Source organism: Hevea brasiliensis, chromosome 13 (genome assembly GCF_030052815.1).
Source record: "Hevea brasiliensis isolate MT/VB/25A 57/8 chromosome 13, ASM3005281v1, whole genome shotgun sequence".
In the NCBI taxonomy this organism is placed as follows: domain Eukaryota; kingdom Viridiplantae; phylum Streptophyta; class Magnoliopsida; order Malpighiales; family Euphorbiaceae; genus Hevea; species Hevea brasiliensis.
The window spans coordinates 79,523,052-79,595,140 of record NC_079505.1 but is presented as its reverse complement, the minus strand read 5'-3'; the positions used below and the strand labels follow the sequence as shown (position 1 = coordinate 79,595,140).

At 30.0% G+C, this 72,089-nt stretch overlaps 7 protein-coding genes and 1 long non-coding RNA gene across 16 annotated transcripts in view; 5 read left to right on the top strand and 3 right to left on the bottom strand.

Annotated features, from left to right (window-relative positions):
- LOC110660764 (squamosa promoter-binding-like protein 6) overlaps positions 1-1,769 on the bottom strand; it is a 19,901-nt gene extending 18,132 nt beyond the window's left edge. Inside the window, exon 1 of one of the 3 annotated variants that reach the window (XM_021819188.2) lies at positions 329-1,769. In XM_021819188.2, coding sequence (XP_021674880.2) covers positions 329-990 — 662 coding nt within the window. In that variant the 5' untranslated portion in view covers positions 991-1,769. The remainder of the gene's footprint in view (positions 1-328) is intronic. The other 2 variants (XM_021819190.2, XM_021819191.2) reach the window with 2 other exon arrangements.
- Positions 1,770-7,855: 6,086 nt separating this feature from the next.
- Positions 7,856-9,058, top strand: LOC110660810 (F-box protein At5g65850-like). Its single transcript, XM_021819248.2, has one exon. The coding sequence runs from the start codon at positions 7,856-7,858 to the stop codon at positions 9,056-9,058; it is 1,203 nt and encodes a 400-aa protein (XP_021674940.2).
- Positions 9,059-16,139: 7,081 nt separating this feature from the next.
- On the top strand, positions 16,140-21,447 carry LOC110660762 (agamous-like MADS-box protein MADS2). The gene is made up of 8 exons (XM_021819183.2): positions 16,140-16,518; positions 18,969-19,047; positions 19,200-19,261; positions 19,392-19,491; positions 19,898-19,939; positions 20,407-20,448; positions 20,790-20,926; positions 21,138-21,447. Exons 1-8 carry the CDS (start codon positions 16,334-16,336, stop codon positions 21,217-21,219), a joined length of 729 nt encoding a protein of 242 aa, XP_021674875.2. The 5' UTR covers positions 16,140-16,333; the 3' UTR covers positions 21,220-21,447.
- Positions 21,448-42,573: 21,126 nt separating this feature from the next.
- On the top strand, positions 42,574-49,412 carry LOC110660763 (truncated transcription factor CAULIFLOWER A). 2 transcript variants are annotated; one of them, XM_021819185.2, is made up of 8 exons: positions 42,574-43,416; positions 48,025-48,103; positions 48,314-48,378; positions 48,466-48,565; positions 48,644-48,685; positions 48,846-48,887; positions 48,975-49,084; positions 49,207-49,412. In XM_021819185.2, the coding sequence occupies exons 1-8, from the start codon at positions 43,232-43,234 to the stop codon at positions 49,295-49,297; spliced, it is 714 nt and encodes a 237-aa protein (XP_021674877.2). In that variant the 5' UTR covers positions 42,574-43,231; the 3' UTR covers positions 49,298-49,412. The 2 variants fall into 2 exon arrangements, with proteins under 2 accessions (XP_021674877.2, XP_021674876.2); XM_021819184.2 differs by having other exon boundaries at positions 43,028-43,416; positions 48,022-48,103.
- A 1,793-nt stretch (positions 49,413-51,205) lies between these two features.
- Positions 51,206-52,989, top strand: LOC110660685 (uncharacterized). The gene is made up of 3 exons (XM_021819059.2): positions 51,206-51,804; positions 51,908-51,990; positions 52,581-52,989. The coding sequence occupies exons 1-3, from the start codon at positions 51,489-51,491 to the stop codon at positions 52,863-52,865; spliced, it is 684 nt and encodes a 227-aa protein (XP_021674751.2). The 5' UTR covers positions 51,206-51,488; the 3' UTR covers positions 52,866-52,989.
- Positions 52,990-53,737: 748 nt separating this feature from the next.
- Positions 53,738-60,233, bottom strand: LOC110660760 (ADP,ATP carrier protein ER-ANT1). Of its 2 annotated transcripts, none has more exons than XM_021819181.2 (4): positions 60,052-60,233; positions 57,896-58,181; positions 54,755-55,126; positions 53,738-54,343 (listed from the first exon to the last, which is right to left on the bottom strand). In XM_021819181.2, the coding sequence occupies exons 2-4, from the start codon at positions 58,151-58,153 to the stop codon at positions 54,032-54,034; spliced, it is 942 nt and encodes a 313-aa protein (XP_021674873.2). In that variant the 5' UTR covers positions 58,154-58,181; positions 60,052-60,233; the 3' UTR covers positions 53,738-54,031. The 2 variants fall into 2 exon arrangements, with proteins under 2 accessions (XP_021674873.2, XP_057988362.1); XM_058132379.1 differs by lacking the exon at positions 60,052-60,233 and adding an exon at positions 59,890-60,030.
- A 2,829-nt stretch (positions 60,234-63,062) lies between these two features.
- LOC110660757 (hexosyltransferase GAUT11) lies at positions 63,063-67,896 on the top strand. Its single transcript, XM_021819180.2, has 2 exons — positions 63,063-63,682; positions 66,045-67,896. The coding sequence occupies exons 1-2, from the start codon at positions 63,530-63,532 to the stop codon at positions 67,497-67,499; spliced, it is 1,608 nt and encodes a 535-aa protein (XP_021674872.2). The 5' UTR covers positions 63,063-63,529; the 3' UTR covers positions 67,500-67,896.
- An 8-nt stretch (positions 67,897-67,904) lies between these two features.
- LOC110660759 (uncharacterized) lies at positions 67,905-71,823 on the bottom strand. 5 transcript variants are annotated; one of them, XR_009142597.1, is made up of 5 exons: positions 71,078-71,815; positions 70,745-70,894; positions 68,734-68,832; positions 68,123-68,349; positions 67,905-68,036 (listed from the first exon to the last, which is right to left on the bottom strand). It is a non-coding gene; the product is annotated as an uncharacterized LOC110660759 (long non-coding RNA). The 5 variants fall into 5 exon arrangements; XR_009142599.1 differs by having other exon boundaries at positions 68,123-68,332; XR_009142598.1 differs by having other exon boundaries at positions 68,123-68,260; positions 71,078-71,812.
- Positions 71,824-72,089: the final 266 nt, after the last annotated feature.

Genomic DNA, 72,089 nt, shown 5'->3' with positions numbered 1-72,089 from the left:
AGGATAAACCAACTCAGCAAGATAAAGGAGGAAAAGATACTCAACAAGATAAAGGAGGAAAAGTGAAACTAAAAAACAATAAAATAAAATGATCACAAAAAAGTAAGAGACTCCGATTTCAAGAAAATTACACTTTCTAGAAAAAAAAAGGCACAGGAAGGAGCTCAACTTGGATTTCCTTGCGTCCACATTTGATAAAGGAACTGAAAACATGACACAGTATGGTTGGGTTGGCTGTTTCAAGAATTAAGGTTTGCTATTCACATTTATCAATTTTGATCCTTCATCAGCAATTCAAAGTGAATTCTCAAAGAGCAAAAAAATATACCTGCTGCATTGTTGACAAAATCTCTGTTCCATTCCGTTCACAATAACTTTGGCAGTCTTAGAGTGAACTTCACAGACTTTATGTCTCTTGTGATATTCTTTTGAAGAGCTGAGATCCTTATTACAACCATGAACTTGGCAATGGGGAGTTTGGGAATTGACTCCCAGTCTCACTCTCTTCGGAGGCGCAGATGACTCAGATGAAGACAGAATAGATGCGCCTTTGGAAATTCTGGAATTCTGACCATCAGCGGGATCACCAAACCTTCCCAGCTTCAAATCAATGAACGAAGAATCCCTACTGTTAGAGTCCACAACAGAGCTAGAAAGTCCGGAGGAGGACTCATCCTCCACAGAAAAAGCATTTGTGTTAACCATAAAAGGAGTGATGATTTTTCCACCATCAACCTGGCCACTCAAAGCATCCCCAATTGAATTATCAGGTAATTGTTTTCCCATCAATTCTTGATAAGTCAATTCCCGAAAACCATGATTCTCAATAGCTTGTTGACTTGAGACGACCACGTTGTTGCCAAAACTACAAGTAGTTTTCAAATCCCAATCCATCAACGCATTTTTGCTTTTGGCAATAGCATCCGAAGATGAAAATGTTTCATTGGATACAAACCCCTTCCCTCCAGGAACATAGCTCCAAGAGTGCATTGCAATACTATAGAATCACTGTTTAAGAGATTAGAAACAAAAATTGTTCTCTCTTATACACCCTTTACCCAAAAAGGCAAATACCAAATTAAATTGCAACCTAAACCACTAGTGACAGTAAACATTGAAAAATCTTGCTGAGGCACTGTACACTCTACCCACAAAAATCCCCACCTGAATACCTAAAGAAAAAGCCCGACAAAGACTCTCCTTTTAAGTCTCCAATTCACTAGAAACTCAATTTCTGAGATACCAAATGTATCAAAACAAGAAAACCCATCAGAGATAGCACAAAACCCAGAAAAATTAAGCAGAAGAAAAATCATAAAAAGTGACTGAAAGAGAATAAGACCGCACGTGTGTTCAATGAAAATTTTGAGTATAAGAACGAATTAAGGAAGCACAGAAGCAAATGGGGAAAAAAAAAAAAGAGGGTATAAACAGCGCAGATAGCAACAAAGAAAGCTATCAAGTGAGTGCAAAAAGAAAGCCAAAAGTTTGCTATGTGATATGAGATGGAACGGTTTGCTTCACCACAGCAGAGAAAGCAGTGGAATTAAGTAACTAGGATTGAGGCAAACCCAACTCAATGAAAATGATTTAGGTGCCCCCGACTCCACGGGAGAGAGAACCTGCGGCTGTTATTTTCACACGCACAGAGATGGCAACAGACATTGACTCTGAGAGAGAGAGAGAGAGAGAGAGAAAACCGTAGACTTCCTTCCTTTTACTTTGTTTGGCAGCTATTACAGGGAGTAGTTGCTTGCTTTCTCCCACCTGATGCTGCCCAACAAAGAACAGGAAAAAGATAAAAATCTCGCATTATTGCTCCCTAATTACTTTTTTACCCCTCTAATTTCCACTTGATTTCAAATAAAACTTTTCTTCTGCAATTTTTTTTTTTAAGTCAATGAAGACTTCATAATCTGAATAATAATGATCAGAGAGATACGTAAAATTAATAATTAAGTAATAAATAAAAATATTTTATTTTTAATTTATTTAAATTATTTAATTTATAAATAACTTTAATTGATTTATAAGATAAATTAAAAATTTTTTAAAAATTTTAAAAAATAGCATATAATTATAATATTAAAGTTAAAATTTTAAATATTTAATAATTAATATAATTAAAATAAAATATCTTATCTATCATGATTCTCTAATTTAATTTCCCAATTTCGCCAGCTTTTGCATCATGATTAACATATCAATTTGTCTCATTCCTATAGAAAGGTCAATAGTGTGGCAAATAAATTAACCAAAATATGGTCTAGATGTCCATTCCCTCGATGATGTGCTCTCGGTGGCTCGTGACCTTTTACTTTCAAACTAAGTGTGTGGTTTGGGTTTAATTTAAAAATTATCTAAAAAATAGAAATTAAATTGAAATTTAATATGATTTTAATTTAATTTTTTATCATTTTGATTCGAAATAATTTTTAGTTTAGTACGATTTTCATTTGATTCTGGATTTTTCAAATAATTTTATATAATTAATTTTTTAAAAATATATTTAAATTAATAATTAAATTTTTTAAATTATATTATTAATGTATAATATATTATATAATATATCTTTTAACTATCTATAAATATATAATCCCTATTAAGTACATATATAGTTTAAAATTAAATATATTTTATAATATAATAATATAAATATATCATATAATATATATTTTAATTATTTATTATTTATGTAATATTTAATTAAAAGACATTAATATAATTATGAATATATATATATATATATTATAAAGTAATTTAATATATTTATAATTAAAATTATTAAAAAATAAAGAAATGAGATATAATATTATATTATATTTAATTTATAATTAAATATATATATATATAAATATATATAATTATATTAAAAATATATAATACATCTTAAAAAATAAAAAAGTATATGTATAAATTTAATTATTAATTTTAGTTGTAATTTAATACAATTTTGATTCAATTTCAGTACAGTTTCAAATCAATTTAAAAAAAAAATTAAAATCAAATTAAAATATAAAAATAATTTTAATTTGATGTAATTCTTATCGATTCACTAAAATTCTTTCATTCAACTTGAGACTTTGGAAACTGTAGACAATCCTACTCTCGGATATGCATGGTATGCTTGGCCTAGACTTGTTCATTAATCCGGTGAATTTTTTTTTCTCCCCTCCTTTGCATTAAAAAAAAAAAATTGTAAATTTAATTACCATGATGAGATCAAAATTACCTATCATTTATTTATCCTATAGGTTACATGTAAGGCTGATTCAAGCTGGTGACGAAATTTGACGAAGTTGCAAGAAAAATGAGAAAAGCAAGAATATTGCACTTGAAGAAGCAAAGAAATTTTAGCATGCTAATTTAGAAAAAGCTTAGCTATTTCATTTTCACCAGACAAGCTTGCACCATCCACAACCAAGGCAAGAAGAAAAAAACAAAATAATTCAGTACTCAACCTAATTTTAATACCTATAATTTCATAAATAATTTAGATTTTACTTTTTTTATGATAGTAAATTATATAAAAATTCAATTAACTCCAAACCGAAACGAAGCGGGCAAGCTTATGCTGGGATCTGGATAACAGGCTTGTATCATCTTTTTTTTTTTTTTTTTTTTTTAATTAGGCCAATTCACTTTATAGATATCAAGTTTAAGTCTCTATTTTATCAGTTTATTTTTGGGTCCTTCGTTGGCTGGTAGCTACGTACCTTATCCAGTCCTGCAAGAGCATTGATGATACAATACAACTACTGGTAATAATATATATTCATTGCTTGTTTGATTTAAATTTAATTCTTTTAATTTGCATTTATTATATGATGTCTAAATATATATATATATATATATTTCACTTTGCAAATTAAAATCAATGATAAATAAGCATTGTGCCATTAAAAAAAAAAGAGTTAATATATATTAATACTACTTAGTAATGCTTTACATGACTTAAATCGAAAACGACAACACTTAATTGCCAACTTTAAATTAAATAAGATAACAATTATCACAATTAATTATGATAATAAAAATATTGTATTTATATAAATTGATTTTATTTTTTTTAAATTATAATTAATTATTTGGCGAGGAAAATCATGCAAGATGGGTGAAGAGGGAGCAACGAAGGTGGATGCCACCAACCAAGAAGCTTGGATGTACTGTACTAGTAAAACGAAAGCGAATTGACAAGGAGTGAAATTAAGCGGCGGTGGGCATGATCTCAGTTCTTGCAGTGTCTCTCTCAAGATTGAATATATTATTTTACTAATATAAAAAAATAAAGATATAAAATAATATATATTATTTTATTAATTATATGGACTTTATGGTTGAACTTGGTTTGTCTATATGCAGAATCATGGAATTGGTTAATGCTTTGTCATTTAAAAAGAAAACAATATATATTATCAAATTTTTTATATTAACATAAAATTAAAGAAACTAATTAGAGTATTTAGTTTAGTCTTTCTTTATCTCTATGGTGAAGAGAGTGAAGAGATTTCGAATTTAAATCTTTTCATTTATTTATAATAAGATATTTTCCTTTATAATAAAAAAGGGAGATGAATATCTCCGGTTGTGTAATATATTAATTATTATTTGATTCATTAAATTTTTATTAAATAAAAAAATAAAATGAAAAGATTAAGATAAATTAGATTTCCATGATAAGTTAATATGTAAATTGATAATATTAGGAATTAATATTAAATTAAAAAATAACATTAAATAATCACCTAAATCGGAGAATAATGGTCAAATTATAACCCTAAGCAAATTAAGATGCGTCCAACTAAGCTATGCATCTCTTGCACTTCGGCCATGTGCTGTCCTATCCATTGTTGAATTGCATTTATTCAGAGTTTCACTCTCATTTGTGAGACCTCAGAAAGGTAGCTGGACACAGGACAACTGAATTTTAAATTTTGTCATCTTCTTTCATAGTTTTAGATGGAACTGCCAATTTTAATCATCACTCTGATATATATATATATATTTTTTTTATTTATATATGTTTATCTATACGTAACTTTTTTTTTTCAGCTTCCTAGTTCCTACTAGTATTTGAAAACTAGAAGGACCCAAGAATGGAGGCTTTACAAATCCATGGTGCCACAGCCTACCCAAAACGTAAAACCCATTGCCTAATTCCCTACAAACTTTCTCTCTATTCTAAAAGGCCAGACTTTTGTGGACTTGGGCTTCTATTACATGTGTTTATATATATTTTTAAAATTTTTTGAAGGATCAGAAATAAATTTAATATAGAGTAATATTTTAAATTCCATTAAAATAATTATTTTATTGTATTTCTTTCTTTTGTGATTGCCATTTGTTGTCATACATTAATTTGGGATAAGAATTTTATATTAAATATACGATTTGGACAAATCTCTTTCCCTCTAGCTAGTTTTTGGAGTGAAATTGAACTCAATTTATTTTTTCTACAAAGTATTAAAGCCTACCATACTTTAATATTGGGTTATCCACAGATGTGTTTACCTATAAATTTTACGTTATAGATGTTTATAATTAGACATGAGGAAAGATAAAAATTGTGTTCAACATAAAGTTTGAGCAAGCCTCTCTCATTAAGCTGGATTTTAGAATAGAGTTAAACTCAATCTATTTTCTTTACATCATATCATAATAATATATAATAGTGCAGAGCTAACTTCCAAAATATACCTTAGCTCTAAGGGCTTTTATTTTTGAGGCACAGGTTCTATGAGAAGCACATAAATTATTGCATTGGCTTGCAAAAGTGATATGCAAAATCTTGCAAGATTTTATATTTCAGCAACTTCATAGGCTATTTTTAGTTATCATCATTACTGTCATCACAAATGCGTATCTCATTTGGCTCACTTTTTATAAAGTAACTTCAATTCTTAAGAAATTATTTATTGGAAAGTCATATATTTTTCATGTAAAATATCAAGTTGATCACCTATAAAAAAAATGTAAATTTTAGAATGAAATAATTTGTAATAAAAATAACTTTTTACAATTAGTGATGTTTGACTCACTAATACTGAAATTATTTTCATTCAAAATTTTATTGGAATTAAATAAATAATTAATTAAAAAAAAAAAACTCTTTATGCTACGATCATCTATACCTTCAAATAAATAACTCGAAAAATACAACCTCTCACTAATTCAGTAATTCAAGATTGACATCTTAATTATGTTGCTTAATGATGAGTTGTGTTGCTGATATATAAGACCATTTCAATATATTAAAATTTGGCAAGAAAAAGAATTGTTAAGCATTTGCCACATTATAAAAATTATTGATATTTTTGGACATAATTATTAATTATATTTATATAAACATATATTAATTTTAAAAAATATTAATAAAAAACAATATTTATATTCATAAATTTTTATTATAATGATGAAAACTACTTTTATAACAAAAGATGTGAACTCAAAATTAAACACAAATATAAAAATTTTAATAATCACCAATTAATTTGTCATTTCATGTAAATATGTATATCAAATTACGGTGATACTGTAACATTACTCTTACATCCCAAATATGAAATTAACAAAGTTAATTAGGTCTAATAGGCAGTTACAAAAATTAAATATTTCCATTTGTGCTAAAGAGAAAGAGGTGGGGTCGCGTGGGTTACAACACATTCAAACAGTCTGTGCTCAGAGTTTCGCATGCTTGAACACTTGGCTTTAGATTTCAGTATTGTTTGTAAGAAGACAATACATATAGACCTCAAAGAGACCTCCTTTGCACTACCTGATTTGCGTTCTGTGTTCTCTCTCTCTCTCTCTCCCCTCCCCTCTCTATTTCATTTCAAACGACTCAGAGAAATTCCAGAGAAGATCAGGTATATATAGCACATCTACACATATATAATTAAAATTTGAATTGCTGATTTGCGATCATCTTTTCATGCTGCTAGAAATTGATAGTGATCTAATGATCTAAGCTCATAATGTGTTTTGTTACTAGTTTTCATCTAATGGGGTTATCAAAAAGTTTTGATTTCTTTTAGAAAATGAGTCTGTAATATGTTTTTAAAGGTTTTACTTTAGATTGTACATATTAGCCTAGATGATCATAATGAGAAATATATATACTTGATCTATATCAGTTGATTAAATTAGTTTTACATTTTATTCAAAAATTTTCATAAAATATGTATTTTCACCATAGAGAGATGATAAATATTTTGTTTGTTCTTAATTTGTTTAGCATATTTTTATTTTTGATTAATCCCAGAGAATTATAACTGAGAGTCATTGATGAAAAGCATATGAAAAATGATAGATCTATTAAAGTATATAGAGAAATCATCACATTCTATGCTTGGCTTGAATATCTATTAGCGTATGTTTTAGAAAATTTTTAAAAGTTTAAATTCATAAAATGCGCGCGAAGCTACGTGTCAAGTAGACGAATAATTAATATAAACGATAATAAATTATAGTAAAAAAATTAAAGTAATAAGCTTTTAACTACATTAATTATTCCACATATAAGAAAATTGTTTAATCACATAATGCTTTAATTAGTTGAATCATGTGATTACCAAAAAAAAAGTTAAAAAAAAAATTATAAAAATGAGGTCAAAAACAAGTTAAATCATATAATTTAAAGAAAATTTCTGCTTTTGTGAAGTATTTTTCTATCATCCATTATAATAAATGCTTGTTCTTGATATATGTACCAAAACAATTATAATTTTACAGAAATATATTTTTTGTGTATTACAGTAGTTCTAATGCATGGATTCTTTGATGTGTTTCTACAAAGCTTTGTTAAGAACAAATTAAATGCCTTGAGGTGGCATATCGAAATTCTTGATACTCTGAAATGATGATGAGGTCGAATCAAAGAAGTGCGAGAAAACGCAACAATGGAGGAGAAAGAAATAGCAAGCAAGGGGCTGCGTTACCCCTTGATATTATCCAACAAATTTTGTGCAGGCTTCCTGCAGAATCAATCATCTCATGCAGCTGCGTATGCAAGTCTTGGTATGCCTTGATTCATGAACGTCCTTTCATTCAACAGCAGCTGGAAAGGACTAAGAACGAACCTTGCCAATACCTCCTTCAGAGCCGTACTGGAGCTTTTTTTCAGAGCCTTCTGCTGTTGGATATCCATAAAGAGCGTCTTGCAGAAATTTCTTTCAAGAAAATGAAGCTGCCCACCTACCCTAAACTTAAGCTGCTAGCCTTTTATATCGTCTGTTCCTGCAATGGTTTGCTTTGCTTAGCTCCGAAAGAGAAGATGGATCCTGTACTAATTTGCAATCCAATCACAAAAGATTGCTTGATTTTACCCTCAGCAAAGACAGTAACAGGGTTTGAAAGGCCATGCAAGAGTTATCATCTTGGTTTTCACTTGGACTCCTCATCTGGGAATTACAAAGTTGTGAGAGAATATACATTCACAAACAATGCAGCTAGCAACTTTCAGCTAATTTCAGTTGGAGAAAGTTCATGGAAAGTGCTGAGTGGAGCACCTGATGTTGTGCTTGAACAAGGGTATGAAACTCCAATATTCTGGAACGGAGCCTTCCATTGGAAAATCAGTGAAGTTGATCACAGAAATGGAAACAACAGTTGCATTCTTGCTCTTGATTTGAGCGATGAAAAGTTTCACACAATCTCTTTTCCAGAGGATGAAAGGAATTGTCCTCGTAACTATCGCTTGGTGGATTTAGGAGGTGCTCTAAATATAGTAGAACATAACGCTCGTTTCTTGAAGATATGGACAGTGTCTGGGAACAAGGTTGGAGGTTTCTCCATTCGCCTGGAACACATGTATATTTTGTGCGTGCCGCCGCGGAGTCTTCTGCAGCATGACTTGATTTGCCAACTTGAAGAGAAATCTTACCTGATGCAAGTGTTCAGATGGGAGAATGGCATTCAGAAGTGCCGCCTCGTGAAGTTTTGTCCTGCAATCGCACGACACTTAGATTTGAGCATTCCTGGTCTTCCTTCCCTTTACAGGGTAGTGTGCTTTAAGCCTAGCCTTGTTTCTCCTTTTGTGGCTTCTCTTGCTTTATCCTAGTTATCTTAATTTCTTTTCTTTTTAGTATTATACATAAATATCTCGAGACCTTGCAGTTTGAGTGAAACGGTGATATCATATCAGCATCTTATATGAAATATCAGAAGAATAATAAGAAATTAACAAGTATACAATTATAATTAATAAAATTAAAAAAAAACTACTGAGACCCACTATATATATATATATGTTTATTCACTATTAGTTTGTCATTCTATGTAGGCTGTCTTACATGGAATAACCAATGTACTGTATAATTTCTCGTTTGAATTGATAGTTTGAAATATTGGACCCACCATGTATATATGTTTATTCACTATTAATTTGTCATTCTATGTAAACTGTCTTACATGGAATAACCGATATATTGTATAATTTCTCGTTTGGATTGATAGTTTGAAATATGGGATTTGAATTTAATGATATATGTTTTATTAATTTGATTAAAGTCATAATTTATCTTAGTGGAGGTCGATTCAGAAAAATTTGTCAGAGGGGCAATGCATATACATATTTATTAATATATTAGAAAATATAATATTATTTAATTTAAATGAACTTTAATTTAGATTTTAATTAAAATTTTATATAATTCCAATACTATTAAGTTAATGATTATAGTAGCTCTTTAATATTTTTTATGTGCCATATTATTATTTCGTAAATCAAGTATATATTATTATATGGCGTGTAATAAATAAAGTTTTGTTTGCCTATAACATTAATAATTATTTATTATTTTAATTATTAAAAATAATTTGGTTATATCAAAATTAATTATAAAATATTAATTTTATTAATAAATTTTAATAGCTATCAATGAATAGCAAAAAAATTTCAAAATGAATAATATTTTAGAATAAGTTGTTGCTAACAATTATAGATATTTCAGTGTTGTCAAATAGATTAGTCTTACTATTAAGGGTAAAAAAACTATTAACTATCTAACAATTAAATCCAACATCAAATTTAACCTTTTTCCCCTTTTTGAAATTTAAAATTTTATAAAAATTCAATCTAATTAATTTTTTTTAGTTAATTCTTATATTTGAAATAAAAGAATATAATTTATTCTTAATTTAAAAAATTTTTAATTTGAAAAAAATATAAAAATAAAATATAATTTTATAAAAAATTAATTAAATTATTTTCTTATAAAATATATTAACATGCAATTATGCATATAAATATATAACTTGAGTAGAATATGTGTTCCTGTTATTAGGCTAGAGATGCATTGAGCTTCCAAATAATTCAATTTTGTGATTTTTTTTAAGTCAATATTGTGTTGCAAGAACATATGTCACTAACATGGCAAATTCATATTGGAACCTCCACTCCCCATTTCCTACTTAAAAAAAATATTTATATTTTACATTTGACTTTAGATTATTTATTTTGGAGATACAACATAGCAACATTTTTTTTTTTTTTTTATCATTAAGAGGTGTATTTCAACATTTAGCCAATTAGACTAATCACTCTCTAGGCCCGCGCAATTCTGATCCCTGCAATAGCCTAAAAACTACAGCTCCCCACAATAGTGAGCTGTAAGACTCCGAGTCAAATGATATACTTATAACCCCCAGGCTCAAATATAGGATCTCTCTCAAATCCACTTCTTCATTAATCACTAGTCCAATGAATCATTGGTAAACATATGAACATTAGATGTGACAAATTTTATACATTTCATTCCCACCCATTATTTTTTTTTTTTTTAAGATAAGGCAGATTAATTAATTTTAAATTTAGTACAGGCTAAGGCCCAACAGGTAAAATTAATCTTAAAACAAGGCTCATATTAGCATCTCTTTCTCTTTATTTAATTTTTTTTTTTAATTTCCTTCTACTGAAAATTTTATTTTTGACTTCAAGGCTATCAAAAACAACATAAAAACCCAAATTTCATATACATATTTGAGAATGAGAACATTGCAAAATTTTGAATTATTTTTGTAGTCTTGAATTCTAGAGAAAATCGATGGAATGAACTAAATCATTTTTTTTTTCAATTGACTGATCTTTATATATTAATTCAAATTAATTTAATTTATATAATTTCTCATTTTAATTTTTCGATTATTCCTAATTGAGTTGATCCCTTGTAAAATCTTATTTAATATCAATAAAGTTTATTATTTGCCTTTCAGAATAAAAATAAATGGTATTTCAAACTTTGCAGAAAGGATTTCACCAATTTCAAACCTAAATTTGACTAATTATTTTATTCCACTAAATTAAAATTTTTATGTTGAATCACTTTTAATGTAAAGCTATTTTAGTTTTTTTTTTATTTAAATTTGGTTTATTATAGATATAAAATAAAAATTTATATTAATTCAAAGTAATTTGATTTATTATTGTAATATAATTAAATATAAAAAATAAATTAAATTTTGATTTAATTATTGCATTTTATCAGTAGATAGAATTCTTCCTTTATTCTTTACTCAAAATCTTTCCAAGGGGATGAGACAGCAGGCACTCATGTTCTTTGACCCACCATCCAAAGCACAATTTGATTGATCTTCAACTTCATTTCGTTTCTTTTTTGCCTTTCCCCACTTTATCCTTTTTATTCATTAGATCATGTCAGATAAAATCTTCGAATCAAACTTATTTACGTGTTAATTAAATCAATCTATAATTTAATAATTGAATAATTATCTCATAATATTAAAAATTAAAAATTCAAATCTTAATAGTAATTTTTTCTTTTTTTATTAATTTTAAAATTTTAAAAATTCCTATAATAATAAAATTTCAAGAAGTAAAATTAATGATTTTTCAAATCAATACAATGGCATAAGATATAACCTAATTAAAGTCCTAATTAATAAATTAATAATAAAACATAGTATTATGGGGACATAGCTAGATAACTTTAATAGGCAACAGAGAAAAGGTATATGCTTTATCTACAGAGCATCACCTTCTTTATTTATTTTTTTTTCTCTAGGGTTTAATCATGTAACTTATAACGAACTTTTAGTCAAATTAGGGTTCCTTCACTTGTTTCCTCAAGAGACAATGTCTTGCTTCCTACACACGTGTCGAGCTATCAATATAGCATCATCATTTTCACCACTGGTTTATAGTATTTTTTGTATTAAGCTTTAACCCATTCGACAGCTTTCCATGGAGACGTTATTGCATGTACGGAACTTGACGACAGCTTCTCGACAATTTTTTCCCCGTCTCCTGCAGTTTTAACCAGAATTCGTATATGTCCATCCACTCATAGGCTGGCACGTTACTGCTGCTCCTGCTTTTGCACTGCTTGAGAATGCTATCTTTGAAAAAACAAAAAAAGAAAACTCTGGGTTCATATCTATGATTAAAAAAAAAAAATCCTTTGGGTTCACAATGTTCGCAATAATCATAATGTCAAGACAAGACTTATTATGCTCGCAAAACTCAGATTTAATAATAAAATATTATTAAAAGGGACGATTATAAATTTTAAAATAAAAAATTTGACATAAATTTTAAAAGAATTAGAAATTATAAAATAAATATAAAAAAAATTTTAATTTATTAATTTTGGTGCAATTCTTCTAGATTCAAATGGATTATTCTTGACAGGTATGTCAAGCTTTCAAAATGTTCTTATTCCCAAAATTGCAGAAGTTATTGGGCTAAGGGGAGTTTTATTGTGGTTAAAAATTTCAACTATGAAGAATGTGGATATTGAGATAGACTATAGAGAAGATGTTATTGTTATCCATTCCATTGAGGAAGATTTTTTTGAGTTTGGTCAAGTTGCATAAGACTGTAAGAATTTACTTTTGCAAGAATTTACTTTTACAAGAATCTAGTTAGACTTTGTTTTGAATTCAGTGACAAGTTAATTTAGTAGTTCATTTATCAGCAATTATAACTATTTTACATGCTAGTCCCGCTATTTGGTCTAAGCTTTCAAACTTCCTATGTAATAATTTACTTTTTGATGTTGGTCTGGAACTGTTTACTTAACACTTTGAGTTCTAGGTTTGGGTGTGTTGAGAAGACCTACTGATTTTGGGTTTAATTTATACCTACTATGTTAAGTTTTCCTTAATTTTTATTAATAAATTGATTATTTTCCAAAAAAAAAAAAAGAAAGAAAAAGGAAAAGATGCCTAGCTTGACTCTTCATTTGTAAGACTACATCCACCACTAATAATATATCACCCATCAAGAAAATAAATGGTTATATAAATACCGAATTCAGTTTGAAATGGAAAGTTTTAATATTGCAATAAAATTGTGGTCCAAGTTGGACCTTAATTTTTTTTTTTTCTATAAAAAGATAGTTATATAAGTCTACTAATTTGGGTGTGGAATATGGCCGGAATAAATATTAACAGTGAGCAAGTTATGCAATGTGTTAGGTGTAGTGCTGCAATTTGTAGCGGTTGAGTGATTGTATTTAAAAAAAAAAATTATTTGTAATTATATATATATATATATATATTTTATAATAAATTGTTTGCGCAGTTGATAAACCCAAAATTTCAGGTGGAGCTGTTTAATGAAAAAGATAATTTTACAGTGTGGGATGTTTTCATGTAATAAAGATTAATCAAATCATTGAATGAAAAATAATCGACGACTATTAATATGATGACCAGGAGGAGTTTTAATAAAAGACAACGAGATGAAAGCTTGAAGGTGTTGGTAAAGTAAAGAATAAATCGCATAATAATTATATAAAAATATTCGATGAAATAAGGATTTATAATTAAAGAAAAAATTAAATTATTTTTAAATATATATCGCTAATTTAATATGGTAATCAAATAGTAAAAAATATTTTTATATATAAATTATTTTTTAAAATAAATAAGACTTAAAATTATAATTAATAATTTTTTCTCTTATAAATAAATTTCGATAAAACCGATAAATGCTTGCTATAATTGAAAAAATCTGTATTAAAAAAGATAATAAAATTCCAAGCAATTATTTACTTTGAACACACGTTCACATTTTTCATTTATTTTTTCAAATTTTAATTTTTAAAATCAAACTTCATTCAAATGGAAAATTTATTTATTTTTATTCAGGAAATCACGACAAAGAATTTATAGAATATGTATATAAAATTGAAGTAAAAAAAAAAAGAAGAGAGAAATTGATAAAAAAAGGAAAGAAATGGTCTTAATCAGACTAATCATAAAAGAAGAAGAAACAAGAGAGAACAGCACAGCAGCAAAAGAGAGCGGTAGCAGCAAAGGATGGAAAGATACCACAAGAAAGGGAAGGTCGCGAAGAAGAGATGGTTTGAGTCACCCACTGCCAAAGTTGGATAAGACAGTGCTCCCTACATTATTCATTCGACACGTGTCCACACAAAAAGTTGATTGCTTATAATATTAACGTTAACGTTGACGTCCACCAGACATTTGAAAGCAACATATGCAGACTTCACATGGAAACCAATTTAAAAAAAATTGATACTTCATTTTAAATGATAAAAGAAATTTCCTGCAAAAGAAATTAAACCATTAAATTTCTCACGATATTAAATTTTATTAATATAAAATTATTAATTACAATTAAATATTTAAATTCCTCAATAAGAAAGAATCAATATTTATAATTCATTTTAAACTGTCAAAAAATTTATTAAAATTATAAAAAATAAAAATAAAAATAAAAACTCATTAATGAGAGACAAGACCCATTGTAATGGAAAAGTAAAACATATCCATTCTTAACAAACACATATCTAAAGAAAATAAAGGATAAAAAATTATGAAGAAATATCCAGAACTATAAGAGTTTTTAGAGAGAATACAGTTACTCCCTCTTAAAAAAACCAAAATAATATAAAAGAAAAAAATCTTTTTTTTCTTTTAATTATATTAAATTAATATATAATATTTTCTTCACTAATAGTGTATATTGATTAAACAGTACTCCAGTAAGCGATTTGAAAACACTCAAAAATTAAGAATCGGTTTTCTTTATTTTATTTTATTGATTTTATATGTTTATTTTGTATTTATAAATGTATTTTGAATTTAAGTAATCTTAATTATAATTAATATAATTGTAATATATCTTAAACTTTATATTTAATTAAAAAGTTAAAAATTAACGGTATATATCTGAATCTTATGATTATCTAAAAAGTTATATTTTAAATTTTCTGTCTTTATTGAATGTATGGATTTATCTTTTTATTTACTTTTTAACACCTAGAATATTATATTAAAATTAATAAAAAAGAGTTACGTGCATAATTTAAAAATTTTATATTTAATCGATGAATAATTTTTTATCGTCTGTTTTCTACTCATTCATATATGTGTTATTTTTATTTTTAACATAATTAGTTTTGACTGAAATTCAAATTCAATACTTTATAATTTTGATAATAATTCAAAATTAATGACTTTAAACTTATTAGTGGAGTAAATATCACAAGTGCTTACTCAATTTTATGAATATTTTTATAAAAATCACTAAACTTTAATCTCTTTTATAAAACTTATTAAATTTTAATTTGATTTCATAAAAGTTATCTTGATTGAAAATTAAAAGTTTTCCATTTAATCTGCTGACCTATCAACTTTTTTATAAATAAAATTATTTTATTTTATTAATTTATAAGATATATAAAAAGCATATAGCTATTTTTCTCGTCGTCAAACTCTTTTCTTTTCTTCTCTTCGCCATCAATATTACTAATTAGATATTTTTATTTGTAAAATAGTCGATAGATTAACAGGTTCACTTCAAAATCTTTAATTTTTGATTAAAGTAATTTTTATAAAATTAAATTAAAAATTAAATAAATTTCATAAAAAAAATTAAAATTAAGTTACTTTTACAAGTAATTATGCGCAGTGTTTTTTAATAACTCAAAAAGTGATGCCCAGAGGTAGTGTAATTAAGTATTTTCCATTATTTGCACAATGCATAGAAGAAAGAGAGATTAACAAAATGTCAGGTAGCTGCAGAGACTTTGTGGATAAAACAGTGAAAACCTTGGATTTTTTTTTTTTTAACTGAGCAAAAGGCCATAGAAAGGGACAGTTAGTTAGATACAGAAACAGTAGTATATGCATAAAATATAATCATATATTAAATTTAATACATATCCCACTGCCAGGTTCCCATAATTTCCTTCTTTTTATCTCTTTATCTCTTTGAAGAGTACCCTTAAAAACCCTTGGCTCTTGAAAAGTTTTCTCTCTCTTAACCCAGACTAAAAAAAGCAGCTTGGGTGAGAGGAATTGCGTGTGCTAGCTTCTTCAGTTTGTTTTAGAAGAAAGAGAGAACATGGGGAGAGGAAGAGTGGAGTTGAAGAGAATAGAGAACAAAATTAACAGGCAGGTCACGTTTGGTAAGAGGAGAAATGGATTGCTTAAGAAAGCTTATGAACTCTCAGTTCTCTGTGATGCTGAGGTTGCTCTCATCATCTTCTCCAATCGTGGCAAGCTCTATGAGTTCTGTAGCACTTCCAAGTATACCTACACCATCTCTCTTTCTCTCTCTCTCTCTCTCTCTCTCTCCCTCACACACATACACACACACACTCCGACACACATTTAACATAGACATATTTATTATGAGTATATATATATAGTACGTCTGATGGTGTTATATTTATGTGCAAGATCTGTGCTTTTTAAGAACCCAATTCTTGTTTTGACCTACTTCTAGGCTTTCAGACGATTTCATGTTCATAAACATATCCTTTTCTTTATCTTCAATCAAGTGGTTCTGCTTCTGATTTGTTGGATTCTGTCTGGTTTTGATGATTTAGCATAGCATTTGAAGAGAAAGTGGCGATCTGTACTTGAGATCTATACATATTTCTTTTCTTTTCTTCTGTATTTCTTTGGTCCTATTTAATTGATTTCCAGATTTGTGTATTAAGTACAACATTTAATTGCAATCTAATTGTCGTGTTTTCAGTGATATAGGTCATCTTTTTAACCTATGGATAACATCTTTCTGGGTCCTCGCTTTTGATGTTTATTATCTTTCTTTGATTTCTCTCTCGTTTTTTCTTTTATTTTTTTTTACCATTTTGGTTGAATCTGAGTTCATATTGATTAATGGTATCTCACTTGTCCTGCGTAGTAAATCCTATCATGTGAACCATTAAGATCTTAATTAATTATTACTTTCCTAAGCTACAACTCTACAAGCGAGCCTAAATGGTTCATCACTGTTGAGATTTAGTGCAGGCGATGTGATGTTATGCAGTGTAAGACTGCTGGACTTTGTTGTGCCGCAACAAAAGAGGGTTTAATATATATATATATATATATATATATATATATATATATATATTTATCAAAACCTTCAAAGTTGCTTCAAAATAATTTGGAAGACATTTTCTTGAAAAAGATCAAGAAGAAGAAGAGATATATCTCTTTTTGTTTCTTCATTCTTTCTTCTTTTAGCAGAATATTCTTAATTTGAGAGCTGCATGTCTTCAGCTAAAGCTATATCTGACAGAAACCCTAATATAGTACAACAAAAAACTGAAATAGCATACCAAGACAAAAACTTCATTTCACATGTTTGGGCTAGCAACCTACAGCTTTCTCATTAATCTATATATCTCAGACAAATTTTATTATAAGAATTAAACATCTGTATCTGTTTCATTGCTGTATGATCACTATCACAGTGTCTTCCTTTGTGAGCTTTCATATACTTATAGCTCAGCCAAGATTTCATGCTTCCATTGTTTTCTTTTTCTTTGGGTTTCCCCCTTTCTATATGCCATTTTTATTCCAGTTTGGATATTAATACATTTATTTTACTGTAGAAATTATAAATAGGAGAGAGATTAGGATTTAAACTCTTAATCTTCTATGCTATGAGACAAACATTTGATTATGAGCTACAAAGAGTTATTTTGTCTACTAATATTGTTTTCATATATATATATATATATATATATATATATATATATATGTATATAGTCCTGCACGTAGATTTCATGTTAGGGTCAATTTTCCTCCTATCATCATGTGTTGGCAACAGTTGCCACGCAAATACATTTTTTTTCTTAAATGCATGAAGACTTGTGTCCAATAATTTGCCTATAACTAGAATGCTTGTTTATTTATTTATTTATTTTTTTATAGGCAGCATGCTTGTCTAATTACCCTTCAAGTATAATCACTTCGTTTGATACATACATGATTATGAGAATAATAAAGCATGTACTAGTTTGAGTGACTAAAATTGTCGAAGAGGGCACTTGGATCTCTTCTCAGGTCCACCTAAAGCCCTGTACGTCTCTGGAGGTACTTTTGAACCTTCAAATGAAAATCAAGTGGCTTAATCTTAGTGCGATGAGTATTGTGAAATCTCCTAGTATGGCTCTTAGCATTCAAAATTGCTTTCATATCTGATGGTGCCTTCTGTTTCTTCGGTTCCCTTTGGTGGCTCTCCAGTATTATTAACTTTTCAAAGGAGAGAAGGGATGTCTAAGTTCATTGATAACAATGAGGGTTGGCATTTTCAATGGTGAATAATCTTAGAAGAGATAGATGAATAGATTTGAATTTGAGACCTTCCCACTCCGTATACTTTAAAGGTATAGAAAAACAATCAGACTGCTCTTGATTGGCGGGTGCAAGTCCTTATTGATTGGAGGGGAATGAGAAATTTCGTTTAATGTACCATCGAACTGCATTGATTAGATCCCAACTCTAAATTCATTTTTCCTGTGTTTACACAAAACCTTATTAATACATCACTGTCACTTGACAAAGCAAAACTCAAGGAACTTCATAGAGAAATACATTACGGAACAAAATATTATACAGCTTATATAATCAAACATATTTTGAAAACACACTTCATTCACCTTTTGGTTTGGAATATAATATTGGACACATTTATTTGAATAATAAGTTTTTTTTTTCATGATTCTTTTATTATCTGTCAGCATGATGAGAACACTTGAAAGGTACCAGAAGTGCAGTTATGGTGGACTGGAAGCCAGCCAACCAGGCTACGAGACACAGGTGTATATATATACACACACATCTAGGCAATTCTACTTAATTTTATTTTGATATTATTGAATCAAAACTTTTTATATTTGTCTTTTGACTTTAATTACACCTCCCATTAATGCATGTTCAATTACTATATATAATATGAGCTTGTTGTGTAGAGCAACTACCAGGAGTATCTGAAGCTTAAAGCTAGAGTTGAGGTCTTACAGCGATCTCAGAGGTGATTATTATATACCTTTTGCCACACATATACTCTAATATTTTATTTGATTAAACCTTTTTTTGTTCTTTTTTCAATAACTAAATCAGATGACTGGCTAATTAATGATCACGAACGTTAATATATGCAGGAACCTGCTTGGGGAAGATTTGGGTCCTCTAAATACCAAGGAGCTTGAGCAGCTTGAGCTTCAGTTGGAAACATCCCTCAAGCAAATCAGGTTAACAATGGTAAGTATAATAGGTTATCCTAGGGCTGAGCACGATTTGATTCAATTCGGAGATTTGAAAATCTTTAGAACAATGTAAAGAGATTATGATTTCATTGAAATTAAAAGGAAAAAAAAAAGAAATTTGTAAACACTGTAATTCAATATATAAAGTGATTAAGTAGATTATAATTTAAATGCAATTTAATATACAAGAAAATGTAATTATTAATATATCACTCTTTTCTATTAGGAAAATAAATCAAACTGGAGTTTCTGTTGATTTCTTAGTTATTATAAAATATAAGGATCTTAGGACTCGAGATTTTATCAATTATATTAAAAAACTATATAATATTTCTAAAAAATTAATGTATATACAAGTTATTTTATTTTTTTTCTTATTTTCTGTTCCTTTTGCTTTTCAGACTCAATTCATGCTTGATCAACTTGCTGATCTTCAAAACAAGGTACTCATTCCTCCATTTATATGTTTTTAATTTTGATCGATAAGCTTTAAAATTAGGGTATTTTGCAAAAAAAAAAAAGTCTCCGAAATTAGGTAAAATTCACAAATTTATTTCAATTATTTCCCTTACATCAACCACCAAACGTAGCCTTGACTCTCTTGGCCCCTTGCCTCCAATATTCTCCTCTGAAAAACCCAGTCAGTTGTAGTTTGTGATTTGGGTTCTGCAATGTCAAACAATTTTCATTTGAGATTTTAAATTTTATGTTTGATTGACACACAAAGAGAGATAATTTGTGAATTTAGAATTTTGTTAGCTTTCTATATTCTTTGAAAACATTGTTTCAAAAATTTATGTTTGATCGAAATTCTGGAATTTATAAATTTTACTTAACCTCAGGGACATTTTTATAAAATGACCTTAAATTATAACAAGTTCTTGATATGTTCTGCATTCTTGTTATGTAGGAACGTTTGCTGATTGAAACCAACAAAGCCTTGAAAAGGAAGGTATGTAGGGGGCTATCTGGTTTCACAAGCTAGCGTATATCATATATTCTGAATTCATCTAGAATTTATTAATAATCATTGAGTTTAGTAATTTTGAATTCATTACTTATGAAGTTAATTCCAATCAAAGTCAATTAATGAAAAAAAAAAAAAAAAAATTCCTCCACCCTTCTGGCCTAATTCGCTTTATAAACAAGCAATTGCTCAGAAAGAAGCTTTCTCAATTGTTTATTTGATTATCCGCAAATTCTCAGTTTCACTAAGTTTTGGGCATTGAAAATTTTAAGTCTTCAACAACTTTTCATTTGCTGATGACTGATTAATACCTGCACTTTGATCAGTTGGAAGAAGGTAGTGGGCAAGTTCCCCTTCGACTAGCATGGGAAGGTGGAGGACATACGATTCCATATAGCCGCCTACCAGCTCATTCAGATGGGTTCTTCCAGCCCAAGGGAGGAAATTCCACTCTGCAAATTGGGTACTTAATTAATTTTAACAACCTTCAAAATCTACCTTTTTTGGTACAATTGACTCTAGATCAGCCTCAGATTTAATATCTTACAATTTTGAAAACGACTTCAGTACCATTGAATTAAAACTCATAATCTTCAAAATTTATTCTGTATTTCAATTTTTGCTAATGACCCAGTATTAATCAATACTCATATTGCATTTTTCATTGGTTACAGATACAATCCTGAGGGTGCAGATGAGGATAATGTTTCCCAGACACATGATCTCAATGGATTCATTCCTGGGTTTATGCTTTGACTTGGGTAATTAATTCACATATATGTAAGATCATAATATTTCCATGACTATTTGGAAAAACCATCATAAGATCTTTTATTTCTGGTTGTGATCTGTGCATTATGTAACTTGTAATCATCATTATTGAAGACAATAATTAAGTAAATGGTAATTTGTAATGTGCCATAACATTAAAGACAAATGCCGTATTTATATATGTGATGCATCATGGCTTGTATTTTCCTAAAATCATATTGAACAAAAATTCTTTACTAATGTGCTAGAAGGCTCTTTTTCCCCCTTTTAAAGGCAATAAGTTTATATATATATATATATATATAACCTAGGAAAGCCAATGGTGTCTGGTAGAAAGATAGTTGAGATTTTGAAACTACCATTTCGCTTGAGAGAGTGTAAGGAGGTAAAGTAAGTTTTTTTTTTTTTTATTTTTTTTATTTTTTAGTAAGGTAAGGTAAAATAATAAAAGATAAGGTAAGATAAATGATGATTTATTAACCTTATATTGTTTGGATTAAGTATATGGATGTAAGGGTTAGTAATAACTTATATTTAATTTATAAAAACTTTTTAAACACTCCAATTTCATGGGTTAGAAATTGAGAATTTCAGAGATTTTAAAAACCTCAAAAACCTTACTTTTCATAAAATTTCCCTTCCAAATAAGTTCATATATCTTAATTACATTAAAATACCTTATCTTACTTCCAAAAACTTGCTTCCGTCCAAGGGTTCCATGTTTAAATGTTTAATATTGGGTTGATTGCATTTTCATATGATTTAGACAAAATACTTTTTAGATGATATATTATAATATCTTTTGCATAATTCTTCAAGTAGGTGAGACTCATGCTAATAATAAATTACTAGAATTTTTTCGAATAAGTTTTCTCTAAACTTAGTCCAATATCATCGATCAAAGATGTACAAAAATATTATGTTGAATAATTCTTTACTAAATTCAGTCATCATATACCAAAATACAATCATAATATTCTGATTAAAAAAAATAAAAAAAAAATTATAATTTAGTCTATGAGATTTGGAAACTTTAATTCCTGCATTTTTAAAATTCATATATTTAGTTCTTGACATTTTAATAAATCTATAGATTAGTGTGTGCATTAGAATGTCCTTTATTTATGAATTTCAATACGAAATAAAATAATTCTTGAGAATTTAATTTATCATCAAAATAGTCTTGGTGTGGCAAAATTAAAAATTTTAATTGTTTAAGTTTTTGAATTTTATAAATTAAAAATTTGTAAATACATGTTAAAATTTTTAACACAGTTAATTTTACAAAATAACTATTAATTACAAAATTAACTATTTATGTTTTATATTATATTGTTAAAATATAAGGATGAATTTATAATTAAAAAAAATTTGAGGATGTTAAAGTAATTAATTAAAACTTTAATAATTATAACTATTAACAAAATAATCCTTATATGTTTAATAATTACAAAATATAAGGGCTTATTTGTAAGTAGTTATAATATTTAGGGATTATTTTGTAAAATATTTAAATAATTTTGTAATTAACCAAAATTTATAAGAACCTTAAAATAATTAATCTATATTTTTAATCATTATAATTTATAGGGACTAATATGTAAATTTGATTAAATTTTAGAAACTAAATTATTTCAAATAGAAAATATAGTAAAGGACATATTAATATTTTTGCTTAAATTAATAATAATTTAATTGTGAGTTCAGCGATGGGATTAATATGTGTTTATTAAAATCTTAAGGACTAAATAGGTAAGTTTTAAAAATATAAGAATTAATTAATGGGCATCAAAGGACTAATTTATAATTTATCAAAAAAATCATATCCACCATATGGGCTGAGGGCGTTGAATAATTGGGCTCAAATGACTAAAATATGGACTTGCAAGTTGCAATTAACCAATGGTCTTTGTTATTTGATGGTTGGTTGTGAATTCTATTTTTTTCAAAAAAAAAAAGTTTTAATAAAAAACATGTAGCATATTAATAAAATGTAAATTTTTTATCATTATGCCAAGAACTTGATTGCTAAAATTAAATTAAATTTCAAAGGTTATGATTATAAAATTAAAAATTTTTATTAAAATTAAAAATTAATTCGTGCAAAAGTAATTTATAATTGATAAAATGTTGTTAAATAGATAAATTGTTATATATCTTAATAACTTAGTTAGTGGTTTGATAGTATTTATTTTCTATTTATAGTACTTATGATTTTGAAGCGAATTAAATTTACTATAAAAGTGAGCATATAGTCATGAAAAATGAAGTAAATAAAAGGATTTATTTTTTTAATTGTTTAGATTTTATTTATTTAAATTTCATAGTCAAAAGTTTAGATTGTTAATGTGTATATTATTTTATTTGAATTTCATCACGAATTGTTTTCCCTTCAAAGAATTTCCTCATTAATTAACATAAGAAAAAATTGTTTTTAACAAAATAAATAAATAAGACTGAATAGATAAGTTTACTCCTAAATTTTATTAAAAAAATTTGGTGACACTTTGAACTTTTAAAACGTTTCATAATACATCTCAACTCTTATAATCGTCCCATAATATATTTCAACTCTTGTAAAAGTAAAATTGAGATACCCTTTGAATTCTAATAAGTAGATCACTATGTTAGTACGATTAGAGTTTATGCTCTTTAATTTGAGTCTTAAGAATATCTTAATTCCATTTTATCGAAGTATTATGAAATGTTTTAAAAATTCAGAGCGTAATGAGATTTTTTTAATAAAATTCAAATATAAAATAATATATTCGACGAATAAATAAATAATAGATGGAGCGGCAATTATAACCCAATCTTTACTTATCCAAATATTTTATTACTTAGAATAGTTCTATGAGCATACGTCTAAAATAAACCTATAATGAGATGTGTAACACCCCTATTTGTATAGCCTGGTAAATTATACTGTTTCGGTGATCGGTGTTGGTTCAGACAATTAAGGGGATTAGAACCACAATTAAGACACTTAGAAAAGCTCTGAATGAAAATTAATAGTGATTACTAGTAAGTTAAGTATAAATAAGAAAAACAAAGCATAAAAAGTTAAATGAGCCGATGGTTACAGTGATGGGTGACCTTTTCGGGAAGTGACTGCGAGGTCAGTTCTAGCCCTAATTTTGAACGAAAAATTGTGATGCCGCAGTCCTAAGGACTATTGCGAACCTAGTGGAAAAAAGAAAATCCCAGAAAGAGCTGATAAGGAGGTCAAATAATTAGGTCAGAGCTCCGGAAGAAATATCAAATTATTTGAAAATCGGATCAATCCGACGAGGGGCAAATTGGTCAATTCACCCATAGAGATGATTCCTGACCTAACTGTCCAATAAAATCGGAGGAATGAAAATTTTGAAATAGAGAATTAAATTAAAGAACAATGAAAAAATTAAAGAAAAAGAAAAAGAAAAGAAAATGAATTATTACCTCACCATAATGACATCAAAATCAATTTTAATTTAAAATTATTTTTTACTAAGTTAAAAATTGAATAAATAACCATAAAAATAACTAAATAAAGGAAATTAAAAATTGGGTCTTCTTCTCTAATTTGGCCGCTACCTCCTCTCCTCTCTTCTCTCTCAAATTTTTTTTTTCTTTTCCTCCATTAAAGCTCAATTTTGAGCTTTAGAAACCCTAATTCCCACCATGAATTCCCTAAATTTCCTAATCCAAACTTGATTTTAAGCCTTGGAAAGAAGATTGAAGAAGAAAGAAAGAGGAAAAAGTTAAAGAAATTGAAGATTGAAAAGCTATACAAAGGTTAGTAATTAAACACTTAATTTCTCTTTAGAATTTTGTTTATGTGCATGAATTTGTCTAGAAATTGTGGAAAAATTAAACAAAACCAACTTGTGGGACTAATTGTGAAATTCGGCCAACCTTTGGGGGAGTTGAAATTGGTTGAGTTTGATGAAATTAAAGGGGTCACCAAGTATAACTAAGTGTATAGATGTAGATTATGCACTTTAATCTCATTAGTTGCATGAATTACATAATTAGGGTTCTTGGTACTTAGGGTTTGGGAAAAATTTAGAGAAAATTTACAATTGATGTAAGAGAACCTAATTGAGGTTTGAAATGTCATTTGGAGTCATTTGTGATGTATTTGAATCGGTAGAAACTCAATACAATTCGGATTGGTTAGGAGTTCCAATTTGGTAGTTTGACCTAGGTCCCTTTTAGGGACCAAAACTGGAATTTTACCCATTCAATTGGTGTGAGGCTAATTGAGAATGAAAATAAACACATAAGGACACATTTTTCATTTAGAAACCATGCCTAGCAAATGACATTTAGACAGTGAATAATTAGGTTAAATCCAGATATTGTGTACTGCCACTGTACAAAAATGACAAAATGAATTCATTTGGCCATAACTTAGGCTATACAGATCCAAATGACCTAATTTTTGTAGCATTGGAAAGGTATGACATAGCACTACAACTTTCATGGAAAACACCAACTCAAATTCTGCCCATAACTAAGTCATTTTGCCATCCAAAATTAGTTGTTTAAAACTGCCAGAATAAATAAAATGCTTAGAAAGTTTGGGTTGAACCTATTCGGCCAGCCTTAGTAAAATGCTCATATCTTGGGTTACAAAACTCCAAATGGAGTGATTCAAAAAGAAAATTAAAGATAAGACAATAAGGTGAAGGAACGAAAGCGTGAAAAACACAACTTTATACCATTGAATTCAAAAATTTTCACCTAGGGTCACATGTATCATGCAAGATTTATTTTTATCTATTTGATTTCAATGATAAACAACATATTAAAACTCTTTTAATATATTTTTGGATCTGTATTTGCCATTTAAGATTTTAAAATTAATCAGATTAATTTTAGAACCCTAGATTAAATCAAGAACGATTACACTAACCTCTTGATGCAATCGCAAATGTCTGCGCCTTTGAGATTCGTCTTCAGGACACCAGATGTTGTCCCTCTAGCTTGTCCACACCAAGAATACCTATGGCAGCCCTTGAATAGCTTCTAAAGCTTTTTCTATTAATTAGAAAATCAAGTTCTGCCTTTTAAGAGATTAAAGATGTAAACAGGACACTAGAAATAATTTCTAGTGTTCTTAATTCAAGAGATTGATGGCTAATCTCTTTGAATTGATAAGAGATGAAGAAGAAGAGATAAAAACCCTCAAAGTGGCGTGACAAAGGATTGTGGCTGCTGGTTGTATTTTATTTTCTCATAACAACACTTAAATAGCTAGGTTAACACATTAAACCCTTGCCACATGTCACCCTTTGATTAGCTCTAGGTTTAAGTGACCCAATCACATTGTGCCAAGTGTCAAACCTATATTTAATCTTGATTTTAATCATCTTACATGATTAAAAAACATTTGGCAAGCTTATGTGTAATCCCATGTGTCACCATCTCATGATGCCACGTGTCACCATCTCATGATGCCACGTGTCACACTGTGAAATGACCAAAATGCCCCTGTGTCTTAATTTTGAGTTCTTAACCCAAAATAATTATTTTCTTCTTCTAAGTAATTTATATCAAATATAAATTAATTAATTAATCTCTATTAATTAATTTCTCATTAATTAAATTCATATTTAAACACTTTAAATATAAATTTAATTTATACTACACATCCAATAATCTTGATTTGGTTTCAAGTCATGCTAGGGACTTTGCAATTTAATTGCAAACCAAACCAATTTAATTAATCAATTAAACTCTTTAATTAATTAATTAAATCATATTTAAATAGGTGATAACTTGTGTATGTGTGTGACTTACTAGACTCATCACTAATTGGCAATGAGACATGATATCAACTCTTAATATCATCAGAACTCTTTCTTACCATAAATGATTTCTCTAAATCATTTTATGAATCTCATAGACCATGGTTAACACCTAGCATAGCATGCCATGGCCACCCAATTAGTAATAAGGTTTACCTTAAATGAACCTATAATCATATGTTACCATGCACTAGAATCTCTCTGTTACAAAATCCCAACTCAAGCTGGAGTCATGGTTTATGTCAAACTCCATTTGCTATGAATATTATATTCTCTTTTAATTCCAATTCTTGATTAAAAAGATTTTCTCATCAGAAACTCTTTTCTGAATAAATCTATCTGTCTGGCAGAACTTGAAACATCAAGAACAATTAAATGAACATAGGATTTTATCTCTATTTACTTAGAGGAACAGATTCCATCTTGATCAACACCTACCTCCATATATAACTAGTAGGAGCCAACACATGCCCATATACCCATACACAGTACAAGTATGAAAGCAGTATCAAACTCAAACTACCTATATACAAGATAACTGTGCTATCTCAGGTCTAAATATTATATGCACTGATATGATTTATGACAAAACATTGACAAGAGTAAACTCCATGTGCTTATCATAAGTATCACTGGTTCAGCGTACTTATCATTTATAAGTGCCTATCATGTTTGTCATATGGCATGAGACTCACCATTCCATCTTATTTATATCTCATATAAATAACTTGGGAACAAACATGAATACAATCTTTCTGGATAAGTCATGTCTTTATTATGAAGTATCCTCGATTGTGAACCTATTTATGATACTTTGTGCTAGAAATATTGTCACTCATATTCTTAACAACTTAAGAATAATATTTCTAACAAAATATCAATGGACCTTTTCTATTACACATAAATATATTATGTAAATGGAAAAGTGGAAATGCCTTTTATTAATAAAAATATATACAAGATACATACTAAATGATATGCTCTAGGGCATACTACTAACAATCTCCCACTAGCACTAGAGCCATTCATTACAATACCTTAGACCCATTTTCTCAAGATGTCGATCTAACTGAACTTGTGACAAAAGCTTAGTGAATGGATCAGCAGGATTTTTCAGCTGATGTTATTTTTCTGCATCGCTATATTGCCTTGCCCAACTATATTTCTGATAATATGGTAGTGCCTTTCTATGTGTTTGGATTTTGGTGAGACCTTAGTTCCTTAGCTCATGATCGCTCCATTATTGTCACAGTGTAGTGGAACTGGCGACTCAATGGAAGGAACTCTTGTAAGTTCTCACGAACTTCTTTATCCAAAACTTTCTTTGCGAGATCTCGATGCAAAGAATATACTCGACCTGTAGTGGAATCTGCAATCGTGCTCTGCTTGGAACTCTTCCAACCGATCGCACCTCCATTACAAATGAACACATATCTAGAGGTAGACTTTCTATCATCAATATCGATTGGAAATCGTAATCGAGATAACCATCCAATTGCAAGTCTCCACCTCCATAAATCAAGAATAAATCCTTAGTTCTTCTCAATTACTTAAGGATATGCTTGATGACTATCCAGATGTTCCAAACCGGATTGGATTGATACCGCTAGTCAAACTAACGAGATATGCGATATCAGGCCTAGTACACAACATTGCATACATTAAACTTCCAATAGCCAAGCATATGGAATCTGGCCATCTTATCTCTTTCTTCAGGTGTCTTTGGAGACATCTCTTTAGAAAGATGGATACCATGTCTCACTGGTAACAATCCTCTCTTGGAATCAAGCATGTTAAACCTCTTTAACACCTTTTCCAAGTATAGACTTTGGGATAAACTAATTATTCGTTTCGCTCTATCTCTATAGATGCAAATCCCAAGAATATAGGTTGCCTTCCCTAAGTCTTTCATGGAGAATGTATTTGACAACCATACCTTTATAGTTGTCAACATACCTGTGTCATTACCCATCAATAGTATGTCATTCACATATAAGACAAGGAAAGTGATAGCACTGTCACTAACCTTCTTATATACACATGGCTCATCCTCATTTTTGATAAAACCAAAGGATTTAATGGCTTCATCAAAACGGATGTTCCAACTCCTCGAAGCTTGTTTCAACCCATAAATGGATCGCTTTAGCTTGCATACCTTGGAATTATCTTGGGATTCAAATCCCCTAGGTTGTTCCATGAAAATGTTTTCTTCAATGTATCCATTGAGAAAAGCTGTTTTGACATCCATCTGCATAATCTCATAATCATAGTACGCAGCTATTGCTAATAAAATCCTAATTGATTTAAGCATGGCAACAGGTGAGAAAGTCTCCTCATAGTCGATTCCTTGCCTTTGGCGAAACCCTTTCGCTACTAGCCTTGCCTTATAGGTCTCTACCTTTCCATCAGAACCAATTTTCTTCTTGAAAACCCATTTGTTCCCTATAGGTACAATAGCTTCAGGTGGGTCAACAAGATCCCAAACTTGATTCTTATACATGGAATCAATCTCGGATTTCATAGCATCAATCCATTTTGAAGAGTCTATATATGATATAGCTTCTTCATAGGTAAGTGGATCATCTCCATGATCTATTTCTTCATGAGTAGACAACTCTTGTTCTTCTTCATGAAGAAAACCATATCTCACTGGTGGGTGAGATACCCTGGTTATTCTACGAGGAACAGCTGTAGATGTTTCATCAACGAGTATTGATTGACTAGATGGATCTATATCCATCTGATCTGTTGGTTGGTCAGAATTCTCCAATTCTAACTCTATTTGCCTTCCTTTGCCTCCTTCTTGAACAAACTGTTGTTCAAGAAATGTGGCATCTCTACTTATAACAACCTTTTGTGAAGTAGGCAAATAAAGTAATATCCAAAACTATCTTTTGGATATCCAACAAATCGACCTTTTTCTGATCTGGTCTCCAATTTATCGTTGTTCACTTTTGATATAATTTGGACAACCCCAAATCTTAACATGCTTAAGACTTGGTTTTCTTCCATGCCATATCTCATAAGGTGTGGAAGAAACTGATTTTGATGGAATCCTATTCGAATATACAAAGTCGATTCTAATGCAAATCCCCAAAAGAAGATTGACATATCAAGATAGCTCATCATACTACGTACCATATCCAATAGGGTACGATTTCTCCTTCAGATACACCATTCATTTGTGGCGTTCTGGAGGAGTCACCGAGAAACAATGCCATGCTCTCTCAAGTATTCATCAAATTCAAGACTCAAATATTCACCTCCACGATCCGATTGAAGAGCTTTAATATTCTTTCTGTTTGATTTTCTACTTGATTTAAATTCTTTGAACTTTTCAAAGATTCATGTTTGTATTTCATCAAATACAAATACCCAAACCTTGATTTATCATCAGAAAGGTAATAAAATAATGAAAACCCCTCTAGCCATTTCTTTAAATGGACCACATACATCACTATGTATTAGCTCTAAAATATTTTCACTCTTAGCCCTCATCCAACAAAGGGTGATCTAGTCATTTTGCCTCAAGGCAAGATTCACAAGTTGGAGTAGGCTCGAGCCCAATGAGGATAGAATCCCCATTTTCTCCAATTTTGCAATCCAATCTTCTGCAACATAACATAACCTTAAGTGCCAAATATATATTGAACTTGAGTTGGATTTCACCATGGCATTGCATTCTTTTAGATTGCTATCCTCTAGCCAGTGGAAATACTTTCTTACTGGCAATGGAAACACTTTCCTATTGGCAGTGGAAACACTTTACTTTGCCTTTGTCAGCTTTGGTCTTCCTTTTCTGTTTAGCTATTTTCTTGGAAGGACCAGAATCAAGTTTCTTTTTCTTAGTGCCCTTCTTCGTGTTGGACTTTCCAGCAGAAGAAGATGCAACCAAAGCTACCTCTTTTCTTTTATTACCTGGCATATTCTTTTGGGCAATAACCAGCATGTTGAGTAAACCAGCTAAGGTGCATTCCTGTTTAGTCATATGGAAATTTGTCACAAAATTCAAAAGATTCAGAAGGGATCAAGGATCAAATCCGTCTGTAGTTGGAAATCCATGTTGAAGTCAAGATGTTCCAACTGCTCAATCAGCCGAATCATCTTGTGGACATGATCCCCATCATTCTGTCCCTCAGACATCCTCATACGGAATAGCTGTCTAGATATCTCATACCTAGCATTCCTGCTGTGCTCACCATACAACTCTTGTAGGTGAAGGAGGATCTCACTCGCACTCTGCATGTTCTCATGTTGCTTCTGTAACTCATTACTCATGGAAGCAAGCATGTAACACTTAGCTCTCATATCATGCTCCTTCCACTTGTCCAAAGTTTCATGTTCCTCTTGTGTGGCCTCTGGAGGTAAGGGACCAGGAACATTTGAATCTAGAACATATCCTATATGTTCAAGGTTCAGGACAAGTTTCAAATTTCTTAGCCAATCAGACAGCTTAGGTCCTGTCAACCTATTGTGATCAAGTATACTTGCAAGGATATTGGATAGTGGTGGTTGTTTTGTGCTCATTTTTATCAGAAAATTAACTGCAGAAAATAACCAGATTAATTAGTAAATGTATCATGTAATTAACTAAAATGATTATGGTCTTTTAATCAAATTGGTCCTCCCACTAACTTAGCGAATCCTACACTTCCAAAGTAGAAAACGGAAATCCTAGTTGGATGGATTTCTAGTGGGTGATTGAATTCTTATAATTCTATTGATCATCCTCAGGTACATCCATTATTGGAATTACAATAAACTATAAGTGAGCAACTCTTTGCCCATCACATCTCATGTGAGGTTCAATCCTTTACCTAGCCCCTAATGCTCAAAATCTCAGGTACATCCATTATTGACTTATCTTGCATTAGTTAAGTTGATCCCATTGAGCCAGTAATTATGCAAATAATTTTAATGTCCTCAGGTACATCCAATATTGGCCACTAAACCATTTACATATTTACAACATCTCATGCTTAACAATTATTCTTAAGAAAATCTCTTAAATAAATTGCATCTTATGCAACTATTTAAAATTTCTTAAAATAATTGCCCCAATGGAGGGCCTATGTTATAATTACTTTAATTATAGCATTTCCAACTTAATCATTTGTTTGGAAGATTTTATGGTCATTCTATTTACTATTAAGGTCTCACTTTGTACATTATCCATTTAGCATGCATATATCATATAATTGCATACATTCCCATACATCTCATGCATTCATGGATAAGCAGTAAATATGGTATGATCATGGACTTTCTAAGGGATTCAATTCTGAGCCACCAAGAATTGAATCAGGGTATTCCTAGGTGCATTTCATTCATTCATTTTACAAGAGTTGCTGAAGGAGTACATAATCAACACTTGATCTTGAATTCCTCCCACTGGTCCCACCAATGCTCTTGACCTCCTTGAACTTCTTGCAATCCAATATTACATAGTAATCCTTGACATACCAAGGCGAATTTACAAGAACTTAAATAAATGAAATTACAACCCAAAAATTATTACAAACTTAATAATACATGCCCAAAATAAATTAAAATTAATTAATTAATTTACAATCACAAAGAAATATAAAAGAAATAAATCCAATCACATTGGTCTTTTATAGTCCATGATCATCCATCATGCATATCACTATTTAACAATTAAATAAAACATACATACTTAAATTAAATTGAATATCTCATATTCAACTTAAAAATCCAGATTTGAATATGATTCAAATAAATTTAAAAATTCAGATTTGAATCTCATTCAAACAAATTTAAAAATTCAGATTTGAATCACATTCAAACAACTTTAAAAATTCAGATTTGAATCACATTCAAACATTTTTTAAAAAATCAGATTTGAATCACATTCAAATATTTTTTAAAAAATCAGATCTGAATTTTATTCAATCAATTTTAGAAAATCAGATTTAAATATGATTCAAACAACTTTAAAAATTCAGATTTGAATCACATTCAAACAACTTTTAAAATTCAGATTTGAATCACATTCAAACAATTTTTAAAATTCTGATTTGAATCATAATTTAATTGTGTGATAAAAATTCTAATTAAATAATTTAATTAGACATAAAATGGATCTTAAATCATACAACAATTGCACATTCACCATCCATTTACCTTTGCACACCATTGTGATGCATCAACCATGCGCACCATGGTGTTCATCATTTGTGCCGCCACTTTGACTTTGCAACTAGCAATAAACTCTTGATCTCATGATTAAACACACAATTAAATCATATAAACATCAATCTAAATAGCAAATATAGTGGCTCTGATACCAATTGAAGGAACGGAAGCGTGAAAAACACAAGTTTATACCATTGAATTCAAAAATTTTCACCTAGGGTCACATGCATCATGCAAGATTTATTTTTATCTATTTGATTTCAATGATAAACAACATATTAAAACTCTTTTAATATGTTTTTGGATCTGTATTTGCCATTTAAGATTTTAAAATTAATCAGATTAATTTTAGAACCCTAGATTAAATCAAGAACGATTACACTAACCTCTTGATGCACTGCAGCGTGTCTGCGCCTTTGAGATTCGTCTTCAGGACACCAGATGTTGTGCCTCTAGCTTGTCCACACCAAGAACACCTATGGCAGCCCTTGAATAGCTTCTAAAGCTTTTTCTATTAATTAGAAAATCAAGTTATGCCTTTTAAGAGATTAAAGATGTAAACAGGACACTAGAAATAATTTCTAGTGTTCTTAATTCAAGAGATTGATGGCTAATCTCTTTGAATTGATAAGAGATGAAGAAGAAGAGATAAAAACCCTCAAAGTGGCGTGACAAAGGATTGTGGCTGCTGGTTGTATTTTATTTTCTCATAACAACACTTAAATAGCTAGGTTAACACATTAAACCCTTGCCACATGTCACCCTTTGATTAGCTCTAGGTTTAAGTGACCCAATCACATTGTGCCAAGTGTCAAACCTATATTTAATCTTGATTTTAATCATCTTACATGATTAAAAAACATTTGGCAAGCTTATGTGTAATCCCATGTGTCACCATCTCATGATGCCACGTGTCACACTGTGAAATGACCAAAATGCCCCTGTGTCTTAATTTTGAGTTCTTAACCCAAAATAATTATTTTCTTCTTCTAATTAATTTATATCAAATATAAATTAATTAATTAATATCTATTAATTAATTTCTCATTAATTAAATTCATATTTAAACACTTTAAATATAAATTTAATTTATACTACACATCCAATAATCTTGATTTGGTTTCAAGTCATGCTAGGGACTTTGCAATTTAATTGCAAACCAAACCAATTTAATTAATCAATTAAACTCTTTAATTAACTAATTAAATCATATTTAAATAGGTGATAACTTGTGTATGTGTGTGACTTATTAGGCTCATCACTAATTGGCAATGAGACATGATATCAACTCTTAATATCATCAGAACTCTTTCTTACCATAAATGATTTCTCTAAATCATTTTATGAACCTCATAGACCATGGTTAACACCTAGCATAGCATGCCATGGCCACCCAATTAGTAATAAGGTTTACCTTAAATGAACCTATAATCATATGTTACCATGCACTAGAATCTCTCTGTTACAAAATCCCAACTCAAGCTGGAGTCATGGTTTATGTCAAACTCCATTTGCTATGAATATTATGTTCTCTTTTAATTCCAATTCTTGATTAAAAAGATTTTCTCATTAGAAACTCTTTTCTGAATAAATCTATCTGTACTGTCCATGAACTTGAAACATCTAGAACTATTTTATGAACATTTGATTGTATCTCTATTTACTTAGAGGAACTGATTCCATCTTGATCAACACCTACCTCCATATATAACTAGTAGGAGCCAACACATGCCCATATACCCATACACAGTACAAGTATGAAAGCAGTATCAAACTCAAACTACCTATATACAAGATAACTGTGCTATCTCAGGTCTAAAGATTATATGCACTGATATGATTTATGACAAAACATTGACAAGAGTAAACTCCATGTGCTTGTCATAAGTATCACTGGTTCAGCCTACTTATCATTTATAAGTGCCTATCATGTTTGTCATATGGCATGAGACTCACCATTCCATCTTATTTATATCTCATATAAATAACTTGGGAACAAACATGAATACAATCTTTCTGGATAAGTCATGTCCTTATTATGAAGTATCCTCGATTGTGAACCTATTTATGATACTTTGTGCTAGAAATATTGTCACTCATATTCTTAACAACTTAAGAATAATATTTCTAACAAAATATCAATGGACCTTTTCTATTACACATAAATATATTATGTAAATGGAAAAGTGGAAATGCCTTTTATTAATAAAAATATATACAAGATACATACTAAATGATATGCTCTAGGGCATACTACTAACATAAGGAACAACTTTAATGAAGGACACTTAGCCAAATTCCCGCAGTAATTAGACTAATGGAACAGTGTAAAACAGGACACCAAAATTGAAATTTTGAAATGTCACTTAGGGAGTTTGAAATTTTAATTGGTAATCAATGCCAATAAAATTAAGACTCAAAATGTGATATATGGGTGTAATTAGAATTCACATACCTATTAAGCATAAAAAAAATCAACATTTTGACCCAATTGTGAAATGAATAGTAACCACCATAATCAAGAACACAAAGAACTCAATTTATGGGATTATGTAAGTAAAGTTTAAATGCAAATTTTAATTGTTAAAATTATGGTTAAACATAATTTCAATAAATATTGAAACATCTTAATTGTGTGCTTCCGAGAAAAGGAATCAACAGGAGTGAAATAAGGAAATACTAATTACAAGGTTTGTGCACAATAAACTTATTTAAGTATTTCTTATTGAAATTTGATTTAGTATGTAATATGAATAGTTTTTATTTATTTTGGCTTTGAGAATTTTATTTGAAAGTTATTGTGTTGCCTACTTTGTAAATAGAAATTTTGAGATAAAATGTGATTTGTGGTTTGTATGAGATATTTAAATGTTGTGATTTGAAATTATTTTTGATTCACACTTGGCATGACAGTCCCTTACAATTTTCCTCCTCCACTTGTGGGGTTGAGTTTCATATTTGATCATTTTCCTCCCTCTCTGGCTTGCCAGTCTGAGGTGAGTTTAGATGAGTACTCATTAGCTAGCTAGCCACCTCCCTCATTGATTTCGATTAGGAGGAGGGGGGGTAAGTTTGTCTTGTCGTGGTGTATAAAATGACATATTTAGAAATTTTATGTAATGGCCTAAGTTGTGTTATTGATTGGTAACACTGTGTTTATTAAATTGTTTGATCAAATTTGTGTTATATAAGCTTTGAAAATTGTGAAAAGAAATTGTGAATTATTTGAATTATGATTTGTCAATAAATATTTTATACACCGCATCTTAAATTTTTATTATGCACAACTGAGTAAAATTTACTCAGCAATAGCTTAATTTTGCTGTCACAGATAGGGAAAATGACATAGCAGCAGAGTAAGCTGCTACAGAAATAGGGGAGTATAGTTTGAAGATTTTTGTACGGGTATTTATTTATACCTTTGTAAATTTGACTTGATGTAAATAATCTTTTGTTCATATGTATCTAAGTAGTTAAATGAGCAGTTGTACATTAAAGTTTGTAATAATATTATTTTTTATTTTCCTTTTGTAGATTAAGACATGTCTATGTAAATTTAATTTAATGCAATATTTATGAGTTTATTGAATTAATTTGAAAAAAAAAATTTTGAGTTATGAATTTTGAGTTGAAATTTGATTGAATTGTATTGATTTGAGAATATATTGACGGTTGGGATTGAGAAATGAAATTATTGAGAGTGTTTTCATAGGTTTTGAAGAACTGATTTTTCTCAATTATAAATGGCATTCTGCCGAAATTTTTATAAAATTGACGGAAACTTTAAATTGATTGAAAATTTGATATATGGTTTAACTTCAAATAAAAGTTTTTAATTCTTACAAAAAATGCTCACCACCTTCAAAAAGTAAGAAAATTATTTTAAAATCTCTTGTAGTGTATTTAATGAGTTATCAGTAGGTGAAGTTCATTAGGTATACTACGAAATCATATTATGCCTTACACAAAGGTAAGATATGACAAAATATCTATTTATCACCTTAATTAATCATTTTTTTTTTCTCTTCAAGAAAGTTTGTTTACTTTTCCACTTGGAAACCCATTATCAAACCCTTCCACATACAAAGAATCTTATCAAATGTGCCAAAATGTAAATCCCATCTTGATCAATTAAGTAACCTAATCCATCATTACATATTTCTGATCTGACCCCATCTCTTAATTATATTCTTTTCCTTAATCATGGGCTTGTTTTGCAATTTTGTCCCTTAATTTTTCTCCTAGTTCATCTTGCAAGGGCTATAACTAATAAAAGATTTTAGGCCATGTTCATCTCAAAGCTTACACAGGAACCCAATAGTCAATGGTACCTAGAATAGTGGACAAAATTAGCGTGGGATAGAGAGTTGCAAGCACAGAACACTATGTCATCATTTACCTAGATTATGTAGAAAGGGCATTAATTATGTTGCGTCTTCCTTCAACTTGATAATTTTTTTTTTATTTTACTTATTAAAATTATGTTTATTTATTATTAATTTTATGTTGAAAATTATCAATCTATAAAACTGTAAAATGTTATATTGAAAAGAGTGAATATCACATAAAAAATACGATTTCTTGTTATTATTGAAACAAAATTATTAATAAATAAATATATTTAATAAATTTTAACAAATTTAATGTCGTACTCGTAAAAAAATAATATTTTGAACACTAATTTTCAGCTTGTTCAAAGGATTGGAAGGCAATTGCTTCAAAGAAATGTGGATTGAAGGATTTTTGAATGAGAAATTTCATAAAATTCATGAATTTTACAGAAATTTAGCTTGACTAATAATAAAAAAAAAATCATGACTTGTTGGAAATTCCTTATTTATCATAATTTCTCATTTTAAATTTTTTTTTGTAGATAAAATTTTGTGAAATCGCACATTGTAAATTGGATTGTTTAAAATTTCTATTTTGATAGATAAAGATTCAAATTACCTCTAAAATTTGTAGATTTAAACTCTATATCAAATAAAAATATATATAATAAATTCATGGAATTAATATTTCATTTTGTTTAGACATTCTACTTCCTGATAAGTTCACTTTCTAGGAAATAATTTATCTCATAGAAATAAATTACTTCTCTAGAAGTGAAGAAAATGACTTCCTTGACTTTTAAGAAAGATAAGACAAAATGTCAATCAACAAGGATCTTCATCAAATGAAGGGATTAGGTATCCTCATGAAGATATCTCCTCTTGGATTCCTCTGGTGAGGGGGGCAATGAAATTTTGATGCAATGGTCTATGCTCAAAAGAATGAAGGATCCATTTCAACAGTTGCCAGGAATCATTAAAGTTGTCCTTGCGGTTGGAGTTCCAATTCCATAAAGGATTTGTCTGATCCCCTCATTCTAGAAAGCCTTGCTTATAGAGAAGCAATGTTGCTGGGTATATTTAAAGGTTTTCAGAAGGTGACAATTGAACGAGACTCGCAGACTGTCATCAGGTCTCCAATGAAGTAATGCTGCTATGACTATTCAAGGCATTATTGCTAAGAGACATTGTAATAAGGCAGCTCATTCTATTGCTTCAAAGCTCTTTGAGCTCTATCTTTCTTGTGTAATCCTGTAGAGTAAGTGCTCTTTATTAATAAACGCTCTTTTCTGCTTAGTTGTGTTCCATTACTTTTTATCTTTGATTTAAAAAATAAAAAAACTAAATTTATTAACTTTATGGAACTTGAAATTCCTTAATGAACTTACCCAACCAGTCAAGCAAGAAAAGTTCATAATTAGTATTTGTTTAGCTATTATTAAATGTTAATTAACATCCGGTAAAAAGAGTTAAAAAGAACCTTAGAATTGAATCACAAAACTCCAAAATAAGATTCCTAATTGGATCATATAAACAAAGACATAATAGATGGGTTGCAAGCAGTATCACCAATTGGAGAAAGAACTTAGAAATGAATCACATAAAGGCAAAGAAAATATGCTGCAACAGTTAAAGACAAGCTTTCACAATCAAGTATTCTAAACTGGGGCAATCAAGTGGGTGTAGGGTTTGAAGAAAAGACAACTTACCTAACCTCTTTATATGCTATTTGGGTTGGGCCAAGCAGGCAACGTGAAAAATAATCCATTGATGCTTTCACCAATGCAAATATACACAAAACCGTGCTCCACTCTCCCTCTTATGTTTTTTCTGTGTCTTTCCTTCTATTGTTTGGTCTTTTTCCATGATATTAACGTTTCCCATTTTAGAAACAACAATATTACCTGTATCTTCCCACCCATTTCTTCTCTTTTTTTCCTTAATTTCGTTTCTCCTTCCCTTTTTTTTTTTTTTAATTTAAGCTATGAAAATTTATAATTTCAACATACTAGAATTTCATGTTTTTTACCTAAATTTTAATGTGAAATAAAATTGTTTTTAAAAAATAATAAATTATAATTATTATTAGTGATCGAGTGCAGAGATTACTGATAACAATTGATAAGTAGGGATAACAACAAGTAGGATATCATGAAAATCATTTTACCTGAATCTAAATTCAATTAATATTTTGAAAACTCGAATTGATTCAAAGTCGATTAAAATTCATTCTTAACTACCTAAACCCGATTAATTTAACTTTATATATTTTAATTAAAAATCTACATAAAAAAAATATTTTTATTAATAATTTATATTTTAAAATTTTAATAATTTCATAAAATATTTCAATCTTATTTTATATAAAATAAAATATATAAAAATTTATAAATATTATTATAAACTGTATATTTTATATTTAATTAAATATTTATATAAACGGATTCGGATAACGGATACCCAATGCATAAAACCCGAACCCGACTCGAATCCATCACGAGTATTAAATTTCAAACTTGAACTAACCCAAAACTCGACTATATATTACTCCAACACATTCTATTAGGATTCGATCAAATTAGATATCTGCAAAAATCCAACTTATTATCATCCCTATTGACAAGGGAAAGTCTTAAAATGAGTAAATGATAAAACTTGCACTCACTACTTCCTTATTCTCTACACTTTTAAGGAAGCCAATTAAATTATCTCCTAAATGTTAGATGATGTTAATTAATAAGCATGTATTTGTAAATTTTGAAAATCACATTTATTTTAAAATTGGTTTAATTTTTCTTATATTATTAGGTATGTAATTTTATTAATAAAAATACAGAAATAAATTATATTGTAAAATTATTTACATAATTTTATACATTAAATATATAAATAAATAATCTGCCATGTATATAAGAGTATAGTATACAGTACAGTCAATCGTACTATAACACAAATAGTAACCCAATAAGTACTAAATTTTTATGACAGTAGTAAACCACCTCAGCTAACTATATATTTACCACAGTCACAATAATTTTTGGAATCACTTTGATCATTGATCATTCGGTGGATGTCGATTGGATTTTTTGATTAAGACTTTGAGCACATACACCCGAGTGATTTAGACTTTTTTTGTTTGTATACATAATTAAATTCCTTAAATTAAAAGTTTTAATCATTAAAAAAATATAATTTAACAAGAAAAAATCCAAAAGACACATCTCAAGCATATAATTTTCATATTTCCTATATATATATATGATTTTTTTTTTATAAATTATAAAATTAATCTCATATTTATATAAATAAAATAACAATACTCAAAAGAGTATTTTGCAAGTTACCTATTCCAGCTAATAATGTGACAAAAAATATATACTATTTTATGAAAAAAAAAAATTCCTTTATAAGCTTTAAAAAACTCTCATGTTGAATAATGTTATATAAAATGTTATACATAAGAAAGAAAGTTAAAAGAAAAAAGACATGGAGCACGTTTTCTATTTCACTCAAAACTGTTTTTTTTTTTTTTAAATTTTTTAATAATTAAATATTTTTATATAAATTTATACACAATTAAATTAAAATCTTTTATAATAAGTTGTTGATATAACCTATTTAAAACTGAGTCAAAAAGTCAACAGAAGTCAGCATGTCACCTAACGTGACAGTGAAAGAGTCAAATGGTCATAAGGAATAATCAACCCAAACAGCAGATGACTCAGCCAAAAATCATATTGCTCGGCCAACACTGAGTTTGAGAAGCACTTGGATAAAATTGAGCGAAGCATCAACCCACCTAGAAGCTACCGAACATCAACTTATATGCTCATCTAGCATATCCGAACAGCTCCTACCCAGGCGCTAATATAGGAAGTCAGCTAATTAAGGCTAATGTACAAGCTCGAATCTCGGAACAAGAGTCGAGCAGGCCAATTTTTTTGCCACTTATTTCACAATGGCTTCCTAATGCCTTGAGACTATAAAATTAAAGGATAAGGCTCTAATCAGGTGCGTTTTTTATATCATGGAAACTCTATCGAAATTATACTAGATTACATTCTTAAATAAATCTCTAATTTGAATATTACACTGTGTTTGAATAGAGAAAAAAGAAGAGAAGAAAGAAAATTTGAGAACAAAATAATTTTATTTTTCACCATTTTGTGTTTGATAGAGAGAAAATAAGAGAAAAAAAAAAATTAAAAAAAAATGTATTTTATTCACTTCTATTTTTTCTTCAAAATAAAAAAAAAATATATAAAATTATAAATATATCTCTATATTATATAAATTTTTATTTTTTAATTTAAAAATAAAATTATAGTTTTATTATTTATAAAGTCATTTTTCTTTTTATATTTTTCTTTTATTATCTAAATATAAAAAAATATTTTATTATTATTATTAATTAATTAATTTTTTTTATTATAATACAAATACAATGTAAAATAGTTAGTTAGTAAATTAGGTACCTCATATATATATATTTTTTAATGTTACAAATTGATTTGACATTCAGATTGACATCAGTTATTATAAAAAAAAAATTATTGGTAAGGATAGCAAAATCTGATCCACCTCGATAAGATACTTAACTCGAACATGAATTCCACAAAAAAATTCCCATCTCACCATGGCAGCGGGTGTATACGAGGCTCTCCTCCCTTTCCTTTTATGTATTATTATAAAATATAATTTAATAATATATAAAATTTAAATTTAATAATGTATAAAAATAGACTTTTTTATTTAATTATTATAAAAATAAAACAAGAAATTATCATGATTTCGTCTTATCTTAATAAAAAAATAATTATATACTATTATCATAATTTTATATATCAATAAATTATTATATAATAATAAATTAATAGTGATGATTTAATTCAGCCACTTGAGCCGCCAATACACCTAGCCTAAGATAGCGCCCTCAATCGGACGATCACTGGCAGTCCATACCAATCCACGCCTGACAACAGTTAATTTCATTATTATTATTATTATTATTATGATGTTATTTTCATTTTCCACATGAACCCAAAAGAATAATAAAATTTAAGAAAAAACAACGGAAATATATTGATAATAATTTAATATTGAAAGTTGAATGGGTCTTCTGTGTCCGTACACTGTAAAATATGTACGGCCGAACGAAAGACGTGGGTTAGAAATCGTCACAGGAAAAAGTAGTCCTCTTCACCCAATCATAGATCGACAGCCTACTTGACGAAACCACCCTGGTTTTCTAATCCCGCTATCTTCTGCCAATGTTGTTTTCAAAGCTTCAATTCAGGGAAGGGGAAAAAAAAATCTTTTTAATATATTGATTATAAAATATTAAAAATATTTTAATAATTTCTTTTAATTTTTTTAATATATTTTTTAAACTAATCAATCTCAACTTTTGAATTTCGATAGGAAACGTAGCCGATGTGTTTCCCACAAAATAAATATTATTTTATTTATCACCCTTTCTTTTTAATTATTTATTCATTGTCTCTATCTTTGTACACATTCATACATTAACTTCTTCTCTCTGCACAGAGAGAAGCAAGTAGCAACCATAAGAGAGAAGGACCTCGCTTTCTTCTTCTTCTTCTTCTTCTTCATTTTTTTTTTTAAATTTTTTGGCACTGGGTGGTGGGTCGTGCAGCTTTGAATTCTGGGTGGGTTCATTTTTTTCCTCCTGAATAAGAAAAAGAAGGATAGAATATGGGGAGGGGTAGGGTTCAGCTTAAGAGAATTGAGAACAAGATCAATAGGCAAGTGACTTTTTCCAAGCGAAGGTCTGGCTTGTTGAAGAAAGCCCATGAGATCTCTGTGCTTTGTGATGCTGAGGTTGCTTTGATCGTCTTCTCCACCAAAGGGAAGCTCTTTGAATACTCTACTGATTCCTGGTACGATCTTTCTCTCTCTCGTTTTTTTATTTTGGCTTATTTGGCTTTACGTACGTATCAATTCTCTTTTTTCAATCTGTTTGGGATTCGATTTTTATTTTAAAATCTTTGTTTTTTACTCAATTTAATTTGTTGCTTCTTTTGTTGGTTCTAGTGTGCAATTAAGCTTAAAATGAAGAATTTTAATGCTTTATTCTTGTTTCCATTTGTTGAATGGTTCAAGGATGAATTTTTCTGGTACAAATCATGTACAATAATAACAAATGGGAAACACAAAGATCTCTATTTGCAAGCTTTTACTGATAATTTCATACAGAAAATAGAAAACTAGAAGCTCCTTGGCCAGGTATACCTTCAAAGTGAGAAAGGAATGGTGAATTAGCTAGTGAGTGACTACTGTGTGGAGGATTAGATCATTAATAAGAAAGAAAATATTGTTCTTCAGTTGGATGCAAAGCCAGGTATACCCATATCATCATGTGTTGTCTTTTCTTGCCCTACATAAGAGTGATAGATACAGACCAAAGTTTGGCTCAAATGAGCTCTTTTAGGAAACCAAAAACTGGTTATAATAATACCCATTAGGACATCACTTTGATTAATGTCTCCTGGCTAAAAGTAACACCTGCTGTTTGCCTTGAAATCTGCAGCTTCCCTATAACAAGCCAATGGAGTTATTAATTTCCTTTGGCTTATACTCCTTTTCATTTGTCTTTGTCTTTTTCTGAGAAAAGAAAGGGTACTTTAATATACTAATGTTCATGGACATGTAAATCTGCCCAATTAGATAGATTGTGGAGTCATTTTTGTTGCTTTTTTTTTTTTTTTTTTTTTAAATGATGGTACCAGCTTGCTACATGAACAACCGAATATATATGTGCTGCCACAATTTCTTATGACTATTAGCTTCTAATTCTTACATACATAGTAGTACGGCAGCATGCAAATAGATGATGCATTAATATATTAATTAATTAGATATGAAAAGAAATAAATTTTATTAAAAATATGATCAATTTTACTTATATAGACTTTTTTATTTGAATAAAAATTTATAATTTCCTTTTAAAATAAAAAAAATATAGAAAGTTAACTCTAATAGTCTGTTCTTTTACTCAGTTTTATTTTTAATCAACTGTTTTTATCTGTGTGTTAATTTTTTAGTGACTTGCCAAAATCAATGTGCACAAATAAAAAATATCGTAGAAAATTAATTATAATGGTGTATTTTTTTACTCAATTTTATTTTTAATTAACTATTTTATTTATATGTTAATTTTTTAATCACTTGCCATTTCATATATTATAAAATGACAGAGTTAATACAAAATTTCTCTACTATAGCCTTCTTTATAGTTCGTGCACATGTTCCTATGTCTGTGTACTGGTTTCCTTTTCTTTGGGGAGGTGGGGGGGCGATATTTGCTATGAAGAGGTAAGAGAAGATCTTTCTTTGTTAAAACTTATGCAAGAACATGCGATAGAACATAGAAGAATGTAATTGAATACTCAACTAAACCTTTATTCTAAAAATTTGGGGTCGATTATATGGATTCGCTTTCTCCACTCTAAACGATTTTGAATTAAATCCTCAGAAATGTATAATGCTTCTAGGTCAAGAATGTAATTGAATAAAATTTTTAATAAATTAATAAATTAAAATTTATTCAATCATGTATTGTTGAACATGTATTTATTCATGTTTCAAACATCATAATGCATTATATAAATATATATTTAATGGAAATATTAAATTTTAATGTTTGAGTTCTTTCATAAATCATGTGAAGTAGATGCATACCGTAAAATTTGAAAAAAGAAGAAAATAATTTGGCTTCAAACTTACCAAGTGTCCAAGAACCAAGAGAGGACAACAATCATCGGGTTTTTGAACATAAACAAGGGGGAGGGGGGTGAGCAGCTGTTATCAAATCCAAAACCCACCATTCTTCAGCCAAATTTCTCACTTTTATGGGCCATTTTTTCTTTTCAAATCAGCTTCTCTCCATGTCAGCTTAGTTCACCATTTTCCCCCTAACTAGCAGCTTGAATCGAATGAGGAGAAGAGGGCAACAACTGTCCTCTCTTAACACCATGCCTTCAACCATTTTCATAGTCTTTCTCTGGCATGCAGCACTCGCCTTACCCTCCTTTCCTCCGTGATCAGTTGAGTTATTAATTTCCCCCATATAAACACACGAGACAAGCGAGGAAGAAGGCCCGCCTGTGGCTGTGCCTTGCCGCCAACAGACTTTTCGGCATCTATCAGAACTTCCAAGCTTCCTTTGCCTCCTGCAATCACCAATTAAACCTTTCCCAACCTCTACTATGGCTAGTAGTAGAATAAAAGGGAGAAACGAAGCTAGAGAACTTGCGGTTATCAAATCGCCCTTGTTGTGGGTCAAATATATTCTACCTTTGGATGGCTGCACTTGTCTCCATCTCCAAATGATTAAAATATGACAGTGAAGTCCTATTTGAGAGAAGTAATCTCTTTGACACGGATCATAATTTTTGATACCAAATCCAACTCCTAAGTCTCACATGAGACTTTAAAAGTTTAAGTTGTTAGAATTGATGAGATTTCATGTTCTAACTTAAGAGAGAGTCTAAGTTATTGGCTTCAACAAAAATCTCATTAAGAAAGAGTATTAGAATTGATGAGATTCCAATGCTCCAACTTGAAAATGAGTTTTATGGAAAGTCAATATATATTTTATATATTCCTATTTAGTTGAGTATCATAATTTTAGGAATTTTAATTTTTTTTCTTTTAGGTATTTGAGTGTTATATATATATAAATAAATAAATATATATATATATATATATTATGAATGAATAAAATTAAGGATTTCTAATTAAAATTAATAAGCCTCAAAATTAAAATCTTCAAATTTGATCAAGGCATTTGGCCTCAGCATCTCCAATGAAAGGATATTGTATTGACTCAATCACACAAAACTTCTGAGCACCATCCGAAAACACTAGCTTTCACCAAGCATGCACGTTACACCTTTGCTACATCGCTTCTCTTGACAAAATATCACCATTTTCTAGAGGCTAACTTAAGATAGGACTTGTAGACAGAAGAACGGCAGATACTATATATAACACTCCAACACCTTTGAAAATGACAATTGGACCAATTACAAGTGAGAGGTATAAATAAGACCAAGCTTCTAACTAGAGACATAAGCCAAGGGAGGCTAGAAAGAGGAATTATTAGGTGCACCTGGTGCACATACACCTTCTCTCACAATCATGTGGGACCCACTTCCTATATAATAAGAATGATCCATTTTCTGTGAGAGAGGGAGCACTATTTTTTAGTGCACTGGGTGCACCTAATAATTAGCCGACTAGAAAAGTTATTAAATCCAGAGATCATGGAATTGAGACAACCGTTTGAGGGAAACAAAATCTCTTTCAATGTTCAGTTTTTCCAACTTCAAATTTCAAACTCACTGAAAGTGACCTTAACATGCACATGAACTATAAGCAACTATAATTTCCTTTTAAGTTCTCCGCTGCTTGATGATTAATTTTGTAATGTATTTAGATATATGATTCCTTGTTAATGTGTGATCTTTCGAAAATTTGATACCAAGTTTTAATTTTATTTTGATATTTCATATTGTGGAAATTTGGTTTTATTCTGTGAATTCTAAATACTAGATTGAAGTTGAAGAATTAATTGGTTAATGGTTGAATTTGGGGTCAATGGTTGAATTTGGGGTGGATGGTGAAACCACTAATAATTGAATGTATTGAATTCTAATTGAGGTAGGTGAGAACTTTGATATGCTATGCTAATGAGTAGGGGAATAGAATTTTATTGTTATTGTGTTGTTTAATTCTGATTTGAATGATGAATATTTGAGGGAAGTAATAAGATTAAAGGTGTTACAAACATAAATATTAAGGATCTTGGCTTTGGAATTTAATGAAATAGAACTGGAAGTTGGAAATTATAAATATTGGATTTTTTGTTTGCGAATTATTGAAAATTTCTGCATTATCAATTTCAATTCTTCTTATTGCTTGTGTTTCCTGAATTTCAAACTTATGTATTTGTACATTGCTGGAATTTTAGCTTATGTGTTTCATATTTAAATCTACAAATCCCAACTCTCAATCTCATACGATAACTTGCTTACGCTTGATGGGTGAGTTAAATTTGTAGAGGAATGTCTATATACAGATAATTGTGTGTTTTGGTTTTATTGACGAGTCACTTTGAGTTCAAGCTTAGTGATTTTAAAGTGTTATGTGATAAGTATAGATTTTCTTAAGATGATATGGTAAGTTTTGGATTGAGTATATATGTATGTCTTGGAGGCCTGGTTAGAGCATTTAATTTTGATTCTTGAATTGTTTTGCTTATTTTTGGTAGGTGAAATATTTAATTTTTAGTAGAGACGCTGTTGAATTTTTTATAGAATTTAGAAATAATCTTAATTTTTTTGATAAAATTAATAATTAAAACGTATAAAATAGTAGCTGCACTTTGAAGTTAATTGTGAGTACCAACTTCATTTTATTTCTGATTCTTAGGATTTTGATTCAGATAGCTGAGTAGTTGAATTTTACTGTTGATTTGGTAGCAGCATGGAAAGGATCCTCGAACGTTATGAGAGATATTCATATGCAGACAGGCAGCTTGTTGCGACTGGTAGCGAAACAAATGTATGCTCCCATCTACTAGCTACATGGGTTCCTTGTTGACCAGTTTTGTATATGATTCAGAATCGCACTTTCCAGCTACCTTTGCTCACCAAGCATCCTTTTTATTTCAAAAGAATATCATCTCCTTTTTTTTTTTTTATAATCGACTTTTGCATCTTTCATTATTGAAATCATCAAAAAGATATCAATGAATGCAATCAATATTTTCAGGGTAGCTGGACTCTGGAACATGCAAAGTTGAAGGCTAGGATGGAGGTTCTCCAGAGAAACCAAAGGTACGGATTTAAAGTTTGATAAATGATTATTTTAAGCAAGAAGGAATATTTCACTCACAACTTCATTTTTTTTTTCTATCTTTGCAGGCATTTCATGGGAGAAGATCTTGATACCTTAAGCCTCAAAGAGCTTCAGAGCGTGGAGCAGCAGATTGATTCTGCTCTTAAGCACATAAGGTCAAGAAAGGTAATTAAAAGCAAATGGACTTTTGGAAAGACTTTGGTGATTTCGTTTGCTCACTGATTGCATCTTTTTCATTTACAGAACCAATTGATGTATGAATCCATTGCAGAATTGCAGAAGAAGGTGAGCCCCAACTGTCCTTATTTTCATAAACCCTATGCAGTGTTGATATAGTTGTTTTTCTTTATTTTCATTGCGGAAGGCGTCGGAGAGAATGGTATAAACTTGTGATTTGCAATAGTTTAATTCTATCTATGGACCACTAATTTGTCTTTCTTTATAGAGCAAGGCATTGCAGGAGCAAAACAACCAATTTGCAAAGAAGGTGATGTTTCTACACTTTCTCAGTTTCTCCAAATTATGTATTATTCCTCCTAATCAGAAGTAATATGATGCTTTGAACCAAAACCAGGTCAAGGAGAAGGAGAAGGAAATAGCTCAGCAGAATCAAAAGGAGCAACAAAATCATATTATAGATTCATCTACTGTTCTACCACCACCAATGCAGTCTTTGAACATAAGGTAACATTTGTTCCTACATGCCATGCCTGAACCAAAGGAGCTTTTAAATTACAGAATCACGTACATTTTTATAAATGCATGAAATTACTGAGGAAGGGAACATTAATTTGTATGCAATGCAGAGGCAATAGAGATGAAGATGAAACAACTCCAATGCAACATCTAGCCAATGCAGTCTTGCCATCTTGGATGATTCCCTACCTGAACGAGTAAACAAAGGAAGACGAATGAAAATTTTGATGCGTTGCACGCAGTAAGATGTGGGGAAGGGTCCATTGTGGCAGACTCCTATTTATTATTAATGCAGTCAAGTAAATATATTTTCAATTTGTTTATGCTCTCCCGATATAGCATTTTCCATATATAAGTTTCAAGCATGTTTAATTGTATATGTAGACCCTCTTTATATTGTACTAATTATATATATCTATATATACACATGTTGGTAAAAAAAATGCTAATAAAGAAGCAGCATTTTATTGAATAAATAATGGATGCCTTTTCACATCAAAAACTTAACAAGATATCTACTTATATGTCACTGTATTTTTATTTTATCTAAAATATCTCAATATATTATATGTCTACTTGGTACTGTGATTCATGGGTTAAGACCCTTTTTAAGGAAAAATTATTATTTAAATGTTAAAAAATAATTAAAAAAATATTTTAATATTTTAATAATTAAAATTTATTAATTATAATTTTAAATTATTTTTAATATTAATTAATTAATATATTTTAAAAGATATTTTTCTCGATAACGATTCTAATAATAATAGTGAGAAATACATTATATCTATATAGCCATATAAATGTGAAATCAAATCTCGATTTAACAAATGGATAGAGACGAAATCAAACCATAACTCCAACAATAAATGTACTCACTAAAACTAGACTCTAAGTTGATTTTATTTATGTTCAATACTCGTTAATCCCTAACATGCAAAAGTATCATAATGGCAATTTTCATTCATAAATAAATAAAGAAATAATTAAATAGAAATATAAAGATTACACCAAATATCTCTATCATGCCCATATTATTTACGCTATTCATTGTGCTAAAAAATATACATCAGTAATATGTTTAGTAGTATTAATTATTTTAGTAATTATTACTTTTTTTAATAATCATTACTTATTTTTCTAGTAGTTAGAAATTAAGTATTTATATAATAATTTTAAGAAGAAATATTTAATAAAAATAATTATTAAATTAATTGTTAAATATAAAAATAATGAGATTATTTTTTTAATTATAGTCAAAATACTACGTATTATCTTAAAAGTTACATGTGTACGGGACTAGTAAATAAATTTAAAATTAAGTTTTAAGTTCAATAAATTTTATACTTTTAATTAAGGTTAAATAAATTTATATTTAATAAAATATTATTTTTTTTAATTTTTAAATAATAAAATATCAAAATAATAATTTTAATATTAAATAATTTTTATTTATCAGGTTTTCAATTTCTTTTTTTAAATTCTATTTTCATTAAAACTAATAAATAATTTTTAATATATAAAATTAGGAAAAATTAATATTTTATTATAAAAAATAATATTTATTAGATATAAATTTATTTGACCTTGATTAGAAAGTATAAGAATATATTTAATCTAAAACTTAATATTAAAAAAAAGTCACAATTGTGACCATCTCTATCTGTAACAGTTGGGAGAAGGAGTTCTAGAGAAGAAGGCATTTTCAAATCCTTAATTCCAATAATCTGCATCCTTGAAATATCTCTTCTGTAACAAATTTGCTCAATTTCATCAAAATTGCAATTCACCAATAAACAATTTTCCATATGTTTTTTCAAATTAAGCATAAAGAAATGGGTCTTTAATATTTTTATTTTAATGAAAAATAATAAATACATTTATCAAAAAATTTAGTTAAATTTAGTTTATGGTGAATTGAAGATATAATTTATATAAAATATTTTTAGAATGAATCATATTATCAAAATGCTTATTTTTAAATATGGAAGACACAAAATTGGAGGAATTCTCTTTCCTTAAAACATTTTTCAATTGATTAGTAGAAGAGAAAAAAAAAAAAATACAGAGCATGTCTCTGAAGTCAATAGTTGCAGGAATGAGTGCCATGTTTGTCTGCAAAATAAGTCAATGGCTTTGTGTAATCTCTTCCTTACAAACGTGTGGAAACATTCAAGAAATTGTGTCAAATGGGTCCTAATTTTTTGTCTTCATGTTAAGCACGTTGAAGAAGAGGCCACCCACATAGAATTCTCAAGAAACAAACAACGCCAATTGATTAATAAGCTAGACTTTGAAGTGGAAGCAACCAACCAACCACCAGGACGCACTACCGCTGCTTTACAACTTTTATATATTGCTCCATTTCCCACCAAAAGTTGTGCTCAAAATTATGGCTTCATCACGGACCAGATCGCCCAAACTCTGCATCAGCAGGTCCGTGGCTCGCATTCGGGTTCGTTCCCCGTCTCTTCGCGGCAAACCCACTTCAAATTCTGTCGACAATGATCAAAAGATCGAGTTTTTGGGCAATGGAATGGAGGATTTTGTTGGTGAGAATGGGTATGGAAATGGGAACAAGGTTATGGCAGTCGTAGATTCAAGCCTTGAAGCCAAGGGAGCTCTTCAATGGGCACTGTCTCACACTGTTCAAAGCCAAGATACCATTGTTCTTTTGTATATTAGCAAGCTATCCAATTCCAAACAAGGTCATATTACCGAATTCTTTCTTTGTGATAGTAGAGATTAATTTGGTTGATAATTAATTAGCTAGACAGGATATCATTTAAAGGAAAATTTTTTTCAATGCAGGTCCTGAGTGCAAGTTGAAGGTTAAAAGGGCTTGTGAACTTCTTCATTCTATGAAAAATATGTGTCAAAGGAAAAGACCAGGGGTAAGTGTTGTGCAAAACCAAAATTATCTTTTCTTTTTTATTATTTATATTTAGGAATTTATATATTAAGCAATTTATGCACACCAAAAAGATTTAAAAGACGATTTCTTTCATCATATTGCATTCAAATTTTTTTAATTTCATGGAGTATTTTCAGAATTATAAAGTTTTGAGTTCATTCACATCCTAATTAGAGTCGTGTATTTAAAAAAAAAAAAAAACTTCACTTTCATTCTCATTTGGAAAATGCCACTTCACCCAACAATTTTTGTGCAATTGGGCATTGAATTTTAACAAAAAAATTTATGTACTTTAAGACAAGAGGACAGCAATGTCAACGAGGCCTAAGGTTCCAAGAAGCACACTCATTAAATTATAATGCAGCCAGCTATGTATCAATCAATAATTGATTTAACAAACTTAAATTTAGTTCACACTATAGATTTAAGAGGCGATTTGGTAGAGGGGAATAAGAATAAATTCCTGGAAAAGTCATTTTTTCCTTAATTTGGTAAAAAGGGAAACTGAATTATTCCCACTAAGAATTTTCTTTCCTTAGAATTAAAATTCTGAACATTTTTTTGCTGTAGGTGCAAGTAGAGGTAGCTATACGTCCAGGGAAAGAAAAGGGTCCGATCATAGTGGAAGAAGCAAAGCAACAAAGGGTGTCGTTGCTTGTCTTAGGGCAGAGAAAACGGTCGATAATGTGGCGGTTAATGAAGCGGTGGGCTGGAAAGAGGAAGGATGGCGGAGCAGTGGAGTACTGTATCCAGAATTCGTCATGCATGACAATTGCAGTGAGAAGGAAGGGCAAAAAGCTTGGAGGCTATTTGATCACCACCAAGCGGCATAAAAATTTTTGGCTTTTGGCTTAGCATGTTTTATAATATTTTATATGAATATGGGAAAACAAAAAAACCTGTAATGGAGGTTGCAATGTTTTTTCTCCGCTAGAATTGGAAATTATGGAGAAGGAAAATGGAAAATTTTGGACTGCAATATTCAAGCAATTGAAACCCATCAATAATCCTTTTTCATTTAATAAATTCGTTGTTTTTTTTTTTTTTTAAAATAATGCTATGTTTTCATAAAATTAACTCTATGATACTGTTTTTTTTAGAAAATAAAAATAATTTATTGATAAAAGTTAGGAAAAACTTAGTATAAATAACTCAATTAAACCCGACTAATAGATTTTTCTTGAAGAATTAACTTGAAGTAATTTATAAAGTTATAGAAAAGGTTCTAAAAGAAAATTAATTAAAACCAGAGAGAAGAAAATCCAAGAAAACAAAAAGAATTTCCAAAGAACAACAACCTAAAAAAACAGATTCACATTAAAAACAGTAGGCAATATTGTAAATAAACCTCACCACATCAGAAGCAGCTACTGAAATTTGTCAATTCCAAAATAATGTTTGTCCTCCATGGAAGAAGAAAAGACACTAAAAAAATAATGATTCTATGCATACACAGGTTAACTCTCCTCATCAAATAGGTTTTATTTTTCCACTGCTGAAGGCGTAGCGTTTACGCTTGGACAAGTTTGACTTAGTTGCTCACTAATAATTGATAATCATTAGGGTCGTTAATAATTGATGAATAATAGTTAATGATTGATAATTAGTAATTATTTAGCAAATATTACTAATTGTTTAATGTTGAATGTTAAATACTACAAGAATATTTTATTTTTAAATTTATTTTAGTACATATATTATTTTTTTTAATAATAATAATTAAAAAATACAGAAAATCATGAATATATACATGAATATATTCAATTATAACATCATGCCATGCTAACATCACCAAAAAATATTAACATATAATAATGCACAATGGAGATATCCTTTCACACTGTTGGTGGTGTTCACTGTTGAGGGCGAAAGCCGCCTTAAAAGATCAAATGCTCTACGCCAGCACCTCGTTTCCTTCTTCTATCTTTCTTTTCACAGTTTGTCATGACCAATGCGTGCAAGAATCAATTTATGAAGCTACGGAGAAGGGGAAAAAAAACTACAATTCAATGTACAAGATATCAGTTGAATGTATTTTTTTGTGGCTCAATAACAGAACCATGACGAACTGCTATTCTGTGCAGCTGATCATATCCTGCTAGTACTCCAGCTCCTGCAATTCCAACAAGCATATTTGCAGTAACTCCTCGGTATAATGCTGTGAAACCCTCAAGGCGAATGATCTCGCGAAATGCATGCAAGGCATTACGATACTTCACAGGTTGTCCAGAAGTCAGCATCATTCTCCGTCTCAAAGTGTCAAAGGGGTATGCACAGACCCCGGAGACTGTGGTGATACACCAACCCAACAGGAAACTAGCCAAGAAATTCCCCTGCAAAATACACAAACATTTAGATTACATTATCAGCTGTGAAAAATGACATCCCCCACTCTCTCTCTCAAAACCATCATACAACCTGAACTTCATTCACATTAACTGGAACTAAAATTTTATTACCAGTCTTCAGGAAATAAGCCCATGATATTTGATGAACTCGAACATGATAGACACTTGGATTATATTTTTATGAACTTCATCAACAGTCTCTATCAAATGCTCAAGATCATCTAACACTCATGTTTGATATAGACTATCCCCTAGATATCCATGTATTGAAGCTTAGAATCACGCTTCAGTGAAAGGAATCAAAATAAGCTCTAGATTGACGGTGATGCGAATTCCTTCTCTCCATAGATAAAAACATTGCCAAATTGGATTGCAACCAAAGATGGAGTTACTTACCTCAAAAGTTCCCACCAAAACAATGGGCTTCATGGTGTCATAGAAGCCAAAATACATGCCACGGTACAGGGTGATACCCATTATTGAAACCCCAAATCCCCGATAAAGGCCTACTATTCCATCACTTGATAAGGTTTTACTGTATACATCAAGTAACCCTTTAAACTGACGTTGACCATTAATTGGGCACTCCCTTGCATCAGTCCCCAGCCGGGTACGTGCATAATCCAAATGATATAAAAGAAGCGAAGTTGTTGCCCCCGCAGCGCTACCTGAAGCCACGTTTCCAGTAAACCACTTTATGTAACCATCTTTCTCTTTTGAATGTCCAAAAAGGCTTTTGAAGTAACCTTTGAATGCAAAATTGAAAGCCTATGGACAATCGAGCATCTGTTTCAGTAATTAGATTAGGCAAGATCATATATATAAACAAGACCCTGTGATAATAAAAAGCTCAAGGAAACAAGCAAGGTAACAAACTAAATTGGAGAATGATAAACTAAATATTCCTCTCTATATGTTCTGTGGAGCAGAGTGTTGCATATACCATTTCACTAGGATCACAAACTTGCCCCTAAGGGAATGTATTGATATCTAAGCAAAGCAGAAGTAGCAGAATTCATGCTCAGAACTCCTTTAGATCAGCTTGTAGATTTAAAATGAAGCACTATGAGTTTGAAAAAAAAAAATTCCATATTCAACAATGGCGATCAATAGCTAGTACATAGTTGATAGTCCACAAGATAAGCGATACCGAGAACTAAAAAGAGAAGATTGGGAGAATACTACATAAGCATACTGGGAAGATAACATCCAACAATGTCTTAGATTTGGCAAGCAAAAGCATATAAAAATTTGAATTTTAACTCATCTCAGTTCTGCATAGCCTTAGCCTCACTAATCACTATTCATATAGGGGTAGGAAAAAAAAAGGTCTTAAATCCCTGTTCTTCTGTAGATAACGGTTCCCAAGAAGCAGAACTGCCAACCAGACCTTAAGTTTTGGAACATAACAAAAAAGTCATCAATACAAAACCATTTAAGCACCCCCATCTTCCACATGCCAATTTGTCATCTTTCAAACAACTAAAAGAATTTCTTAGAATGCAGTGCTCTTCTCAATATTAAAAGAATTTCATCAAGGATCCTTTTCCTTTTTTTGCCACATGGCGCGAATAATGGAAAAACAGAGGGGTGGGACTCTCTCCTTTTTCCACCTCTTATTACCTTTCCTCACTTACTTTGGCTATGTTTTGCCTTTGATAGTCCTTGCTCTTTTCAGAATGCATGTCTTATTCTCTCTTTAAGGACTGTTTAATGGCAGGACAACTTATAAAAGTTGCCATTGGCAATGAAAGAAAAGTTCTTGTAAATAATCCATTTAGAAAATTGCTGCAACATTAACATTGTTACCTACTCCATTAAGGCTGAAAATGTAGATAACATTATCAATTTTAACAGATAAATAAACTTGAAGGAGATCATAATGATCCATTAAGGAAAGGTAGAGGGAGAAAGACTCGAGTCTTTCTCTAGTGAACCATCATCTAGCAAAGCTTTTAGCATGCTCAGAATTCCTTCAAGAAATGCCTCTAGTCACACTCAACCTATTCTGCTGCACACTAGCTACCCAGCTGAGCCACAACATTTGTCCATTTAAGTTTTGCTAAAATAATCTTGAGTACCGAGAATAATCATAACAGGTGTGATGTAGAACAAGAAGAGTTGAGAAGCAAATTCTCAAAGGGGAGAAAAAAAAATTCAAGAGAAACTAATTTCTCATAACTTCATTTAATTCTCCATAATAACCATAAAATAAACTCTAAGAAAAATACCCAAACTACATAGGTATTTATAGACTAATCCTACTATTATTAGGATTAAGAAACCCTAATCAAATACTAATTAGGAGTCTTAAACAAATAAACTTCCTAAATAATTAAAATGCAACTTCCTAAATAATAATAATAATAATAATAATAATAATAATAGAATTCATAAATAATAGAAATAGTACTAATATTTCCAAAATAACAGAAATATAATCTCCTAATTTTACAATGAAAATTAACAGAAATATTCCTAAATAGAATTTGAATCTTCCGATACTGCATCAAGGTGCCTTCTATGCTTACTTTGTTTTTTTATTCATTTTGTTTGCATTATGTTGTTTTTACCATTAGATGAATCATTCTTAATTCATCTAATGGCAGTTATCTAGAAAATAAGTTTTAACAAAGTAACCATAGAATCTCCCATCATAACATACTTAAGGGCAGTTTGTGGGAGTGTAATGCAGAGGAGCATGCAGAGTGTAATGCCCAAAAAGTGTTTGCCACAGAGGCACTTGAGCAAACTAACAAACTTGAAAACAGCTTGAGTTTGGAACTCTGAACAGCTCAAGCTTGTGTGCACAAGCAAATTGCGACAACTTCAAGCTTTCTTTTTCCTGCAAAATTGCTTGACAGGCCCAGCCAAATACCATACACTGCATCTTAAACTTGATCACTAAGCTACTAGCCTGACAGGTGACAGCCTAATATAATAATTATAGAAATACCAAATATATTAGCAGTTTTAATTATAAGTGTGTGTACCTTTTATTGGCACAGATTTTCAAATCTATAAATCTTTTACAAACAAAAGTTGATGTATTTAGGCATTTTAAATTAACAGAACATTTCATCTCAAAGTAATAACTAAATACCCTAATTTTAGATGATTCACCATGTAAAAGAGGCTTGTATTGAAAGTGGTTGTTAATAGACCAATAGATCTATAAAAGTTTAAAATTGTCGAGCCCAATTGGTTTGATGCTTAATCATCAAGTGGAACCAAGCTCTGAGAACATGATGCTGAACCAAGTTTTGATACATTTTTATTAACTTGTTAAAAATGACCCAGAATTGGTTTTTATGCTTTAAAAATGGTAAGAAAATCTTAAAATAAATAAGTAATTAAAAGTGCAGAAATGTCCCATTTATGAAATGAATAACTTGAACAATGGCACTTGTAAAGAGGCAACTGAAACAACCCTGTATCATGGAACCTAAACTTATGGCATATAATTAAGCAACTCATTAACAAACAATTAGATTCAAGGCCAAAGTTGGGCAGTATTATCAAGAGCAAGCGAAGAACCTGAGTAGGGAAATATCGTATGACATTGGCCTGGTTGCCTCTCCAAAAAGACAACACACCTTCTTCTCTCAAGATTCTTCTAAAGCAATCACGAAAGCCCATGTACGGTCTTTTGAGTTGGCCCCGCTTGATCATCTCTCCTTGATTCTGCAATAAAAGCTTCACTCTTTCAATTGGAGCTGCAGCACTTTTTGATGCCAAAGCTGCCATCCCTCCCATTACAAAATCTGCAGAAAATTTTTCAGATTTTCTAGCCATTTCTATCTGCTCTCTTTATCTCTCAGCCCTGCAAATATAAGAAAGGAACACATTTTTTCCATTGAATTAAAGTTTTTAGGGGAGAGAGAGAGAGAGAGAGAGACAGAGAGACAGAGAGAGAGGGAGAGCCGAAATATTGATGCACAGCCACAAAAGAGACAAAAATACAAAGGAGAAAACAACTTATCTGAAACTTCAATTTAGTTATCAATCACTCAAAACAACATACTGAAATAACAACACACACACACACACACACACACACACACACACACACATATATAGGAATCAATAAATGAACACTAATTCTAAATCTAATAATGCAAAAATATTGAAATATGTCAATAAGCAAAAACTACACGACTATTTTCTAAACTTTTTCCTAGAATAAATAGTCCTAAAATGGCTAAACAGGTTTCTTACCTCCACTGCACTAAGTTGCGTAAAGTTCATTATATCGACCGAGTCCCAAACAACAAAGTCAAGATCCAAAGATACAAAATCCTCTTCATTTACATTATTTTATCAACATCTAAAACTAAGGTTTCAAAAATTAAAAATATAAAAGCAAATTGATGTTAGATGTTTTTCACCAACCATAGAAGCTGAAACTACCTAATAATTCAACTTGTCAAATAATCAAAATAATTAGGAATAGTGGAAGCAAAAGTGAAAATCTGTTTGCAGAAAATCAGATATTATGAGCATCTCAGTTCTAACAAAATTATGATGTAAGAAGAAGGTAAAGTTTATATAGAAGACCATTTGTTGCCAATGTATTAGCAGATTCTCAATGTGAGCAGGTATCTTGAGAGGGCAAAACTTATAGTGAAGGATTAAAAAATGGTAAAGGAAAAGAAACAAATAGAATGTGCCTTTAGTCAGAATGAAAATGTACTCTTCTATCAAATAAACAGCATTACAATGCTAAATATAATGCAATCAATATTTATCCAAAACTTTGCCTTCCTATCAGTTGGATGTCCCAGCATTCTTCTTTTTATCCGAAATTCAGCAGCAAAGTTAGAAAGCCATTTTACTTCCGTAGAAAAGTAAGGAAAACAAACTTAGGATCAAAGATAATTATGCTGTTGTACTACTAATTTGGGAGTAGAATCTATGTAACTGGCACAAACGTATAGGTTAAATTTGTCGTTTGCTAACCTTCATATAACCAAACAACAGAGAAGAAGTGAAGTTCCACAAACGCAAGAATACCCAACGCACATACGACGCAATTAATTTGATTGCAAGTAAAAGAAAAGTCAGGTACAAAAACAGGTACAGCCTATACTTTGAAACTATATTTTCAATTGCTCATAGGATTTGCCATAAACAACTTAAGAAAGAAAATAATGAGCTAATTTGAACACTAGTATGCAATTTCAGCACAAATTCAGGGTCACAAGCTAAAACCCAATAGGTTAAACACATGTGCATCAAGAATGAGTTTGCATAAATTAAGATCTTATATCAACCATACCCAAAGAAGGTCTCCAGTCCTCGCAAAGTTAAGGTCAGATTCTCAAAATATAACAACCAATGAAAAATCGAAGCATAACTTATTAAGACAATTTAATTTAAGCTAAAGCGTAAAACTCAATGAAACTCGTATCTGCCTCCAAATTCTGTTTGGTTACCGAGAAAACTTAGGAAAAAGACAAGCTAAAAAAAATATTTAATATGAAAAACAACGGAAGATCTACAAAGTTTCCCCAAAAAAAGAACTTCCTTACCTACATTTTCTCATGTAAAATTTGTTTCTTTACAAGAAGATGAAGCTCTAAAGAATCCAAAAGAAGATATTAAATTGAATACAAAGTTGAAAGATGGGGAAAAAATTTTCTCTACAGAACACAATAGAACATGAAGAAGAGAAAGGAATGAAAGGTAAGAACCTGTAGAATTCTGAGAATTAAAGAATGGCGAATTTATGGTAATTTGAGGGATTTGGGCGGCAATTTTCTGTTCTTCGAGTTTTATTAGAAGGGCGCAAATAGAGAGATATGGTTGTCGCAGATTTTTCGTAGTCCTGGAGCTGGCAGTTCAAGGAGGAGGGTTTTTTTTTTATTTTGAAAAATGGCAAACAAAAGTGATAAATTTGCAGTTATATCCCCCAATTTATTACAATAGAATATACCACACCGCTAGATTTGTGAATTTACGTTTCTTGCCCTACTACGATGCAAGAATATTGGAGATCTACCTACCGCACGTACCGGTTTGCTCGTGAAAAATTCAGGGTGAGCTCATGGATTAGTCTTTGGAAATTCCACTGGATGGAGTGTATATATAAACTAAAAAAGACAATAATATAATATAAAAGATATGAAAGTTAATTAATAAATAATGAATAAAAATCCCTAATTTACAAATAATCCAAATTTTGACTTATCAAATGATGGTGTTGTGTATATATATATACGTATATATACACACACTCACACTTTAAGACTGCATTTTGGTTCAAGCAATAGAATGTATTTACTATACAATGAAATCAAAATCTACAATACTTTATTTAGGAAAGTAAAAATGTAATGTTATTATTATTACAATTTTATTTTTTTTATTTATATGTGAATGAAATGTAATTAAATTAATAATAAAATTTTAAGATATACTATTTTAATTTAAAATTATTAATATTTTTTATTATTATCATTTTATAGTGATGGTGATTGCAGTAACTAAGTGATAATAATAATAATGAAGGTAACGATAACAATGATGATCATGCAGTAACGGTGACGACAATGATCACGTGATAATAAGCAATAGTGGAAGCAGATTTTTTAGTCAATAAAAACAAAAATTTTATATTATTGCGTTTATAAAATTTGTTCAAAAAATTTATTTTACTTGTATTTACAAAATATTGACTTGTTAATAAATAGATAAATATATTTTTTAATAAAAATATAATTATGTTTTAATTTATTAAATTTTGTCTTGAAATGAAATATATAATATTCAATTATATCATTAATTATAGCACTTGTGAAAAATTAATAAAAAGAGTTATATATATATTGTATATATTATTTTAATTATATATATTAAATACAGATATTAATAATTATCGATAATTAAAATATATAAATAATGCATTCATATTAAATATAAACTTTTGTTTACTTTAACTCATACATTATATTCTTCAATAAATAATTAAATAATTATAAGATTTTTTTATATATTTTAGATCAAAATTTTAGTGATCTTATATAACAAAATTTATATAGAATAAGAAAAATATTTCAAATGGAGGCATTAAATAAAATTCAAGAGGCATCAAGAAAAAATAAAAAGAAATTTAAGAAATGTCAATGGGTCAATTAATCCACTGATGATGTCGCTTAGCGATAGCAGAATGAGATAGGCGGTGATAATAATAATAGCTACATAGTAGCAGTGATGTTAATATTGGTGATAATAATGAAGGTGACTAAATAATGATAATGATAATATTGATGATAAATAAAATAATAAAAATAAATAATTATAATTTTATTAATTTTTATATATAAATTATTAGGTTATTTAAAGTATAATTAATTATATTATATAATTATAATTATTATATTAATTTTTTTTAACAAAATAAATATGATATAATCATGATTATATTATATATTTAATTATGTCATTTCAAATATAATCCAATTTTTGTTATATCATCCTTACTTTATCTTATAATTTACATAATAATAATTTTGAGAAACTTTCGAATTTTTCTTGTAATGAAAAAAAAAGGAAAAAAAAATAATTTTCATATTTAGTTAAAAAAATTAAAAGTTTAATTCCTTAGTTTATAAGAAGGAAAGGAGGAAAAAAAATTGTGCATATTTATGTGGAAAAACCATTTTATTAATTAAATTAGGTGAAAAAAAGTAAAAAATAGTGTTATTATTTTTTCCTCTTTATTATATCGCTTCAATAGTTATTTTAATATAATTTTTTTATTCAATATAAATATAATAATTTTAATTTTCACTTTTTTTATTAAATTATGAAATAAATAAATCACTTAATTTTATGAAAGGGATTTGCAAAGAAAATAATATTTTTTTTCTTTCTGAATTTTACTTTCTCTATAATGCTACTCACTTTTCCTTTTTGCAAAACAGGTCCTCCAACTTATCCTAATATTTAAAAGATTTATTAATATCTAGCTATTTATTTAAATTTAACTCATTATCAAAAACCATATAATTTTTTTTAATCTGAAAAATGTTTTTTTTTGAAGTTATAAAAATAATTTAATTAATTATTTTTAATTAATAATATTAAAATTGTTTTTAAAATTATGATGTGTTGAATTTAAATTTTTAACATAAAAGTAAATAAAAAATGAGAAGTAGAAATAAAAAAAAATTACAAGATGAAGTCATTTTGATGGACATTTATGAGACATATAGTGAAAGGTTTACTTGGTTTTGTTTTAAAATAAAATTATTTCATTATTAAAAATGAGACAATCTAACAAAATTTTACAATTTATTTTATGTAATTTCTATAAAAATTTGCTAATAATGAAAATTTTATTAATTTAACAAAAAAATAACATCACTTAATGTAAAAAAAAAATACACATATAATATTTTTAAAAAATTTAATAAATAAAATATATATAGCAAATAAATTCAAATTACCAATTCATTATAAAAAATTGTATTAAATTAAAATAAGTAATTGCATTATATATAATTTCTATAATAATATTTTTTTATTTTCATAATTAATTATTTTGTAAAAAATATGTTAAATTATAAAATTATGTAAATAAATTATAAAATTTTAATATATTGTCTTAATTTTTATAATAAAATAATTTTACTTTTTAATAAAATACTCACAGTAGAAATATGTAAAGATTTATTGAATATAAGCAATCACATCACATGGTCTCATCTTTTATGCTGGTCAATTCCTTTGTGTTGTTCCTTTTTTCCTCCCCAGACCTTCACTACAAAGAGAGGCCAGGCCGCTAGAGCTCCTTAACACCCTACACCAAATTCAAAAACAAGAGGAGCCCATCTTTGATTGAATTCATATACTGTTCAAACCTAGATCACCGTCACATTTCTTGTTATATTTGATTGAAAGCCTCCACCTTTTCCTGTTTCTCCGGTCATTGCTTATCAGTTATTTGTTATTGCTTCTTGATTATTCCTTTGTCTCCTCATTTTTTAATTCTTGATTTGTGGGCTGCTATGTGTATATCCTATGTGATGCTGGTGATGAGTTCTTCATTCGTATTATAGCTTTGGTGACGTTTTTATCGTTTCTTGATTGTATTGTTAATCTGGGATATGCGTGGATTTGAAATCTTGATTATTTGGCTGTGAATTGTGGAGAGCGGATCGGAGAAAGATGCGGAGGCGGGCGGCCGACTACCGGCGCCCGGTTAGAAGGAAGTTATCGCAGTGGATCTGGGCGCTTCTTGGGATGTTCTTGATTGCAGGGCTAGTTTTGTTTGTGTTTCACCACCATCACCATGAAGATCAGCTTAAGCAGCCTATACAGGTTAGGGTACAGAGAATTTTGCTCTTCTATTTCTATTTCATCTTTTTATTTTTTGGCGCTTAGATTTATGTGCTTAGTTTGATAAATAAATTGATTTTGTGATCTTGCAGCTTAGGAAGTTTATCTAATTGATAAGACATGTTGTTCAATATCAAATTTATTGGTACTTTGGGTTTTTTTTTTTCCACCATGAGGCATGAACTGCTTCCTCTTTAGCTTTGTTATGATTAAGGTTTAGAAAGTTTGATATATGTATGTTAACATGTAAGCTGATTAGCCGAAACATTTAGGCAGTTTTGTATATGTAATTATGTAATAATACATGCATATTTATACACGATCTCATTTTTAGTTAATTACGTGACATAGAGATGCTATAGATTTCTGTTTGGTTGTCTCGCTAAACTTTCAGTGAGATAAGTTTTTTGCATGGCATTCATCCCAATACTGGTTTGTAGTAATAACATGTCTTTTCCTAGCCTTGATGGTTGTGAGGCATCTATATACTTCTCAATTTCTATTGGGTTTTAGTGTCTAGTTCTAGTATAGAGAGAGAGGAGCAAAAGGATCAGTGGAGGTGAACGTTACAGGCCTAATGTGTTTGTCAGCCTGGATAGTATTTGTGAGGCTATTTCTGGATTGCTATGTTATGGAAACAATACTATTTCTGGTACTTGACCTGCCCATAGTTCAGGAAATTAGGGATTCAAATTCAAAACTTTGCTCCCCTGTTTCTTCTTCTGTTGAACTGAAAGACAAGCCCTGAAATTGGGACTTATTTCAATAACTATACCAATTCAATTACTACCTTTAAATTCTCCATTTAAATCATGAAATGGGATTTTGTATAGCTGATGTGCAGTCATATTATTCATATAATTGAGTAAAGCTTAATTGTTTTAAATGCTAAAGTTCTGCAAATAGAGGATGTCGATTAATTGATGAACATCTTTTTCCATTAACTACATCCATAATTTTGATATTCTTATGCCATCTTTCGTACAGTATAACAGTGAAGTCCATTTTCTTATTATTTTTGTGCCAACTGCTGAGCACCATGTTGAATTGAGTAACTCATAATATGATTCTGAGATTTTGGCTTGTGAATTGGTGGATGCTCCATTCCCATAACTAATTGGTTTAACTGGACTTCTGTTGTCTTTAATTTAATATATAGCTGGTTTTAAACCTCAAGAATGGAGAAAAATGATTCATTCTTTCATCGCATAATAGTAATTGATGTAATTGGATTGGAAATCCAAATCCTTATGAGATGTTTGCTATATGTATATATAAGTAGACCATTTTGTCCAGCCTACCTGGCCCCCCTCTTAAGACAATTAAGTACGCTATAAAATGATACTTGTGCACTATGAATAAGTGCACGCTACTGGAGGAATCTGTAATTGCTTTCTATTGTCTCTTGCACCCTCACATATTCTCACACATAGCCAGTTCTTCTATCTGAAAACCTTTACTTATACGCTCATAATGGTGACTACTGACTAGTGAGAGCTTTAAGTAAAATTGAGGCCCTTTTATAGTCAGTACAGTTTCTTTCCCTTTATATTGACTTTTCTGCTATGTCGGGCAAGTGAAGTTACTGGAATTTCTTTCCTTTGGTTTGTTCATGATGATAATGCAATAAATATTGTCCTGTATATTTTGTCTACTTTTCAAATGATTGAAAAATCTGGAATGCATGAATGTTCAAAATACTGCAGTGTAAGGTTTTTGTGCACTTCTCTAACCAGTAGATATTCTTCTCATGCATCACAGTGGTTAAGTCTCATTTTTCAGTTGAATGCTTTAGAATCTTGCATCACATTTGTGAGGGGCTGAGGATTATAGACATGTGTTATCTAGTGAGACAGTTGCAAATGAATTTTGAATTTGGCTGTGGTGCTTTTCATAAGGCATTGCTTAAAACCAAGATGCAGATATTAAATTTCAAGGTCATCAAAGATTTTTTTTTTCACTCTGCTATAGGCTAAGTTCTAATTAATTGTAAGCGGGTATTTCATTGGTTCAGAGAATTTGGTTAGGACATCTAGATGATGTGCAAGCCAGCATTTATCTAGAAGGATTGATACATAACTGTCGTATGGTACTCTTGGAAATCAAACATGTTACAATAACCAATGTTTCATTTTACATGCATTACTAATTACTATGCATATTAACTTTCTGATAGCTGACATGTCCTACACATTACCTTTTAGACAATCAATTTAGTGACATAATCTAAAGATTATTTTGCTTATGAAAGCTGTATGCTATTCAGAATGACATTAAAACTTAGTTGTACATTATAGGCACAGTTTTATGTAAAATATGGACTTACTTTGGCGTCCTTTTCCAGGAGAACCATGCAAGAGAAGAGCCAGTTAATCATGAAGGTTTGAACTTCACTAATGAAATATTAAGTGCTACCTCATTTGCACGGCAGTTGGCTGAGCAAATGACACTCGCAAAGGCTTATGTCATTATTGCAAAGGAGCACAATAACCTTCACCTTGCATGGGAGCTGAGCAAGCAGATCAGAAGTTGCCAACTTCTGCTTTCAAAAGCTGCCATGAGAGGGGAGCCCATAACACAAGAAGAAGCAGAGCCAATAATCAGTAGCCTATCGTTTCTAATCTTCAAGGCACAAGATGCCCATTATGATGTAGCTACTACCATAATGACAATGAAATCTCATATTCAAGCCCTTGAAGAACGAGCAAATGCTGCAACAGTTCAGAGCACAATGTTTGGGCAATTGGTGGCTGAAGCTCTTCCCAAGAGTCTCCATTGCCTGAAAGTAAAGCTCACAACTGATTGGCTTAAGAAGCTGCCCCTTCAAGATCTTGCAGAAGAGAAAAGAAATTCCCCCAGAGTTGTGGATAACAATCTCTATCACTTCTGCATATTTTCAGACAATGTGCTGGCTACCTCTGTGGTTGTCAACTCCACAATCTCCAATGCTGACCATCCAAAACAGTTAGTCTTCCACATAGTCACAAATGGAATCAGCTATGGAGCTATGCAGGCTTGGTTCCTCAGTAATGACTTCAAAGGGGCCACCACAGAAGTGCAGAATGTAGAAGAGTTCTCTTGGTTGAATGCTTCGTATGCTCCTGTTGTCAAACAGCTTCATGATGAAGATTCACGGGTTTATTATTTTTCAGGTTATCAAGATATGAAGGGAGAGCCAAAACTGCGGAATCCTAAATACCTGTCTTTGCTGAATCATCTTCGCTTTTACATCCCTGAGATCTATCCACTACTGGAAAAGATAGTTTTTCTTGATGATGATGTTGTTGTCCAAAAGGATCTTACACAACTTTTTTTGTTGGATCTGCATGGAAATGTCAATGGAGCTGTGGAAACTTGTCTTGAAGCATTTCATCGTTATTACAAGTATCTCAATTTTTCAAACCCCATCATCAGCTCAAAGTTCGACCCACAGGCATGTGGATGGGCATTTGGTATGAATGTTTTTGATTTGATTGCATGGAGAAAGGCAAATGTGACTGCGAAGTATCATTACTGGCAGGAGCAGAATGCTGATCGAACACTCTGGAAGCTGGGAACGCTTCCTCCTGCTCTTCTAGCATTTTATGGACTGACAGAGCCACTTGATCGAAGATGGCATGTATTAGGTTTGGGATATGATATGAACATTGACAATCGTCTGATTGAGAGTGCTGCGGTTATTCACTTCAATGGGAACATGAAGCCATGGCTGAAGTTAGCCATTGGCAGGTACAAGCCTTTATGGGAAAGGTACATAAATCAAAGTCACCCATATTTCCAAGATTGTGTCATAAGTTGAAATGTGCTACTTCCTGATTATGATAATTTATGCAATCTTCAATACCCTCAAACGGTGATTGCATAGTAGAGTCAGAAGTAGAAAATTTTGACTTAGTTAGGAGTTCTCTTTTTCTTTTATTTCCTCCTCTTCTTCTTCATAGTTTCCAAATGGGAAAAGAACAAGTTCTATACATTAGAGAATTTAAATTTACTGGGTGAAAAGGTGTGGAGAATTCATTTTTGGCTGATGGGGTTCACTTTCCTCTTCTGCAAGCTGTAGAAATTTTTGTTCCTAGTAATTCTTGTAATAATTTTTCAGATCTTTTGGATTATAATGTAATTGAACATCAACTGGATTCTTGATATAACTGTGAGAGTTCTTAAAATGTAATTTTCACAGTTCCTTGAGCATGAAATTATGCAGTTTTTCCTTTTTTTTCCCCTTTCTTTTTTGAATGTTTGGACCTTTACCAGAAAGAAAGTTCAACTCAGAATTTGAAGGCCTCTGGTTCACTTGTGGTAAAGGCTCTTGCAATGCGATCCTCCAGCTTGGCAACTGCTTAATTCATTTTACAACATTAATTAAAATTCTTACAAAAGATGGGAATTCAATCATTTTCACTGTTCTATGGGATTCAATACCTGAGCTCTCAAAGGAGAATTAAGGAGTTCTCATCTTGCAGAGGCAAGCCAAAAGTAAGAGAGTGCAAACTACAAAAGCAAAACCAAATCGAGGATAATTGCTCAATCTACAGTTTCTTTCCAACTCCTCACGATGGTCTGTTACAATGCAGTGATGTTACAGCATTAGTTACCAAGTTTTGTGCTAATTAATCAAAGCTCGCTTCCGACCTGCCAACATTTTGTCCCTAAGAATAAGATAAAAATGAAAAAGGTTCTCATCTTTAAGGGATTCAACATAGCAGTACTTGAATACACAGCAGCGAGAGTGTTCAAAATCATTCCTTTTACCTCACCAGCCTCCGACACTTTTTTTTTCCCGCTATTAAATATGGGTCAAACAATTATTAAGCTAAATGATGCACCAAAGATTATAAACATGGTTACTACGTTGATATTATTAAAAGGCAAATGAAAAACTAAAGGTTAAGGTATAAGAAGATTTTAACATATGCTCAACCTATATAATGTAACAAAAAGATTGGCTAGACTGATCAAAAATTGGAAGTGATCTTAATCATACTTCTTTCATCATGTCACAACATAAATTTCTCTTTTGCACAAGAAATAACCTTAAATTTTTCTTCAGCTTCAATTTGCTGGCGAATGTCACTTCTTCATGCTCGATTTGGATGGAACCTAACCAGAGCTTGTTTATAAGCAGCACGTACCTGGAATGCTAATTTAACATATTAGGGAACAAAAATCACAACAAAGATCCAAATAGCCCAAGAGGGAGGAGAGCAGGTCAAGGGAGGAAAAAGAATCTAATGTGCTACTTTCCTGATATTTGAACACCATGTAAAAGATACAAAAGATATATCACTGAGCAAGTGAAAGAAAATCAGAGTCAGGATTCAATCTTTAACGCTATGCTTGGTTCATCAGATGGAATCATGCTGAAATGAATTATATTCCCCTACTGAGATTACTTCGATTAATGCTATTGGAATGGAAAATTTATTCCATTTAAATGTTTAATTTGGTACATACAAGCAAAGCAAGAACATGAATTATAAGATCATATTTCCACTGACTTCCCAGAATGCCCAATTTCCAAAACTTGTCCTTTCTACAACAATTTGAGCTAGAACTTAGGGGACCCTGAACTTTAGTGGTTTTTGAAAATTGAGCCCATACTTTAAAATGTTACAATACCTACCACAATAACTGAATTTTTATTTTTAAAATTTCTCAGCCAACTTTTTGTTTGACAAAAATTGGTTTAAAGTTTTAAATACCCATTAAATAATCTTTGATTTAACACATGATTTTATATAAAAGAGTTTGGTATTGTGAAAAGGATCTCAAAAAGAAGTTTTAAATACAAGGTTGAATAATTCTAACTATAATTCATAGATCAAGTATCATTGCATAAAAAAATTTGAATATGTACAGATTTTTTTTTTTTAGATCCTTCTTTCAAGATTTCATAAAGAAATGGAAAAAAAAAGGAAATGAAAATTCAATAAGGATTTTAATTGTAATGGTTATAAAGTTCATGGTTGACATTGTAAGGTTTTAAAGTGTGGTGTTAAATTTGTAAACACCTTCAAAGTTCAGGTGTTTAATGTAATTATCCCTAAAATTTAATTGATAATATCCTTAAAAAAATGGCAACAGGGGAGATAATTATTTCTAAGATTTCAATGATTTGACAATTAACTTTATGAGGTTTAAAATAGCTTAGCAATAATATTGAAAATTATTTTCAACAATTAGATTTCATTTCCACCTGATTTTAGAATGATTCTAAACACAAATATCATAAACAATATGAAAAAAATTGAAATCCTTGTTTACCAAGAAACATAGGACTTGGACTTGAAAATTAGCGTTTCAGTTTTCTGAACTAGAATTCAAATGAACAAGGAAAAATTAACAAATGGGAATATGATATAAGTTTGGGAAGAAGGAAAAAATAACAACATAGGAATTATATGTTCTGGCATGGAGGTCTTATAATTCATGCATGCTAAGATTGATAATTCAATTAAGCAATATAAAAAATCTAATTGGCAGAAGATGAGAGAAACTACTGAGATAATGAAAAATGCAGGAATTGTTTATTGCAGCACAAAAAAACAAAAGTAAGAATTGTTTGTTGATTATAGCAGAAAATTCAAAAAGTTGTTCATTATACCAGACAACGACAGTAAGGGGGCAGGTTTTGGTGGAGGAGATGTGAATGAGAAAGGGCGGTCAATTGTGTCCATATTAATTGAACCTAGTCCACTTGGAATGGAATATTTCATCAATTTCAAAAAATAGAGCTGTTAGAATGCTAGCTATTTGTGTGTAACGTGTGTGTGAATACTGTGATTATGGTTATAGAGATTATAGGCTATAATTATATGATTGATTGTATTTCCTAGTTGATGTATTCTCAACCTGTATATAAACCCCATAGCTTGAGGGAATAATCAAGCAATTCGTTCCAATTTCTCATCTCTATTCTTTTCTTCTTCTCTATTTCGACAAGAGCATTTCATCATGCAATTCTTCATATTGATGCACCAACCAGTAAAATGACTATTCCTAGGGAATGGAAAAGCTATTTTTAAGTAATAGGCAACTACTCACCTCAGAAGACAAAGGGTAAAGACCACCTCCAATATTGATTCCAAGGCCATGAAGAAATGAAGCCATATCTCTACAGTTAGCTTCCAGTTTATCCAGTTTTGTCCTTACCTCAATGCGAATTTGCTCTTTCAAATTCAGAGTTTCCTTATCCTGCAGTTGGTGTCATCAATCATAAAAATACAAATCATAAAAGGAAAACTATAAGGATTAATAAGAATACCAACTACGAAGAATATATAACAAATGATGAAAATTGTGAAAATGAAGCAATATTATTTAGAAGACATGGTAAATACGTAAGCAAAAAATGGGAGGGGGGATATGAACCCAAACCTTTTTCTGTGCCTCTCGAACCTCTTCTACCCGCTGTTTTTGTCTTCTCTCTGTTTCCAATAGACGTGGAGTTTCAGCTTTTCGTCTTTTGCTCAAACGCCTGGCTTCTTCTGCCTGTAAAATCAAAAGATTATCTTCATATGGAGGACATTTCTCTCCAACGTTATTGGTGGTGGTATTTTTTTTGGTTGACAAACCTCAGGCCAAATACAAGAAACGAGGCAAGTTAAACTCATCTCATTCCAGATATTTTTTTTTTCAAAAAAAAAAAAAAAAAAAGAAGAAGAAAAAGACCTAAGGCACAACTAAATGTCCTACACTAATGAATGTACAACTACTAAGGCACAACTCATAGAAAGAATGTACCCTACCCTAAATGTTCTCTTCATCTAAACCTTCCAATTAAATGTCTCCTACAATCTTATTACAGAATCTGATTAGTGCACTTTTGTCTTGTAGGATGGTAACCGATGCCATGGTTATGAAGGATTCACATACCAAAATCCAACAAACTAACACTTGTAAGTCAGAACCCAGGAAACATGTTGCAGTAACAACTGACACTGGTAAGATTAATCTTTCTAGCTGAGTTCAACTTGAACATGACCATAAGCATAAAGTGCTTGAGTGGTACGTCATCCTAGATTCATATACTTCATCAAGCAATTACCAGAGTTTGAATACCATTACCAATCTCTTTGGAGGCAACCCTCGTATTCTGTTATTGCCGGTGCAAGTGAAATGGGCACAATGGTGTCTCATATCAATTGGCTGCTCAAAGAATTCCATATTCCAGATGATTAATGCAAAAGGTAAATTTAACACATATTTTTTCAATATAAAAAATATAAAAGGCGGCTGTGATTAAAACAATATGTTACTCACACAATCAAAATGTGGTACTTTTGGGACAAAGTAATTATCCAGTTTTTGCCCAATGTTATGCCTTATGTAGGACAAAGAAACTCTACATGGAAACAAAAGCTTTATAAAAGTCAAGAATCAATGGTAA

Excerpts from the sequence above, each read along its gene's own strand:
- LOC110660810 (XM_021819248.2), top strand. The coding sequence starts at position 7,856 with ATGATGATGAGGTCGAATCAAAGAAGTGCGAGAAAACGCAACAATGGA.
- LOC110660762 (XM_021819183.2), top strand. The coding sequence starts at position 16,334 with ATGGGGAGAGGAAGAGTGGAGTTGAAGAGAATAGAGAACAAAATTAAC. Across the intron at positions 20,449-20,789 it reads ACAAAGCCTTGAAAAGGAAG|TTGGAAGAAGGTAGTGGGCA; the intron begins GTATGTAGGGGG and ends CACTTTGATCAG. Across the intron at positions 20,927-21,137 it reads AATTCCACTCTGCAAATTGG|ATACAATCCTGAGGGTGCAG; the intron begins GTACTTAATTAA and ends CATTGGTTACAG.
- LOC110660763 (XM_021819184.2), top strand. The coding sequence starts at position 43,232 with ATGGGGAGGGGTAGGGTTCAGCTTAAGAGAATTGAGAACAAGATCAAT. Across the intron at positions 48,686-48,845 it reads TTGCAGAATTGCAGAAGAAG|AGCAAGGCATTGCAGGAGCA; the intron begins GTGAGCCCCAAC and ends CTTTCTTTATAG. Across the intron at positions 48,888-48,974 it reads ACAACCAATTTGCAAAGAAG|GTCAAGGAGAAGGAGAAGGA; the intron begins GTGATGTTTCTA and ends AACCAAAACCAG.
- LOC110660685 (XM_021819059.2), top strand. The coding sequence starts at position 51,489 with ATGGCTTCATCACGGACCAGATCGCCCAAACTCTGCATCAGCAGGTCC. Across the intron at positions 51,805-51,907 it reads GCTATCCAATTCCAAACAAG|GTCCTGAGTGCAAGTTGAAG; the intron begins GTCATATTACCG and ends TTTTCAATGCAG. Across the intron at positions 51,991-52,580 it reads GTCAAAGGAAAAGACCAGGG|GTGCAAGTAGAGGTAGCTAT; the intron begins GTAAGTGTTGTG and ends TTTTTGCTGTAG.
- LOC110660760 (XM_021819181.2), bottom strand. The coding sequence starts at position 58,153 with ATGGCTAGAAAATCTGAAAAATTTTCTGCAGATTTTGTAATGGGAGGG. Across the intron at positions 55,127-57,895 it reads TACGATATTTCCCTACTCAG|GCTTTCAATTTTGCATTCAA; the intron begins GTTCTTCGCTTG and ends GATTGTCCATAG. Across the intron at positions 54,344-54,754 it reads TTTTGGTGGGAACTTTTGAG|GGGAATTTCTTGGCTAGTTT; the intron begins GTAAGTAACTCC and ends TGTATTTTGCAG.
- LOC110660757 (XM_021819180.2), top strand. The coding sequence starts at position 63,530 with ATGCGGAGGCGGGCGGCCGACTACCGGCGCCCGGTTAGAAGGAAGTTA. Across the intron at positions 63,683-66,044 it reads AGCTTAAGCAGCCTATACAG|GAGAACCATGCAAGAGAAGA; the intron begins GTTAGGGTACAG and ends GTCCTTTTCCAG.